The sequence below is a fragment of the Callospermophilus lateralis genome, chromosome 10 (assembly GCF_048772815.1).
Source record: "Callospermophilus lateralis isolate mCalLat2 chromosome 10, mCalLat2.hap1, whole genome shotgun sequence".
Classification (NCBI taxonomy): domain Eukaryota; kingdom Metazoa; phylum Chordata; class Mammalia; order Rodentia; family Sciuridae; genus Callospermophilus; species Callospermophilus lateralis.
The window spans coordinates 8,276,638-8,347,441 of NC_135314.1; the positions used below are offsets into that span (position 1 = coordinate 8,276,638).

The window sequence follows — 70,804 nt, forward strand, 5'->3', positions numbered from 1 at the left end:
TTCACAACAGCCCTTCTGCCACTGTGTTCCAGTGGTGAGGAGGACCCTTCAATAGACAGCCTCCTAGACGGGTTTGTCTCTCTCCTTGTTTTAATGGAACCCAGTGATAGGATACTAGATAACAGAATTGCTCCTTACTGGCCGAAAAGGGAGGAGCCAGTGCAGTTGCTGGGACTCCTTGTGGCACATGGAATAATACCTCTGGGTATTGTGTAGCCTCAGGTGCCAGAAGTTGTTGAGCCAGTGACTTGGTTGAAATGCCTTGAGCCTCATTGGGCTCACTCTTTGATTTTGCTCAGGGAGACCCTGGCTAATGGCTGTATTTTAAACTCATGGTATGATCCTCTGATAGTCACAGTCGTCTGATACACTGTGTTCTCTGAAAAAGTATGAAATATCCACATGGAGCCATGTCCTGACAGGAAGTTGTTTTTCTTCAGCTAGAATCATGGAAGCTCTTCAAACCTGTGATCACGAGGCCATCAAGGACATGTTGGGACTGGAAATGCCCAATGATCAGACCCGAGCAGAGTTGCTCCACCTCAGTTGTGTGCTTGAAGCACAAGGAGCTCCCCTGTGCCTGAACCAGAGTAAGAAAACTGGCTTTGAGAGTAGCCTCCCATTCTGTGGTTCTACACAATGTGGAGTTATGATCCATGTATACGTAATACGTCAAAGTACAGTCTCCTGTCATGTGTATCTTAAAAGAACAAAAAGAGAAAAGAGTTTGAAATGAATGATTTGACTTTCCTCATCGCTTTTGTTCTTATGAAACCATCCTACCTTGCTCAGCTCATAGGATCCCTCATTCTTTTTTACAGAATGAAGTGCTGCCTTATTCTATAACCAGAAACAAAAGACAACTAAGGTCTTTTTTTTAACTTTTTAAATTGTTTTTAGATATTAATGGACCTTTATTTTATTCATTTATTTTTATGCAGTGCTGATAATTGAACCCCCTGCCTCACACATACTAGGCATGCCACTGAGCTACAGCCTCAGCCCCCCAACTAAGATCTTTATCAGAGTTTCTTGTGGGGCTGGGGTTGTGGCTCAGAGGTACAGCACTCGCCTACCAAGCGTGAGGTACTGGGTTTGATCCTAAGCACCATATAAAAATAATATAAAGATATTTTGTCCACGTATTTAAAAAATGTCTTGTAATTTTGTGTGTTTACAGGTAGGGCTGATTCCCAGAAAGCTCCCATGAGGGAGGGAATGTTTATGCACCTCTATTACTTTGGGAGACCTGAGGAAAGAAGAGTAATATTGCAGAAAGGGAAATTACATACCGGGGATTGAGTCAGCACTGGCTAGCAGCTTCGGAGGTCCAGTTGGGATTGTGATTGTACATCTCAAGAGCGCCCAGTCAGTCCTGTGATTCCCTCCTCCCAGTGTCTTGCTGCTAGTCAGGCTGGGTGTGGTGGTTCCTTTTGAGGGTTGGTGTTTTCTGGGCTCATTCAAGAGTGTAGGATAACAAGGGAAGAGTTGGAGCCCCAGGCTCCCTCTGCCTGCTCTGAGATATGGGCATGTTTGTGACTGTCTGCAGTGGGGGTGTGTGTGCTGCCGGCGTTGTCTAGCAGATATAATCAGCTTCCTCTCCAGTGTGCAAACCCGTTTGGTCTCCATTTGCAGTTCATCTCAACTTCCCTTATTCCACTTAAATCTGAGCCCCTTTAGCTTTTCAGGGGAGCTGGTTGTAACACCTGCCTGAATCCTTCATATCCTATATTCAAAATGAGACTCAGTTTCTCTTTCTCTTCTGATTTCCTTTTTCTTTTTCCCTGTGAATGGGTCTTATGTGCTCCCCTGTGGTCTTGAACTCTTAGATTCTAGCTTTGAACCTACACAAGCATCCCAAGCAGCGGCACAACAGGTGTGCACCACTGCACACACCTCTGGAAATGGTATTTTTGTATGTAATTTTACATTTTCTGAAAATTTTATTTTAGCAGCATGTACCTTAGTCTTCAGGTTGAGAAATAAATCTTAGCAGTAGGATAGAATATCCTTTCCCCCATCGCAGAGGTACCCAGGAACCTGAATATGGAATGATGATGTCTTTAGGGCTCTTGAAGAAGCTGGATGTCATTAAGGTATTAAGGAGACTTATCTTTGCATTTCAACTGTACATTTCTAAGCCAGCACTTGAAACACTATAGTCCTGACCTAGACATTGTTTATGTGTTGGTGTCTGCTTACAAAAACAAAATAACTAGGAGGAAATGAACAACCCTGTTGAAGGGTCAAACCTGGAAACCAAACCTTCCTCTTTTTTTTTAAGTATTTTTTTTAGTTGTAGATGGACACAATATCTTTATTTTATTTGCTCATTTTTATGTGGTGCTGGGGACAGAACCCAGGTCCTTAAGCATGTGAGGCAAGCGCTCTACCACTGAGCTACAACCCCAGCCCCCAAACCTCCCTTTTAAAAAAAGAGCTGGTTCTCAGGGGTGCTCACTCTTCAGGTCTCCAGCCATGGCAACCCTAGGGCAGAGTGAGAAGTCCTGAGAGTAGAGGTGTGGACAGCATGGAGCCAGGCTGTGGGAGGGAAGGGACAGTGGACACTTCCTGATACCCTCTGGAGCCAGCTGGGCGATGGGCAGTGAACAAGGGCTTCTCTCCACCACCAGGGGTGACATTGCTCTGATCCCAGGTGCGACAAAAGCACATGCCTTGTGGTACACGTGCCAGGCACCGTTTTTCAACACTTACACTGATGTGTCATCCCATGAGTGCTTGACAGTTAAAGAAACCCAGACACAGCAAGGTGTGGCCACTCTGCTTGAGCCACTGCTAAGTAAGGTGCCAGATCCTGGGCTTTCCTTTTCCATTTCTAATTTTTATTTATTGTTGTGGTACTGAACTGTGGACCTGAACCCATGACTTCACCCATGCTAGACCAGTGTTCTACCACCGAGCCATACCCTCACCCTCCCCAAGATTTCAAAGCTCACAATAAACAAAAAAGTGGAAAAATGGTCATACATCTATGGTTTGCAATTCCAAACATCCTGTTATGCTCTTCTACTTCTCTGTATTTTGGAACACATGGGAGTATTACAGTTGTGGGATACTTCATTCCTACTTAGGAACACTCTCTTCCAGGCGTCTTTATAATACTTCTCTCAGCTCAGTCATAAGTGACCACGCACACAGCACCCACTCACTCTTCTCAAGCCGCTGGTTGTTTTCACACAATGACCTAGGCTTTGGGAAGACACAAGGGCAGCTGCCTTTGCCTTGGTGGTAGTGTGTTTTCCTGGGGGAGGGGTAAGCCATAGTCCAGGGGCCACATCCAACTATGATGCTTGTTTTGCTAAGTGTGTCTGCTCTCCTGTTGGACGAGTAGTTGCAACTGAGGGCATAGCCCACAGAGCAAGGTGTTTAAGGCCTGGCTCCTTCTAGGTCTGACCACGCCTGAGTTCCCCTCTCCCTCCCCTTGACCTAGCTTTTACAGTGACCAAGCTCCTGGCATGGAGTTTGCTTCAGCATGAAAACAGTCTGCAGAGTGGACATTTATCAAGAATCCTTTATTCACCTTCTCATTTGCATTAGTTATTTTCAGGAATTTCACTTTTCTCTCCCTGTGTTGAAGAAAAGACCTCAGGGAATTAGTGGTGCCTGAGTGATTTCCCTGCTCCACCTGTGACATGTGACACCTAAGCACTTGATAAGGATGCCTGTGGGATTTTTTTTTTTTTTTTTTGTCTAAGGATAGTTTTGAAAGCATAAATATCCTTTGGGTCACATCAGTGCAGGATACCAAGTGGGGACCATGGTGGAGGTGTGAGTTCAGCTCACCACTCACTAACTTGTTTATCCTGAACAAACTGCCCATGAGGCCCCTCTGCCTCTGGGGGCAAAAGGGCCAAGTACACGGGGGTCTCGGCTCCTTCTTCAGGGCTCTTGGTGGCCGAGGGTCCTGCCATGTCGGTTCTCACCCACCCTGGGCAGCAGGCATTCAGCAGGATCTTGTCTCCTCTCCTCTGTTCACTGAGTTTCCAGGCATAGATTCTGGACAGGACTGTGACACCAATCTTGGACACTCCATAGGCAGAATTGGGCCAGCCTTCTTTTTCGTGCACTCCATTCTTTGCGTCTTCTACAAACTTGTTCATGAGCCCCACCAGCTCCTCCTCAGTGATCGTCTCACTTCGAAACTTCTGCTGCAGCTCTGGGCTGCAGCGTTTAAGGTTGACCAGACTCATCATGCTGGAGACATTCACCACTCTGCCTAAAATACATTCCAAACCATCATACATTCATCTGTGTTAACATGTAACATAAAATCTACATGAGGGCCTGGGATTGTGGCTCAGTGGTAGAGTGCTTGCCTAGCATGTACGAGGCCCTGGGTTCGAACCTCAGCACCACATAAATGTAAAATAAAGATATTGTGTCCATCTAAAACTAAAAAATAAATATTTAAAAAAAAAAAAATCTACATGAGAACAGTGAACACCAAATTTACTGAAATGTTAGAGCAGAAAGAGCGTTAGCAGTATGAGCTTTAGGAGAAACAGACATGGACTGTTGGGTGGTTGCATAACGAACTTCCATAAAGAACCTCCTGGGATCACAGGGTGCTTGTGAGCACAGAAGTTGCAAGGAAGCTGTACACTCAAGTGACAACTCTAAGCCACACATCTCCTTGTTGTAAAGGCGGCTGGCTGCTGGTGTATCATAATGAGAGGGGGTCTCCCTGAGTGGAGGAGTACTAGGGCAGTTTTTAGTGGAAGACTAGGAGAGTCTGTGGCGTGCACAGCATGAAACACTTTGATGGGGAGATGAAATGAGCCAGGAGGGAGACAGGGGCAGATCACAGCGTCACTGTGAACCATGCTGAGGGCCTGGATTTCTCCTGAAGGAGTCTGGGAGTGCCCGGCACAGCTTCAGCAGAAGCAGACACTGTGCAGAGCCCTGGGAAAGGGCATGACTCAAGAGGGAGGCCTCTCAGGAGGGTTTGCAGGTGTGTGCATGGTCAGCTGAGGGCCCGTTTAGGGCTGGGATGAGGGATTCGGGTGACTCTCAGTGGGCACAACCTTTTACTTTAAATTTTTTTATACCACGGATTTATTCTAGAAAGTGCTTAAACACTGAGCCACATAACTAGCTTTGTTTTTGAAATTTGAGGCAGGTTCTTCCTATATTGCTTAGAGCCTTGGTAATTTGCTGAGGTGGGCCTTGAACTTGCAATCCTCTTGCCTCAGCTTCTTGAGTTGTTGGGATTGCAGGGGTGTGCCATGATGCCCAGCTCAGTGGGCACAATCTTAGCACATGGGCATTGCTGATGTGGAGGTAGAGCCTCGTGACCACCAGGGTGGCCATGATGGTGGGTGGCCAGGAAGATTTAGAGGAAGGATGGACATCCCCTGAAAGTATCAGTTTAGACTGGGGGTTGTCAGGAGTTATGGAGGATCAGGAACATCCATATGTGTGAGTTGGTCTGGGAGTGTTTTGGGCAGGTGACAGGTTTAGTGGGGCTGTGTCTAGTGAGGTGGTCCTAGTCCATGAGTCTGAATAAGGGTGCACAGATGGAATCTAGGGCCTTTGTCAGTAGGAGGGAAAGAAGAAATAAAGAGCTGCTCTGAGGAGACCTTTGAACAGACACTTGAGGATACCAAAGAGCCAGGTGTGGCAAGAACAGTGCACAGAGGATTAAGCCACTGGAGAAGGCGGGTGGGGAAGTAGAGCTGCACCTGGCAGGTGGAGGCCCAGCAAGGCAGGGGCACAGCTGCAGCAGGAGAGGCCAGGGGCAAGGAGATGAGACTGCAGGAGGGCAGGGCCAGATCACCCACCCCACTCACCTTGTGGTTTTATGAGGGGGAGTAGCTCTGTGCAGACATCTCGGGTACCAAAAAAGTTTGTTTTCATTGTGACTTCTGCTTGAATATGAAAGGGTGTCGTATCAGCCGCTTTTGAGAAAAAAAGAGAAAACAATAAACAGTTGCCATGGAGTAGAATTTCTCAGAAATAAGAGAGTGCACAGGATATCCCTCCAAGTAAAGTCTTTTGTCTAGTGTAGGGTTGTTCACACTTGAGATCTCCTGGGAAGCGGGTATAGCAGTTGGGGAAGGAACGGGGAAGGGTTTCAGATAGTGACCTCATTATATTGTTATATTTTCTTCTATATGAACATGTAGCATGAAATCCCATCATTATGTACAGCTCTGATGCAGCAATAAAAAAAATGTAGAAAGCGGAAAAAAGTCAATCTCCTAGTTTCATAACATTCTTTGTTTTTGTAGAATGGCAGTATTGGGGTAGTCTGAGTCATGGGTACTGTCTATTTACTATATTGGTGTAATCAATATTTCGCAATTATTTATTTCAAAAGTAGTCAAAAGTCTATTCAACTGCTTTAATGTAAAGTTTTTTGTAAAGAAAACCTAGAAAGGTCCCAATGAGTCCCAGCCACGCAAACACAATGTCCCTTTGGCTTGCACCTTCTCGGTCTCTGCTTTCCCTATGGCTTCAGTCTGTGCTGTTCTGTTTCTTTCTAGGGAGACTTTCTGGATCCCACAAAGTAGAGGGCACCCGCCCCTGAGCCGCTTGCACAATCGTGGTCCCCCAGGACTACAAGCTTTGCACCCAGACCGACCGCTTACTCTTAAAGGCGATGCCCGCGTTGTTGACCAGCACATCTAGTCCCCCGTACTCCTTGCGTAGGAAGTCGCGCAGGTTGCGGATGCTCTGCTGGTCGTCGATGTCCAGCTGGTGGAAGAGCGGGCTCAGGCCCTCTGCCTGCAGCTGCTGCACTGCTGCCTGGCCCCGCGCCTCGCTGCGCGCGGTGAGCACCACGTCCCCCGAGAACTGGCGACAGAGGTCGCGCACGATGGCAAAGCCAATGCCCTTGTTGCCTCCAGTGACGAGCGCCACGCGGCGACAGGACGACATGGCTGGTGGGCAGCGCGGAACACCTGCGCGGAAAGCGGACCTTAGAACCTCTGCACTGCTGGAGCGCAAAAGTGGAGCAACCGCTTTTGCCCGGGACCGCCCGCCCACCACGCAGGCGCAGGCGCAGCCCCGCCCCGCGCAAGGCGTGGCCCGCCTGGAGTCCCCTGGAGTCATCTTAGGTGGTCAAGGACTGGGAGCTGGAGATTAAAGTTGTGCTTTGCAATTTAATCTTTGCAAAACTCGCCTCCTGATTTTATTGGTGTGTACTTAATGAATTGTTCAACTGTGGGTTCCTTTCGCGGTTAGAGAAATAAACAGTGAAATCGGGTAGCTTTTTGTAGAGGAACATGAGGAGTGTTTTGGGGGAGTCAGAGTGAACCAGGAGGTAGGCTGGGGCAGATCACTGGCATCCCTGGGAACCACGCTGAGGGCTTGGACTTTCTCCGAAGGATTTTTGGAGCGGTTTGCCAAGCAGACTGTGTGCAGAGCCCTGGGAAAAGGAAAGGATTCAAGAAGAAAGGCCCTTCTCTTGCCACACAGGCCAGTGGGAGCTGGTGGGTGCTGGCAGGTGCCTACCTGGTAGAGTAGAACCATTGGAATTGGTCACGTGACTACATCTGTACTGACTTCCAGTGCTGGTCTTCTAAGGTTTGCTTTCTGTACCACCAAGTATCTAGTTATTCACAATTGTGCTTGAAAGACATGTGGCTTGTGTATGAACTTCCCCTCCCTTTATCTCTGCAATTGAAGTCTTTCAAACTAGAGTTGTGGAATGAACTGAAAGAACAGTCCAGGGCATCAAATTTCTGTTCATTTCACCCTAAGTATATAAAAGCAAAGCTACTCGCCTGTCCTTTTTGAGAATGGAGAAGTATTTACTAAATCAGCTGTTACTTTACTATGTATTTGCAAAAATACCATCCTACCTGGCTCTGAGAGCTGCAGTGTACAGGTGCCTGGGCACATCACAGCCCTTCACACACACACACACACACACACATACACACACACACACAAGCACACACACACAAATCACATGTCAGGATATACTTTTCTTTCCCTATTTTAAGATGAAGGAATGGACTCCTGCTGAGAAAGTTTATAAGTTGGTTAAGTGATTCGAATGAATTTTCCTCATCCCTTGGAACTTACAACTAGGGAAGAGGGGTCTAGATCAAGTTTCATTTCTGTCCTGTCCCATAGATATCCACAGTGGCTATTTAAATCTAAGTTGAAATTGATGTACAATTAATGCAAGTTATACTTAATGCAAACTTAATTTTCCAATTAATGTGAAATTTCTGTTTTGGGCTAGAGTTGTGACTCAGGGGTACAGCACTTGCCCACCATGTATTAGGCACTGGGTTCGATCCTTAGCACCACATAAAAATAAAATAAAGATATTGTGTCCACCTATAACTAAAAAATAAATATTAAAGAAAAAAATCTGATTTTTTAGCTGGGCGCCACACCTGTAATCCCAGTGGTGCAACAGGCTGAGACAGGAAGATCATGAGTTTGATGCCAGCCTCAGTAAAAAGCAAGGTGCTAAGCAACTCAGTGAGACCCTATCTTTAAATAAAATACAAAATAGGGCTGGGGATGTGGCTCAGTGATTATGTGCCCCTGAATTCAATCCTGGATACAAAAAAAAAGTAAAGAAAAAAATTACTTTTTCAATTTCAATTACCACATTTGAAGTGCTCAAGATTCACACATCTGTGACCATGGTATTGGGCAGTGCAACTCTAAGGTATTTTCATCATTGCAAAAGAGACTTTTGTACAAAGCTGCTTTACACAGATTCTGATTATGTTGCCATTTCAAAGTGACTTTCCTGGCAGTTGATTTAACAACAAGTCGAAGAACCTTGCTTTTTTCAATGGATTTTTAAAATTAAGGTAATAATAAAATCACAAGCAGTGGTAAAAAAATGAAGAGAAATCTTACTGCCACTTCTGCAGTTTCCCTCAGTCTGCAAACTCTAGTGTGATATCACACATATATTGACATGAAAAGGATGACAAGTCATTTTTGGAGTTCTTCTGTTTTGTGTCCTTACTCATGGGTGTACACTTACTTCTGTATGATTTCATCACATGTGTAGATTGTATAGGGGTCATGCCCAAGACACAGCGTTTCCGGGAGCAGAAGGGCGTCTATTGTTGCTGTTGTATAACCAAACTCTTCGCTCTTGCTCCCAAACCCAGTCTATCCCCCGTCAATCAGGCATCTGCTCCCCTTTTCTCCAGGTTGTTGTTGGATACTTGTTACACAGATGAAGCCTAGGATATGTAACCCTCTGGGTTGTCTTTTTCACTTGGCTAATGAAGTGGCTTTGTGTGTTCTCCTTCAGCCGAGTGTAGGTGTGGTCTGTGGTTGGGTGGCCTCTCCTCTCCTGCTTTCTTCTTAGGTGTGGTGAGCCAGTGCAGGAGGGCATGGGTTAAGGACGTGGGTTGAGTTAGATTGGGTAGGAGGGCCACTCGCTGATGGCTGGTGGTGCAGGAGCTTGGAAAAGAGAGCACCTGCTGATTAAAAAGGCAGTGCCTGAGAGAGGGCCCTGGATCACGATTTTCAGGCTAGTTTGTTTGTGCTTTCAGAACTGGTCCCCACACAAGAGTTGACAGTTAAATGGGGCTAAATGCTCCAGAAAATTCAGTATAGGAACCATCAAGTATTAATAAGTCGTTGCTGTTACATCAGCCCTGTTTTTCTCATTGCCAATTGCTTGGGCAACATTGGCAAAAGAGAAAGAGCTTGTTTACTTGGGTGTGGTGCAGGGTTGACCCAGTCTTAACTCCTGCCACTCCCGCAGTAGGGCTTAGGGAAGTTTATGAGATAAACAAGAGGGTGGTTCAACAAAAGGGCATATATGGCTGGAGTTGAAGTAATCTCTGCTCTGACTATGCATTATCAACCTTTATGTCTCTTCATGGGATGTATGTTCAGATAATGGCATTAGCAGGAGTGGAGGGTGCAGTGTGGACTTTCCATTGTCAAAATAAAGTTAGGAGAGGTGGTACAGTCCTGAGATCCTTGTGAATCCAGAAGCTGAGGTGCTGAAGCAAGAGGATGGCAAGTTCCAGGCTGGTCTCAGCAACTTAGCAAGAAGTTGTCTCATGGGCTGAGGATGTGGCTCAAGCGGTAGCTCGCTCGCCTGGCATGTGTGCAGCCCCGGATTTGATCCTCAGCCTCACATACAAACAAAGATCTAAAAAATAAATATTAACGATGTTGTTTCATGATAAAAAAAAAATAAGAAGGGCTAGGTATATAGCTCTGTGGTAAAGCACCCCTGGGATCAATCTCCAGTGCAAAAAGAAAAAAGAAAGAAAGAATCCCCAATGGACCCTTGCATAGGCCCAAGTGAAGAGCCAATGCTTTTACAAAGGCAGCCTTTAAGTCCCTGGAGGGAAACCTCAGCCACTATTTTCATTATAGGCTGCTCTTAAAAGGTCCCAGCTACCGCAAAGTGGGAGACTAACAACATATGCCAAGCTGTGTGACCTCCAAAATGATTCCCCCCTTTTTTGTGCCACACCGAGGACTTAGCCCAGGGGCACTTTACCACTGACTACATCTCCAGCCATTTTTATCTTTTATTTTGAGGCAAGGTCTCCTTAATTTACCTAGGCTGGTTTTGAACTTGTGATTCTCCTGTCTGAGCCTCCCCCATTGCTGGGAATACAGGCATACGCTACTAAGCCTGCAAAACTCATGATTTTCAAGGTCTACTAAAAGCAAGAAACTAAAAGTGTGTGAAGGTGGAGATTTTATGTGGGTTTTCTTTTTGGTTTCATTAGTATATGAAAAAGGTTGCATCAAGAGTTAGTGGGGCAATGGAAGGATCATTCAAAATCAGTGCTAAGGCAAGGAAGCAATGATTGAGGGGGGAAAAGTAGACCCTGAAATAATCACTAAATAATTTCCAAAGACAGAGAACGAAACTGATTTATTAATGCAACCATAAAATAACTATAGAAATACATAACATTTATCCCTTCAACCTGGGAAAAGCACTTTATAAGGATAATTATAGGAGAGGACTCATGAAGGACTGACAGAGCTAACTATGGAAAACTTCAAGCATTTGTTTTTAGAAAGCATGGTATTTAAAAACCTGAAAATTAATCTCTATTTGAAGGATTTTGCATCCTTTTTTCCTTTGTGGCATTTGAATCTTGGATCTTTTTTCCTCTCAATTATTTATATGTATTTTTTTCTTTCTAATTTTGGTTATGTATATTATTATTATTATTATTTTAATATTTATTTTTTTCATTTTGGGTGGACACAGCATCTTTATTTTTTATTTTTTTAATGTGGTGCTGAGGATCGAACCCAGTACCTCATGCGTGCCAGGCGAGCGTGCTACCACTTGAGCCATATCCCCACCCTTGTATTTTATTATTATCATGTTTTTCTTTTGCTTTGTTTTTCTTTTTCCCGTGCTGTGGTTGGAACCCAGGGTCTGTCCCACCCCTGAGCTATGTCCCCAGCTCTGGGTCTGGGTTCTGGTTTGTTTGTTGGGCCACCCCAGCACAAAGCACTTTGTCCAAACGTCTGAGAAATAAACCCAAGGAGCAGGGTGAGGTTCTGGACCTTCCTTCTTCCTGCCGTTGGCTAAGTTGGGAGACATGCGTGGGTGGTGAGAGTCAGAGTTGTGGGATCTTGGCTCCTGTGTGGAGAGAGACTTTCATCCCATCTATCAACTTGTGGAGTAAATTGACATCTTTACTATCTATTGGTTTAAAACAATTTTTTAATTTGTCTTAAAGAACATACTTTCATGGTGTCTGTGAAAACATGCTGGAAAAGACTATTGCTGAATCCTAAATCATGACGCTCTCGGGCCTTTCCTTGCCTGACTTGTCCACACCAGCACCAACATCTTTCTTGGGAGTGCCCTGTGTGTCACAGAGGATCCACGTGTGGTGGTCAGGCCAGTTTTTCCATAGTGTTACTCAGTTTCATCTCAAACTTTAATTAGATCTTTCTTTGCACAGAGGCCTGCCTCCATCCTGAGCATATGGACTTGAATAATTTTGGACCTTGCTGTGCGGTTGACATACCTTGTCTTTCTGGTATATTGCCCGTAAGGTTTGTTCACATTGTCCCCACCCCCCCTCCTTAAGTATTGTAAGGATACTAGAAAACTTCTCTATGGCAATATGTGTTTGATTCATGGACTTACACTTTGATCATCTCATTAAACCACACGCAGCATGGTTGCTGAGGAGTACACTCCTGCCTTGCGGGAGATATATCTCAGAGGAACAGGAGAAGAATGCATAGTACTAAGTCTTTTTAGTACATTCTTTTTTATTTTTTAGTTATAGTTGGACACAATATCTTTATTTTAATTATTTATTTTTTATGTGGTGCTGAGGATTAAACCCAGGGCCTCGCACGTGCTAGGCGAGTGCTCTACCGCTGAGCCACAACGCCAGCCCCTTTTTAGTACATTCTTTAAGGGTGGTCAGGGGCCTAATGTCAAGTGTTGTCTAGAATCAATAGTAAATTTTTTTTGCAGCTTTTAACATTATCAAGAAGGTGCTTAAAGGGATGGGGGCTAAGCTTATCCTCGGGATAGAGTCTTGAACTGTTAGAAACTATGTTAGGGGCTGGGGATGTGGCTCAAGCAGTAGCACGCTAGCTTGGCATGCATGGGGTGCTGGGTTTGATCCTCAGCACCACATAAAAATAAAATAAAGATGTTGTGTCCACCAAAAACTGAAAAATAAATATTAAAAAATTCTCTCTCTCTCTTAAAAAAAAAACTATGTTAGTGTTTAAGTTGTTTGAGGTGGGGACATAGATGGACAAAATTGTTTGTGCTGAGGGTCTGTAGTTTTCATAGAACAAGTTTTAAATCAGGAATCTGGCTATAGTTCTGTTGAGGAGAGAACCTTTATCAGTTCCTATATAGCAAGTGGGATCATACATTATTTTTGACCTTCATAACAAGAAAGTTCTTATTTAAATGCTGCTTTTCTTTTCTTTTTTGTTTTGGTACTGAGGATTGAACTCAGAGGTACTCCACCACTGAGCCAAATCCCCAATCCTATTTTGTATTTTATTTAGAGACAGGGTCTCACTGAGTTTTGTTTAGTGCCTTGCTTTTTGCTAAGGTTGGCTTTGATCTCATGATCCTCCTATTTCAGCCTCCTGAGCCCCTGGGATTATAGTTGTGCACTACTGCGCCTGGCTCAATGCTGCTTTTCTTGATGTTTAGAGGGCAGGTGTATGTGATGCCCAGAGCTGTGGCAATTACCTTGAGATCATGAGAGAACAACCAAAAAGTGTATTGAATAGCCAATTACATCAGGGATGGTAATATGGAAAGCTAGAAAAAGGGTTGAACTTTAAAGACATCACCAAGTCTCAATCTGTTAAACACAGTAATAAAAGTGGGCCAACCAACTAACAAAGAAATGAAAGACCATTAGATTGAAATAGTTCTAATGCCCTAGATTCCTATATAAACCCAAATCTGACTGAGATGTAAAAGAACATGAGGACTGGACATTGGCTAGTGGTTAATAAGAGCATGTGCAAAGCCCCTGGGAAGATTACCAGCTAAACATGTGCATGCGTGTGGGTGCCCCCCCCCCCCCACACAGACACACACACATACACTTTAAAAGAAAATGAAACTCAGGCTAGCCAATGACAGGTGGTCAACTGGGCTTTAGCTGTATTTCCTTGAACTTCCCATGGAAACAGTTCAAATAAGGCTTTTTTTGTGGTTAAAATTCAATTTTGTTGCTTTGCTTTTGAGAAACTGATGTGACTCCATTCTTGAAAATAAATAAATAACAGCAGCTTCTACCTCAAGGCCTGTCTTAAGGAAGGGGGCGGGACCCTTGTCCTTAGAAAAACCCACAGAGCCTTTCTAGGCAGATACCCACCCTGCTGAGTTGTTTGTCTGTAAATAACAGGAGAGATATGCAGCACCAGGTGTTCCTGACTCAGTTAGGCTAGGTGAAGACCCATAGCAACCCACCTAGCAACCACCAATCAGCATGAGACAGGGAAAATACCGGGGATGCCAGATGACCCCTCAGTAGTTTATGGTGGTTGATAACATGTTGGGAAACCATGTAGTTTAGCACATACACCCCTCATGGCCTAAACCAATCAGTTCAAAGGCATCCCCCTCTTGTACTAACCAATCACCCCTACCCAACTTGTTCCCACCAGTGAATGTGTTAATCAATGTTAAGAGTTGTTGTTTGATTTTCCTGCGGTATGGAATGATTTGCTGTGTGATATTGTGACGCATAGAGTATCCCCCCAAAACCTATAAAATCTCACTGGACAGAAGACTGGGACTCACTCCTTGGGAAATGGTTGTGACTCCAGGCTCAAGCTTGCAATAAAGACTCTTGTGTGATTGCATCGGATTCGGCTCCTGGAGGTCTATTGGAGCCCCACGAATCTGGCATTACACTTTCACGTTCACCCTATAAAAGCTGCCTCCTGGTACTCTTTCCAAGTGGAAATCAAAAGGAATTCCAGTTGCATCCTGCCTCACTCATGAATCTCTGCTGAAATAAAGTTAGTTCCTTAAAAACTTTATCAGTTTATTTTAACAGTTCCATGCTTGGAAACATCTATTTCTAGCCCACACATCTTTCTTTTTTTTAAAGTTTTAAGTTTATAATTGTTTAATGTAGAGTAAAATTGCAAGTGTAATACAGAGAATTAAAGTATACCTCTAACTTGGTTTCTTCTATTAACATCTTACCACTATTGTTACTGGTAATCCAGTCTTATTCCTCTGTTATGTGTTCCCATTAGAGAAGACTTACGGTGAGACTTGAAAAGTAGCAAAAATAGCTGGGTACTCAGGAGGCTGAATGAGGCAGGAGGATCGCAATTCAAAGCCAGAGTCAGCAACTTAGTGGGATACTGTCACAAAACAAAAAGTGGATGTATCTTGCTCTTTTATGCTACTCATAAGCTCTAACTCGGTTTCTTCTATTAAGAAGGTTGGTCTCTGTCCCCAGTGCCAATCAATGCCAATTTAATAATGAGGACATGGTTTTGAGAAAAAGGAAAAGGTTTATTGCTTTACTAGCAAAGGAGAAACACAGGGGACTATCCCAAAGGCTGTGACTCTTCAGATCAGGAGGGACAGGGAGTTTTAAAGGAAATTCAAGGGTTACTTTCCAGGTGTGTTCTGGTAAGGAGTCCCAGGATGCCCTGATGGCGTGTTAGGATTAATTTGTTAATTTAGGAGATATTCATTTCCCAGATCTTCAGCAGGCATCTCCTTCCTGTAGGGGTATGTTCAAGGGCAGAAGAAAATATAATCCTGACTCCCTAATCTTGTTAGGGAGGGGAAGAGGGGAGAAGAGAGAAAAAAAAAAAATATATTTTTAAATAAGCCTTAGAGCAATGAGGGCTATATTCAGAAGGTGAAGGGACCACTGTTAAAAAGTCCACCTGAGCCCCCACCTTAAACAACTTAAACACTAACAAAGTTTCTAACCGCTCAAGGCTCTGTCCCAGGGAGGAGCCTAGTCCCCCACCCCACCTTTAAGCACTTTCCTGAAAGCTGCAAAAAAACTATTTATTCTAGACAAAATTTGATATTAGGTCCGTGACCACACTTCCTTCAAAAATGTACTAACAAGAGCTTTGTGTTATGAATTCTCCCCCTGTTCTACGGAAATGTATATCCCTTAAATCAGGAGTGTGCCCCCTCAGCAACCTTGTTGCATGTGGTAAAATGAGATGTACAAAGTATAAATTCCTGAATCAAACACTGTGATACTGATAAGCGTCTTGGAGATCAGGAACTGGTAGCCACACCCCTACCTCCACCCCCACTGTTGCAGATTAAACACCCAAGAAACCACAGGCAGAAAGCAAGTTTTATTTAAGAGAGGGACAAAGGTAGCAGACTTCGGAGGAGAAAATGGGGCCCAAAGCTGGGTGCCAGTGGGAGTGGATGTATCTTGCTCTTTTATAGACCCCCAGAATTCCACCACCTTCTCTTCTCCATACAAGCACCTAAGGGCAGGAAGGAGCAGCACAGAAGGTAATGCCTTGTGCTGGGAAGTGCTGTCCAGGTTAGCTGTTAGAAACCAGTGATAACCAGTCCTCATCTCCTCAACCCCCATCATTCATTATCTACACTGACTGCCAGGCTTTTGGCCCCCTGCCTCGGTTTGTTGAGGAATGTGACATTTCCTGACCCCTAGGATAGGCAAGGCTGCAGATAGAATGCTTTTTGGCAAAGTAGGCTCATTTTATATTCTCTTAACCCTTTGTTCCCACCATCCTATTCGTCCTATTTGTCAATTTTCCATGTTACATTGCCATAGAGTTTTCTTAGGTTTACAATATGTATACAATGGCAAGGAGGGGATTGCAATGCTAATTATATTAGAGTGCTATTTGATAATTTGTTTAGGGTTATCTTGAACATATTGCAGTTTAGGGAGCATGCCAGAGACCTGTTTGACAGCATGGGTGTGCTGTTTGCCAAGAGACCCAATAATTCTGACCACAACTGGTTATAGTTTTCTGACAGCAGATTTTGGGATCCCTCTCTTTAGTCTGCTTATCTTCCCTGTCCCTTCCAGTGACCTTGCTCATGTCTATATTACCTAACACTGTAGTATTTTTGTCACAAGAAACCAATACTGAAGCAGCTGCAAAAACTAAGCTCCACACCTTATTGGATTTCACTTGTTTTCCTCCTAATATCCCTTTTCTATTCCAGGATCCCCTCCAGGATACCACACTGCATTTAATGGTCATGTCTCTCTGGTTTTCTCTCGTTTACGACAGCTTGTCAGAGTTTGGTTTTCATGACAGAAAAGATATTTTAGGAATCCTGGGGTTGTTTTTTTTTTTTTTTTCTTCTTCTTTTTTTCAAGGAAGAACGCGAGTTATGGGTTTGGGGAGGAATACAGGAGGAAAATGCTGTCTATGTGACTTATTCCGGATGCTGTCGCCTTGACCAGCTGGCCAAGGCGGTATTTGCCAGGTTAGTTCCCACCCAGCCCCTCTTCCACGTTGTACTTTCAGGAATCCATTTACTAAGCACAGCCCACATCCAAGTGGTGGGTAGAAATGGAGCCGGAATTGGTATCGACGTGGATTATTTGGAATCCTCCTGCAAGGCGGGTCTGGAGCTGGGCAGAGAGCGGGAGCGGGACAGGTGGGGAGACGGGCGAGACCGTGTCCAGGCCGTGGGAGGGGAAGAGTGGAGGGGGTGGGGAGCAGGTAGCGCCAGCCCGGTAGGGCCTGCGGGTGGCGAGGGGTGCCCTAGGAGCTGCGTCCTAGTGGAGCACAGGGCAAGCCTGGGCAGCTGGGCTCCTCGGAGGGCCGTGGCCGACCGCGCGACCTCGGGCGCCGACCCAGCGGTCAAGGTTGGGTGCAACTGGCGAGCCGTGGCAGCTGCGCATGCGCGCACACCGGCGACGGGAAGGGGCGGGGCTCCGCGAGTGACTGGCGTCTGGGCGGTCGAGGGGCAGAGGCGGGCGTGGTGGCTCTCAGCCTCTGACTGTGCGGGTTGGGCCGCCCTCGGCAAGTGCAGTGTCAGAGGCCGTGGCGAGCTTGCTGGTGAGCCGGGGAACTTCCGGTCAGAGCCGCGCGTTGCCCGGGTGGCGGCGGCTAGGGCTTGCAGGAGGGTCCCTCTTGAGTTGGGCGTAGGCGGAGACGCGCGTGCGTGGCCGCCGCCCGTCCCAGCAGTGCGCACGCGCGGGCTGTTCCTTTGGGCGTGCGGCTCTGGCGCCGGCGGTGGGTGTCCCCGGCAGGCGGCGGGCGTGGTGGAGCGCGTCGGGGACCGGAGGGTGGTCCGGCGTCGCGGGTGAGGCCAGCGCTGCGGTCGTGGCCCGCCGGACGCCGGGGGCCTTTGAGCCACCCGAGCCCTAGAGGAAAGCCCTGCGGGAGCGCTGCTTGTATGGAAGCAGCTTGTAGAAATTCTAGTAGCCACTCTTCATCTTGCCACCTTGGCTTGTCTGCTTTTTTGACTTGTGTTTTCTCCCTAACTAATGCAAACACCTGTTTAAAGATGTTTATTCCAAGACTGTGATAGCCAAGACAAACAGCATTTTTTACTTTACACTTTTTTTTTTTTTTGGTATTGGGTATTAGCCTAGGGATTCTTTACCATGGAGCTACACCCCCAGCGCTTTTTATTGTTATTATTTAAAATTTTAAGATGGGGGTCCAGTTGGTGAGGCTGGCCTCGAACAAATGAGTGATTCTCTTGCCAGTGTCCTCTCATTGTCTGGGGTTACAGGACTGTGCCACTGAAATCGAAGTTTTTGATTTGTCGAAGAGTTTTAATGGAACAGGAATTTCACAGCTCTGCGAGTTCTAAATATGGTTAATTCAAATTGGTGTTTTAGTAAATGTTGGTTACGACTGCGATATGCAAGTCAGCAAAGCACTCGTTTATAAAATCAGTTATGAGCCCACCGTGGCACACGGTGTAATCCCAGCATCTCTGCAGGCTGAGGCAGGAGGATCATAGGAGTTCAAAGCCAGCCTCACCAATAGAGAGGAGCTAAGCAACTCAGATTCTGTCTCTAAATAAAATACTGGAATGTGACTCAGTAGTCAAGTTCTCCTGGGTTCGATCCCTGTACCAGGAAAAAAAAAATTCTGTTTTCAGTTTCAGTAGCCACAATCGAAGTACTCAAGATTCACATGTGTCAGGGACTACTATATTGGGCAGTCCAGAAATAAGGTATTGGTATCATTGCCCGAAAGTCTTTTGCACAGAGCTGATTCTAACTATGTTGCCCTTTCAAGGTGATTTTCCAATGGAAATTTTTAATGAGGTAATGATAAAGTATAAGAGGTTGTAAGAAAACAATAGAGATCTTACAGGTCACCAAAGCACCTGTTTATGAGCCAGGCATGGTGGCACACACCTGTATTCCCAGTGGCTCCAGAGGCTGGGGCAGGAGGATCTCTAGTTCAGAGCCAGCCTCAGCAACACTTAAGATGCTAAGTAACTTATTGAGACTCTGCCTTAATGAAATACAAAAAAGGGCTTTAGTCCTCAATACCAAAAAAAAAAAAAAAAAAAAAGAAATTATGAAGTTTTCTGTCATTAATCAACATTCATTAAGGCCTCAGGCTGAAATTGTTTCAGAGGGACCCATATGATGGGGTCTCCTTTATGGAAGAGATCTTGATTTAGCTCATGGCACAAGCATTTCCTGAACAAAAAGCACATTAGAGAAACAGCTTACCCAAGTGTATGTTTGCATATTCAGCAGTGCAAGGGTGCTGATTGTCATCCAGCTGGAAAGTAAGACAAAGACCTGCTTTGTATTTTAGGTTGGCCACCTACACAGAAACTCCAGTTTAGTATGCAGAAGGGAAGAGGGAGAACAAGCCGGATCAGGAGGCGAAAACACCTCAGAAGTTCTGAATCAAGAGGAGGTATGGTTTTGTTTTTTTATTAGTAAAACAGAACTTCTTTTTGTCTAGCGTCCAGTGATGTACATAGCTTTTCTCAAAGCCATGTAGATAGATATTGTTCCAAAGTACTGTTTCTTTCTTTCTTTTTTTTTTTTTTTAAGAGAGAGAGAGAGAGAATTTTTTTTAATATTTATTTTTTAGTTTTTGGCGGGCACAACATCTTTGTTTTTTGTATGTGGTGCTGAGGATCGAACCCGGGCCGCACGCATGCCAGGCGAGTGTGCCACCGCTTGAACCACATCCCCAGCCCGAAAGTACTGTTTCTAAAAGAGCATTTTTTTTTTTTTAATGGTGCTCTTGTATTCTTTCCAACCCTGGGTGCCGCTATGAATATATTTCAGTTATTGCTTCAGTAGTTTTCTCTGGGATGACCCAGGATCTGTGGCTTGCCATGACCTTAGTTATGTGTAGTATATAAAAGTGGGGGTGTAAATTCATCACTCCCAATCTATGAGAAAGTGCTTGGACAACTTAAAAGTGCTGTTTAAATGTAAATCGTTTCTGTATAAAATTAGTTACACTCTTCCTAGTTGACCCTAAGCATGTCAGCACCATTTTGAGGCCCTCCATAGCCTGTGGCCAACTAAATCTTTCTTAGCTTTGTTCCCATTCTACCTTTGCCCCCTGGGATGATTTCCACCGCTCCTTTGCCTCCATCCTCTTTTGCTGTCTACTTGTCACTGTTGGTGCAGCTTTCCTGAGGGATTGTGTCTGTGTTGCCTGTTTGGTTAGGTGTGTCGTGGGATCCTCGTGCCTTTTGTGTGAGATCTCACCTCCTGCCTGGCACTCGTGTCTCTCACCAGTGGAGCTCCAATTTGGCTGCTCGATATCCTGGAAATACGTCATCTCTGCTCACCTCTTCTGGGGCCCCACACTTCCAGCTCTGCCGATCTCTCTCCTTAGCCTAGAACGTCTCCTTTCCTTCTCCCAGCTTGTTTGCTTTCTCTCCTGTGCTCAGAACTGAGCTGAGGTCCTATATTTTTGAAAATGCTCTTTCTACTAGTCATTGACATTAGTCTTTGCAATCATCCTTATTAGGTGTACTCTTCTTTGAGGATCTAATATTTTTCCAAGCTTTCTCATGAAACTCTTGTTTCCAAACCGTACTAGTTTTTGAGGGTCAGCAATATAGTGTATGTTTTTTCATAGAGACTACCATAAAGCTGTGTCTTTATCTGTGTGTGTTTATGTATGTAAAGTTGCTCATTAAATTCTCATTTAAGGGCTGGGGTTGTGGCTCAGCGGTAGAGCGCTCTCCTAGCAAGTGCGAGGCTCTGGGTTCGATCCTCAGCACCACATAAAAATAAATAAAATAAAGGTATTGTGTCCAACTATAACTTAAAAAATATTTTAAAAAATTTCTCATTTAACCTGACATACTGGTGGGTACCTATAGTTCCAGCTATTGGGAGGCTGAGTGGGTAACTACTTGAGCCCAGGAGCTCTAGTGCCAGTTTAGGCAACACAGTACTACCACATTTCAAAATAAACACATAAAAAATGATTATGCTTGTTAATTTATTGCTCTTACCACAAGATCTATTTCCTTGTTGTTGATTACATACGTTGGAAGGCTTATGTCTTTGCATTTTTTTTTTTTTTAGTTGTAGTTGGACATAATCTTTATTTATTTTTATGTGGTGCTGAGGATTGAACCTGTTCCTCACACATGCGAGGCAGACGCCTTACCACCGAGCTACAGCCCCAACCATGCCTGTGCATTTTTAAAAAAGATTTTACTGAGGTATAATTCTCATAATGAATATTGTATAATTAAAGTATATAATTTGGTATATGTATCATAAATGAAGTCATTATGCTATAAAATTTCCATTTTTTAAAAAATATTCTTAGCTGTAGATGGACATAATACCTTTATTTATGTGGTGCTGAGGATGAAACCCAGTGCCTCACGTATGCGAGGCAAACGCTCTACCACTGAGCTACAACCCAGGCCCTTCATTTTTTTTTTTTTTTTAAATAATCACTTCCTACCATCCCTGGCTGAACCCTCTGTACCCCACTTCTTGAGTAACTTCTTAAATACTTGCTGTCACAATGGATTAGTTTGCATTTTATAGTGTTGTGTGTAACTAGAATCACACAGTGTGTCCTGTTCTTAAAAATGTGGTTTATTTTATTTAATTTTGAAATAATTTCACATTGTTATTTGCATTTGTTCTCTCTTATTGTTGAATGCCTTTATTGTTTGTTCATCCTGTTGATGATGGAAGGATGTATAATATATTGTATATGTGTAAGTTTTCCTTTTTTCCTTGAGTTCATTCACTTGTTGTTTAAAATCAAAGCCTCTGAGTGGTGTTCACTGGTCATGATTCTGCCCAGAAGTTTTGGAAGTGGAGAAGATTGATTCCTATCACTAGAGATGAGAACCTGGCACTGGGATGAGAAGTCACCTTAATAAGGATCATCACAAGACTATCATATTTCTCATCTCTTCTGAGGGCCTGTGTCTTTCTAAGGCCATTCATTTCCCCATAAGTGCCTTCTCCCACACCAAAGTACCCTAATGAGATGGTACAGAAGCCCCACAATTTAACCACCTCCTTGAGTTGCATTTTTCTGTGAATATCTGTGTGTACAGGTGAATAAAATTCTGTCTTTATTTTCTTGGTAGTTGTCTTTTGCCAGAGTAATTGCAGACCCCCAGACCCTTACTGTAGAGCTCAAGTTTTGCTTCCCTCAAACTGGGCACTGTAGTCATTTGTGTTTTGGGCCATTGCAAGTGAAGCTGCAGCGAACACTTGTGTGCAAGTCTTTGCATGGACTTACGCCTTTGTTTCCTTGAATAGCTACGTAGGCGGGAGTGGTAGTAGGAGTTTCTTTCTAACTTGTAAGAAACTGCAGCATGGGTGAGTTTCTCAAGTGATTGTATGTTTTATGCTCCCATAGCAGTTTGTGAGAGTCCCAGTTTTCCATGTGCTTGCCAACTTTTGTTGGTCTGTAATGTGATCTATCCTGAATGCTTCTTGTGCATTTAAGAGAAATGCACTTTCTGCTGCTGTGGGTAACGTGTTTAGCAGCTCTCCTTCCATTCTGCTGGGTCCTTGTGCTCTCTCTGCTTCCTTGTTGATCCTCTGCTTAACTACCCATTATTGAAAGTAGGATCTTCAAGTCTCTAGTGATTATTGTAGAATTGTCAACTGTTCCCTCTAATTCTTCCAGTTTTTGCTTCAATATTTGGGGCTCTGCTGTTTGGTTTCTATCTGTGTGTAGTTGTTATGTCTTCCTGATGGATGAACCCCTTCCTTGTTATAAATGTCTCTCTCTACTGACTTTTGCTTGAAAGTCTTTCTGGTCTTTTGTTGGAGTAGTCACTTCTGCTTCCTAGGTGCTGTGCATCCTCTGGGGCTTTCTATCCTTTACTTGCATTATCTGAATGTCTCTGTTGACAGGATATACTTGAATTTTGTTTTTAATCTAGCCTACCAAACTCTGCTTTTCCCCAAATTTCCTAATCCACTGACATTTGGTGTTATTGATAGATGTGGATTTACATTTGCCACTTTGCATTTTGTTTTCTGTGTGTCTCCTATCTTTGCTTTTGTTCCAGTACTTATTCTATACTGTTTTCTTTTGTATGAAATCAGCATTTTCTGGTGAACTGTTTTCATTTCTTTATTGTTTTTTCATTTTGTTGTTCTGGATTATTTCCTTAGTTATTGTTCTAGGGTGTACCATATGTGTCTTAACTTGATTAGAATCTATTTCATTCTTGGTCTTTATCAGCTTAGGTTACCATAACAACATACCATAGAATGGGCTTCAGCAATATAAATTTATATCTTAGTAGTAGAGGCTGGGAAACCTCAGGTGAAGGTGTTGCTGATTTGGTTCCTGGTGAGTGCTGTCTTCCTGGCTGGTGACCATCTGCATCACCACTGTCTGCACATGGCAGACCATCTCTCTCCCTCCTTTTTAGTGTTGGGGGATGGAACCCATAGCCTCACACATGGTAAACGCACTCTGCCACTGAGCTACACCCTCAGTCCTCTTTCTTTGCTTCTTGTAAGAGCAGGGATCCCTTGGTAAAGGCCCAACCCTCACGACTTACTGACCTCATAACCTGAACTCCCTAAGGCTCCATCTTCAAATACTGTTGGACTAGGACTTTAACATACTCATTTTGGGAGGCCAATAATATTCAATTTATAAGAATCTATTTATTTATATATTTTTAATTGTAATATTTTGAAGTTCTTATTGTGCAGGTCTACATTTTTTTTAGATTTATCTGTTTTTTAGGTTCTTGAATTATATATTTTTTAATGCTATTTCATATGATATTTTTAATATTAATTTTTGTTTATTGCTCATATGTAGAGATACCATTGAATTTTTATGAATTGATTTGATATGCTGCAACATAATATTTTGGTATTTGTATTTTATTATATTTCATAGTTTTGAGATTGTATCTCTTTGTATTGCCTAGGATGGCCTCAAACTTGCAATCCTCCCATCTCAGCCTCGATAGTAGCTGGGATTTTGGGTGTGTGCTACCATGCCTGGCTGGTTGGTTGCTTTTTTGTAGACTCCCCTTAGATTTTCTCTATGGGTGCTCATGTCTTCTGAGAATAAGGAAAGGTTTACTACTTCTTTCCTGTTTCATTCCTTCGGTTTGTTTTTCTTGCCATGTTTACTGGTGTTGATGAAAAGGGAGAGGTGAGATACACTTCTCTTGGTCTTGAAAGCACTGAGTTTGTCACCATTGTGTCCTTGTTAGATATTATTTCCTGGGCTGAGGAAGTTTCCTTGTGTTAGTTTGCTTAGAATTTTTATCAGGATGGATGTTGGACTTGATGAAATGCTTTTATGCATCTATGGAAATGATCATATAATGAATGGTCTTTCTGTTTTAGTTGATGTTAAACCTTTTATGATCAGTCCGTCTGATATTCTTGATTATAGGTGTTCTTAGTATATAGTAATTTTAATGAGCATGTTTTTTCCTCTCCCAACCAGTGAATGAGAGCTACAAGTCTGAATTTATAGAGCTAAAGAAGTGGCTGAAAAACAGGAAGTTTGAAGATAGGAACTTAACTCCTGCTCGTTTTCCAGGTAAGAGTTGTGCTTCAGCTCTGCTGACCTCTCTCAGATGGGAGTGGGTGGAGCGCTCTCTGACAGTACATCTGTTGCTGGGTGGTGGGCTTCTTGACTTGTCTACACTGTTTGTGCTTCACCTTGTTGTAAATATAAATGTACATGGTAGGTGAAGGGAAATGACAGAATGATGAAATCAAAAGGAAAAGGAGAATGAGAATATAAAAATAAGATGAAGTCTTGGACAGGGACATAAAAGACACATTACGATATGTTACACACCTGTGGGAGGGGAGCTACGAATTCAACTGAGCCAGATTCTCTGGTATTGTCAGGACCAGTACCGTGACTCTGGGTCTCCTATGCACTAAATTTAGTTGTCTGTTCAGTGGAAGTGCAGGTGCCCTGGACCCCAACCTGCAGGGAATGCCTAGCTAGGCATCATAGGAAAGATACTGGGTGACCTGTGTGCTGGTCACCTTGCCTGTGGTGGTTTCCTGGGATTTTTCAAGCATGCAGGCTAATGGGATTGTCCCTGGCCCCAGTGAGTTGGCATAGTTTTCTGTAGGCGAGGGAGGGCCCTCAGTCCATATTGTCCCTCAGCTTGGTGTCAGGTGTGCAGTTCAGTGTCTTGGAGGAGGAGCTGGTGAATGGCCAATTGATCAGTGCTACAGGCTGCACAGTCACCTGAGCTGAGGCATTTTAACCTCTGATATGGGAATTGAAGAGCTCATTGTAGAGGTTAGGTTGTAATTTTCTTCTGGAACATTCTGTCACAGAAGTTGGATAGCTTGCTATTAGTGCACACCTGCATACAAGGATACCCTGCTGTGCCCATGGGTGGGCTAGAAATAATGGTAGAATACACCAGGATGCCCTTCAAAGGGACTTGGGGTCTGCCACAGTACAGAGAAGGAGTTGTGTGATAGAAGGGCCCTGAAATTCTATATCACAGGGCAGGATACAGACATTTTACCTTATAGAAAATGTAAAAATATATGTTACTGAATGCTTCCTCTGGCCATTAACATTATCATTCAGTTTTAATTTGACTTTGAGCAAAATGAGTTCCTCTGTGTCTCCCAAGATAGATGATTTCCATGTGTGCCTCTGGCCAAGTGAAATGATATGTTGTTCCCCAAGAATCAGCTACATGTGGTAAGTTTGGACTAAATTGCTTGATTTGAGTTAATAACAACAGAGAGGGGCTCCAAAACAGTGTACTCAGGAATGGCAGGCCATAGTGAACTGCTGGCATGTCCAGGGAGGCAGAGGAAGATAAGGGTTTTTAAAGGTGAATGAGAAGGTTTGGGTAAGATAAATGAACAATGTTTGTTGGCTGTAAGGATCAATAACAAGGGTGGCATCATTCCAAGGTTGAACAGACAATTGCTGGCAATTATCCTCACAGAAGTATTTTTGTTTGAGGTTGTGGTTGTGGCAGAATCTTTTGTGACAGTTGTTATTGTCAGGCAATCAAGTGTGAGGACCCTTCCTTCACGGCACAAGTTAACTCCATTTTGGTTCTGACAACTTTGACCTAGTTGTTTTGTATCAGGGTTTCTGCTAGCTCTAACAGAATGTTTAATTTTCTGTTTTTGGGAGTCGAAGAATGATCTGTGAAAGCCACATTATCAGATTGATTATAATATCATAAGGAGTTCATGATGTTTTCTAGAACAGCTTCCTGACCTCCTCTCCCTTGGGAGTGGAGGGCTAAGGACACCCATCTTCAGCTTTTTGTAATTTTGGAGCTCATTCACATTTTTCTTTCAAAATGGGCTCTCTAGGACCTTGAAGATACAGTTGAAGATATTCACCTCTTTTCCATGTTTGCTTTCCTAGGTACAGGAAGAGGGCTGATGAGCAGAACACCCCTGCGGGTGAGAACTTCTCTTTTGTCCTTGAAACCTAACACAGATTTTGGTGCTTTGTTTTTGTGGTTCAAATCAAGTGAATCGAAAGTACTTTACTTATAACTATTTCTCTTACGATTCCGTCAAGTAGGGTTAAGTTTGCTTCATATAAAAGACAAAACCGAGTGTCTCAGTGCTTAAAAACAGTGCAGAAGTGTATTTTGCTGTCATTTAATAAAGCCTAGAGGGGCCAGACCTGTGGCCTTCAGAGGCTCAGACTCCTTCTAGCTCTCTGTCCCTCCCTAAGCCTGTCTAGGCTCCTGGAGCAAAAGGAGGGAGCAAGGGGGAAAGGCAGTGCAGGGACCCTCCCTGGAAGGATGTTCCCAGTTCCGCCCCCATTGGCCAGTGTTCTGTTGCTCGGCCTGGCGGCTACTTGGGAAGGAAAAACCTGCTGCCTTTTCTTTGGCCCCTTGCTCTTTAAATGGGACTCTGTTAGGAGAAGAAAGAGAGAAGTCATTTTGGTGTAGGCCTCTTCCTAACGCTTCACCACATCAAGGTTTAAAAATCAGGTCATATTGTAGATGCGTGAGGGGTGCTGTTCGTGATACGGGAGGAGAGCCTGAGCAAGTTGGGGACAAGGCCTGATCCAGGGGTTGCTGCCAACTCTGGGATTGGCAACGAGATTCCAGTCCTTCCTGCTTCTGTTTCCTTACCTGGTAAATAAGGAGATGATCTTTAGGTCCCTTTTAGTTTTTCTCTGTGGTATTTTAGAGCATTATGTGATGCATACTTCTTTAAAGTTAGAAATTAATTGCTTCCTTTACCTTAAGTTTATCTAAACTTTTTTTTTTTTTTGGTGTTGTGTATTTTTATATGCAAAGCCTCCCTCAACCCCTGAGCTACACCTTCCGACCCTAAATTTATTTTTAATTCCTTTATTTAATTTGTTTTAAACTCAGCTAAGAAAATGATACCTTTTGATGTTGTATTCTATTGTGCTGCTTTTATATTTTTATTAGTTTTCAATTTTAATGGTGGTAAGATACATAAAACTTAGTTTGCCATTTGGACCATTTTTTCATGTACAGTTCAGTAGTGTTAAGTATATTCACATTGTTGTGCAATATTTTGTATATTTTCAGAAAGGCATAATAAGTCAATTATGCCTTGACTTATTTGAAGCAGAATTTGAGTAGAAGAAATAGACCTCTCATATATATAGCAGTATCTATAAGTAGTTTTTGTTGAAATTATTAAACGATAATTGGTAGTTGCTTCACTTGTACTTTCAACTGTGACTTCTTAATTAAACTTTTTGAAAGTAGAGACATTTTACATGTAGTGAAATGCACAGATCTTAACTGTATAGCCTGGAGAATTTATTTGTTAAAGAGATATTTATCAATCAAGTTATAGGATGTTTTATTTATTTATTTTTTTAAAGTAGAAGATCATGGGATGTCTACACTGATCACCTGCTTTATAGATTCAGAAACCATAAATTGAACCTCAAAGAGCTTTGAGATAATTTGCTGACTGGTTAAATTACTGATGCTGGTTAAAATGAAGGCAGTTCTTCTATCTGCTTCTTAGTGCTCTATTTGGTGATTGTTACTGGTTCCATAATGTTGTACACTACCAGTGTCTCCAGTGTCCAGTGCCTATTTGTTACTTTTTGTCATAGTTTTTTCCTCTCCGTGGTTGTATCTTAGTAAGAGAAACGAAAATGTACACTTTTGCAAGTGGTAGAATGAGAATCTGTGTGCTGGGCTGCCCTCTCTGGCACAGATCTCAGAGATTAGGCCATTGCCTGCTCACTTGGATTTCACTGGATAGTTTTTTTTTTTTTTTTTTTTTTTTTTAAGAGAAAGGGGTCTCATTATGTTGCACAGGCTGGTGCCAGACTCCTGGGCTCAGTTGATCCTTCTGTCTCTGCCTCCTGAATAGTTGAAACTAAGCAGCATGCTGCTGTGCCAGGCTTTGTTGGATGGAACTTTTTTGAGTGGTTTGTGCCTGTGCCCCGAGGTATCACTGGTTCCTCAGATAAGAAATTAGAAGAACTATATGGTTTCAAGTGTTTCCATGTTTCCTTCCTGTGCCGGTTTGACAGGTGGGAGTCATTCCCATTCTGAACCTTTAATTCTGTGTGGTTGTTGAACCTAGTGTTGGAGGGAACTCATCTGCTGACTCAGGGAATTGGGAGTGAGCCTGCTGTTGGGCTCATGTGGCAAGTAGTAGGGACTTTTGGGTAGATGATTGCGGGATCAGTGACTTCACAATATGTAAGTCCATCCCAAAATGCTGGCGTCCTAAACTTTACTTTTTTTTTGGCAAGGAGGGACAGATGATTATTTCGTTGCCTGAGAGTTGCCTGCTCACCACGGAAACAGTGATTCGAAGCTACTTAGGGGTGTACATTACTAAGTAAGTGGCCACATCATGTTAATCTGGTGCCAGTGTTTCTCCTGAATGCCTTTGTCATGGCAAATGTGTTATCCAAGGCACAATTCAGATGCTTGTCTAGTAGATAAATACCTGAACTCAATTGAATGCAAATTGAAAGGTATATTCTGTCCTAGAAGTTTATTCTTCATGCACATAAACTGCATTTTGAAGTCTTTAATAAACTGCAGGGGACACAGGTGTGAGTCCTGACCCATCACCTAACTAGAAAGTGGAGGTTAAGTGGGACCATATATGTAAATCACAGCCAAGTGCCTTAATAGGTAGCAGTTGTTCCCTTGGTCATAGTAGGTATCCATGGGGGTTAGTTAACCCTTTTTTTAGTTTAACCCTTATTTTTATGTGCTTGAATTCTTCCTCAACTATGAAGAGCTTTAATATTATGAAAGAATTAATTCTCTTTAGGTAGAGAGAGGAGGTGAAGTGGGAGTTAAGAAAGCTGAGAGTATTTTTGGCTTATTTCTGGTGGGCATTGGTTTGGGTGCACCTCAGCGGAAGGAGTTTCTACATTATGGGGTTGAAAGGTTGTGCTGTTGCTTAATCCCAAGGACAGCTCTGGGCACCGCCCTTGCATCTTTGTATTGGCTGATTGGGGGCAAGGTTGCCCTTAGGGTTAACCTTTTCTCATTCATTCTTTAGTTTTAGGTGGAATGCATCTCAGTATAAGAATCTGGATATTTGGATATTAAAAGATTAATGATAACTTTTTCTAAACACATTCATGCCACATGAGATATTTTATCAGTAATTATTTAACCAAAATTATGTAATTTCTAACAGAGCACGTAAGTTTAGTGAGTGTATTATGATTTCACTCAGTTTCCTGTCCAGGTTAGTACCGTCCTGTAGAATGTTGGGCAATGACAGAGGTGTTTTATTTTGCATTGTCTAAAATGGTAGCCACTGGCAAAAATGGCTTTTGAGTACTTGAAATGTGACTTACCATACTAAGGAACTGACTTTTAAATATTAATTTAATTCTAAATAAACAGCTACATATACTTAGTGGTCCATATATTGGATGGTATACGTCTAGGTTTTTTTTCCACCAATTTTTTCCCCCACTGTATTTTATACCCTTATCCAGGTGAAACCAATGGCTTATGGCAAAAGCTTTCAAACAGGAGAACAAAGTTGAAAGCAAAGAGGTGTTTTATTGATTTTTGTTTTCAAAAACATGTAAAAAATCTTGTAAACAGTCCTGGAATCTGTAGAGTCAGCTTTTCTGACACATAAATGTGGCTTTTTGAGGTCCCTGATCGGGATGTGCTTTGGAGAAGAGCCTTAAGGAAGGAGACAGTTCTCTTGGTATGTTAAGTCAACGTAGGGTGTGTTGACCGTTTGAGCAAAATTCTTCCTGCAGCAAACCAAAGTACTTAGCTTATTCCATATTTCAAGTCAGAGTAACTCCTTCAATCTGACCTTAATTTTTCAAGGTGGAAGCCTCGTCCATCTCCTCTGCTGGCTCTGTGCACCTTTTTAGTGTCAGAAAGGCATGCTGGGGACCGGTCTCTCTGGAAGCCTTACTTGCAGATTTTACCCAAGACCTACACCTGCGCGGTTTGTTTGGAGCCAGAAGTGGTGAATCTTCTACCCAAAGTGTTAAAAGCAAAGACTGAAGAGCAGCGAGCCCACGTGCAGAAGCTTTTCACCTCCTCCAGAGACTTTTTCTCTTCCCTGCAGCCTCTGTTTGCAGAGCCCATTGACAGCATCTTCAGCTACAGCGCCCTCCTGTGGGCCTGGTGCACTGTCAACACCAGAGCTGTGTACCTGAGGCCTAGGAAGCAGGAATGCCTTTCCGCAGAGCCGGATACCTGTGCGCTTGCTCCATACCTGGATTTGTTGAATCACAGCCCTCATGTCCAGGTGAGAAGCTGACGTGGTGACACACGTTCTGTTTTGATAGAAAGATTTCAATGTGTAGAATCTGTGACTTTGAATAGTGAGTGAGACCAATGGGGAAAGTGTAGCTGACTTCGGGTAAATCAATGGGACCCACCTGTCTTTCGTGCATTCTGGGTTTTTCTTTTTGACTCCATTGTCCTTCTGGAATGCTTTTTCTTTGCCCCATTTCTCCGCTTTGCTGTCCAGGCCTCAGGAGCCCTGGGCTCCATCCTCTAGGCTACCTTTACCAGCAGCTTGCCTTCCTTCATGCTCCTTCTAGACCGGGGCCAAGGTCTAGCTTCTTTCCTGTCCCATCCCTTTTGCACTTGGTGGCATGGCTGTCAGAGCATTAACCTTTGCTCTGATCACTGAGGGACTCCTCCTTCCTGCATTAAGCAGCAAAATCTTTGTGGATGGGGACTTTTTGTTCTCTTTGGAACCCCAGGGCTTAGGGCAGAGTTTGGCATATAATAGATGTTTGGTAAACTTTTATTAATTGGATGAATATTTGTGGGGAGAGGAGTCAGGAAATCATGAAGAATCCTGCTTTGGGAGATAGCCACAGAGTTACAGATACCCTCTTTCCCTGCCCTTTCCTTTGGTGGCAGGTATGGAAGATGGGTGTGTCTGCAGGGTAAATGGGTATGCTGAGGTAAAGGGCTGACTTTCAGGGTGGAGAGGAGTTCCCATCAGTGGGCTTGTCTGTGGGTGAGGGGTGCACGAGGGATGCACTGTGCAGGTGAATGGCTGGCTCTGCTTGTGCTCTTCCCTTTATGTGACATGTGCCACGAGAACATCAGAGGTGCCAGTGAGAGGAGATTGGGGAGGCCTGCTGTGCTTGCTTAGGCCCAGGACAATGCCTGGCCTGTCCAATTATCCCTGCTACAGAAAGATGCCTTTTCCACAGTGTGACCCACAGAGATCAGGGGTCAGAGGGGTGTTTCTGTTGATACATACGAATAATGCCAGGGTGTGCAGTGCCGTAGGATGCTGGACTTAGGGACTCAGTCACTACACATTGGCATGACTTTATTTTGATGGGGCTTTTGGTGCATTTATGCTTCAAAGCAGTGATTTTTATAGACTACTGTAGGAAGACCATGAACTGCGGCCTGTGGGTGTGTGGCCTGGGTTCCTGAGCTTCTAAGAATGGCTAGTACAGTCTTAAAGAATTACCCAAAAATAACTTATGACAGAGGCCACAGCTCAGCTTTTTAGTTTTATATTTAAAATAATCTCTAACAAATTTCCATTCTAGGTAAAAGCAGCATTTAACGAGAAGACTCGTTGTTATGAAATTAGAACAGCTTCTGGTTGTAGAAAGCACGAGGAGGTATTCATCTGCTATGGTCCGCATGACAACCAGCGGCTGCTGCTGGAGTATGGCTTTGTTTCCCCCTGCAATCCTCATGCTTGTGTTTATGTCTCAAGAGGTTGGAATCAATTTTGCTTTTCTTATTAAGACAATTTTTTGTCCCACTTGGATATGTTGTTATTTTGAATTTTATTAAAAATAGTAAAACCTTGAAACATACCTACACATCATTTACTTCATCCTAGATAGAGCTAGCCTTATTGTTTCTAACTGTGCAGTTTCAATATTGAACTCAAAACAGCAAAGCTTTGGTTGATAAAGTGGATAAGAAGAACTGAGCAGAGTTTTATTGCACTATATCAGAGGTCTATACTGGAAGAAACCTAGACCTACACTGTCCATGCAGTGACCATTGGGTGCATGGAGCTGTTTCAATTTAAATTGCTTACAATTAAATGAATATTTAAAATTCATTCCTTAGTAAGGCAAGTCACATCTCAAGTGGTTGAAAGCCATTTCTGACTAGTGGCCACCATACTGGACAATGCAAAAGGAAAGGAAGATTGCTAAGGAGATAAGTATAGTATTATTAGATCTAAGGAAATGGAAATATTTGTACTGAAGCCTTGTTACTGAAGATAGGATTAGAAAGCAGGGAATGAAAATGTTAAGACATCTTTAAGACACAGTGCTAATCAAAGAGGTAAGTGTAATATGTAATCCTATGTTTGGAGATTAATGCCATGGTTTAAAAAAAATTGATTTCGCTTGTGTTCTTTTGTGGTCTGCTAACTAGCCATGTCATTGATGATAATATTTTAAAATAATAATTTAGTCATTAAATTTATGATGTGAAAATTCCAAATTTAGTATTAGAAATAGTACATAGAAGGCTGATTTTTGTTTTTCTTCTGAAGTAGTAGAGGTGGTTTGGAGGTCATGAAGAAATGTCTAGAGATTTCCCCAGTGTATAATTTGAAGTGGTCATGTGTAAGTTGAAAGGGACATAGAAATGGTCAAGGTTATATATTCATCCTTTACACAGACTAATAATACTCCTCAAAATATAAATAAAACGACTAAAATTGGGCCTTACAGAGTCTCTTGGAAAGCTTGCTTTGAGATTGGCTCATGCTTCAGAATTCTGATAACTTTAATATTGATGGTTATGAAATGATAGTTGTCAAATAAATTAATTTGAAGAAAAATCACCCTTTTGTTAAAAAATAAAGAAGGGGCTTTGGGTACAGTCCAGTAGTAGAGCACTTGCCTAATATGTGCTAGGCCCTACCACCATAGAAAGAAAAAACCCTTCTTACCCTGTCCTATTCTCCAAATAACTGTCAATTTTTACATATTTGCATTTTTTTTTTGTAATCGCAACTAGTCATTATTATGCTATTTGAATTCTGCCTTTTAAAAACTCTTGTTACAAGACTTCTCTCATGTTTTTACAAGCCTGTGTTTTGTTGGTTGTGGTTTTCCAAGTTATTATCATGCCTTAATGACCTGGTTTTGTTCATTGATTGACTTAATGGGAACATGAACTCAGCTTGTGGGTGTTCTGTCCTGAGGCCTTGGAATTCTTAGTTTTTCAGGGACTAAATAATGATCTCAGTGAATTGGACTTGAAGAGTAGATTTCCTTCGTGTGACTTAGGAAAAACTGTTTATACTTGATCCTAATGGGAAGGAAAGTAAGTGCAGATGGAGAGGGAAGATAACTTTTGTGTGAATTATACCCTAAATCTCTGTATGAATTTTTTTTAATGCAGATACACTTGTTAAATATCTTCCATCAACTGATAAACAGATGAACAAAAAGATTTCCATTCTAAAAGATCATGGCTTTATAGAGTAAGTGTTTCCCTTTCCCTTTTGAAATTACTCTTTTAGGAAGTTTTCATGAAAAAATTGAGGGCTGGATTTTCCATGAGACACCTCCTAACTCCATCAGTCACTGGTAGGTGTTAGTTGAGCACTTACTGTGTGCAGAAAAGTGGTGCTCACTGTTGTGGAGGAGAGGACACAGGACTAAGACACTTTAAAGAAACTTATTTGAGGGGCTGGGATTGTGGCTCAGTGGTAGAGCGTTCGTCTAGCATGTGAGCGGCTCTGGGTTCGATCCTCAGCACCACGAAAAAATAATAAAATAAAGGTATTTCATCCAACTACAACTAAAAAGAAAAGAATAAAAAAAAAATAAAAAACAAACTTGAACCATTCAATACTGTATTAAAAGAGAATCCCCTGCCTTTGCCTTGTGGCAAGGTGGGATGGGCTTCAGGAAAACCAGTCACCAGCATCATGGTGCAGGCTCTGGGGAAGGGGGTTGGTGGTTCCACACTACACGGGTAGATAGGCCTTTGGGTTTTCCCTTCCAAATTTTCTTTGAGGATAAAATTAAGATTTAAAATTAAGAGAGCTCTCACATAGCAATTGAGTGAGAGCTGTCTGGCTGTGGTAGCATCCAGATTCTTCCATCATTCATCACTATGAACTTTGTCCTGTGCCCCTTTGCTGTGTATCTCTTAACCAAGTTTTGCTTCTTACTAAAATTGATTGGAAGATAGCTTTTTATTCTCTTTCTCTCTTTTTTTTTTGTACCAGGGATTAAACCCAGGGGTGCTTAACCACTGAGCCACATCCCTAGACCTTTTATTTTTTATTTTGAAACAAGGTCTCACTAAGTTGCTTACGGCTTGGCTAAATTGCTCAGACTAGCCACCAACTTTCGATCCTCCTGACTCAACCTCCTGAGCTGCTAGGAATACAGATGAGCGCCACCACACCCGGCAGCTTTTTATTCTTTAAAAAAATTTAAAAAGAGAATTTTCTGTTTCTTAGACTTTATTCTTAAGTATTATTAAGTATTTATTCTTAAGTATTGTTTTGACCAACATCATAGAGGTAACAATGTTCTGTGACCTCATTTTAAAAAAGTTTGGCTTAGAATACAACAGACCCTAGTATGGCAATATATAAATCAATGGAAGTGTAACTGATGTGATTCTGCAATTTGTATACGGGGTAAAAATGGGAGTTCATAACCCACTTGAATCAAAGTGTGAAATATGATATATCAAGAACTATGTAATGTTTTGAACAACCAACAATAAAAAAAAAAAGTTTGGCTTATCAAACATTTGTCATGGTGTCATGAAATACTGAAATGACAGAAATGTCTTTGTTTTTCTACTTTTAGAAATTTGACATTTGGATGGGATGGGCCGTCTTGGAGGTTACTCACAGCTCTTAAGTTGTTATGTCTGGAAGCTGAAAAATTGTAAGTTCCACGTGTATTGGTCTGAATTTGTAGCCACAACCTAGACACAATTTGAGGGGGTTTTGGCTTTTATTTAAATAGCCAAACAGAGAAAAAAGAAAGGCCATTCTGTATGTAACTGACTCATCCAGGGCGTGTTTTACCGTTTCAACCGTTTCTGGCATTCTGGTTTTAGAGTCATAATCACGTACATGGCTCTGGAAGTTTTCATTCTCAACTCTTGGGTTTCTCTGCTGGTGACCTGATGGCTTTTGTGAGCAGTGTCACCATTCAGCATCAAGACTCAGAGTAGTTCTGCTTTTCCTGGGAGCAGCAGAGCTCCTCACACAACCCTGCCTGTCAGTTGCCAGGGCAGACCCAGAAGCTGTGTTAAGAGCCCTAGAGTTTTCCATGGGGAGACAGGTGGAGGAGCCCCGGCAGGCTCCCTCGCATTCCTGTGAAGCTGTCAGTGCCACTCGCAGCAGCCGCCTGTCAGCACCTTTGGGCGTGCTCTGCCCAGCACAGGGCTGCTGCAGCCTGGGGCCTCCTCAGGGAAGCAGCCTTCATCTTGCTGCTGTCCAGCATGGAGGGAGGACTTCTTGAAGACGGTGAGGCCTGAGGAGTAAATGAATAATGCTTAGAAATTGCTCTTAGCACGGTGCTGGATGTAGTTGGTGCTCACTCAGTGCTGCGTGCTGGGCATGATGCTGCCTTCTTCTCTTCCTGTAGGAACTTGGGAAATAGATGATCTCAACCATGGGCAGCACAGATTTGCACTGTGCGGGTCCTTATACATGGATTTTTTTGGAAATTTGCAGTAATTTGAAAAATCTTACAGATGAACTGCATAGCCTACAACTACTTTAAAAATTAGGAAAAAGTTAGCTATGTCATGAAAACATCAAATATGTATAGATAATAGTCTATTTTATCATTTGCCACCATAAATATACAGAAGGTTAAATTTTATCAACATTTATGCACAAACACATCAGAAAGATGCAGTTTTAAATCGTTAACTGCATAAAAATTCAGTAAGTGAATATTGTGTTACTGTAATACTTTTGTACCCCTCCTGTTGATGTTTGGTGTTTAGAATGTCTGCTTAAAACTCTGCTGATAATCTCTGCCTGAGCATTTGTTTCTGCAGTAAGTTATATATCACAGTAAAAGCCATTTCTCGCAGCCTTTGTGTGTTTTTCGCCATGTATGATACACACAGCACACAACATATGTATTAATCGACTATATTATTGTCAAGGCTTCCAGTCACCAGCAGGCTAGTAGTAGTTGAATTTTGGGGGAGTCAGCAGTTATCTGTGGCTGGGACAGTGGCACCTGTAATCCCAGCAACTTGGGAGATTGGGTCAGGAGGATCAAAAGTTTGAAGCCAGCCTCAACAACTTAGTGAGGCTCTAAGCAACTTAAAGAGACCCTGTCTCAAAAATAAAAAGGGCTGGGGATACAGTTCAGTGGTTAAATGCCCCTGGGTTCAATCCCATATATATGTGGATTTTTAATTGTGTGTCAGCACTGCCAGCTCCTGGGTTGTTCAAGGGTCAGCTGTAGGTGTTTTCACTCTCAGCAGATGGTGTGTTCTGTTACTGATATGTTTGTTTCTTTTCATTATAAAAGAAAGCTTGGGAATATTTGTGGTCCTCCCAAATGTACAAACATCCTGATTCATTCCTGACTGTACTCTATTTTTCCTCTTTGTTTTTTCCTTTGACTTGTTCTTCCCATTCGTTTGTTTTACATTTATTTTGTTTTGTGCAGACCCATGCAAGTGTTTTTAAATCTTTCTCAGAACAAGCCAGATATGAGAGCTTTTCAGGCACTTCAGCCTAAAGTTAAAGCAACTGGACATTTTCCAGAGGTCATCCTTAGGCCTCTTTTCTTCCCTCAGAGTCACTTCTGTGTCGGGTGCAGGAAAAGCAGGTGGTGGGCTTCTGCCTATTGGGGGTTTGCGAGCTGGTCGCCTCCCACCCTCTTGTTCTGTCCGGCCAAGGTCTGCAGCTTTCCCAGTTCTCACTTCCCTTGGGTTAGGTAATTGTGAAGATTACATTAGATAGTGGTCATGCATGGGACGCTGTCCAGCACATGGTAATTTTCTGCTTTCTGTCACAAGCACTCTCTGTTCCTGAGGCGCAGCTTTGTCTCTGACTCTGCAGACGTCACGACTCTTCCCTGTGGGGTCTTGTTGCTGTTCTGAGTTTCTAGCTGGCTATGTCTACGTCCACTTGCATGTTGCGCGCTCTTACCTTCTCTTGTCAGCCGATTCTCCAGAATCTCTGCTTCCCAGGCAGCCCCTCCATCCCCTCTCTCGCTGATGGTGCTCCTTCCTCACGTGTGGCCTTGGCTCTGCCCCCTTCCGGTTCAGTGTCCTGCCCTAGCTCACCTACACTCTTCTGCCTTCAGAAAGTCAGCCCCACCTGCCCACCGAGCTCCACTCCTGCAGGCCTGCGAAGTGTCTAAGCAGAGTGGCTTTCACGTAAAGAAAGCTGTGGCTGTACCTGTTGAACATTTTGTTTTGTGAAGTGCGTTCCAAGTTGTCACCCGGCAAGAAAGACTGTCACTTGAAGAGTAGGACGACTCCAGTGCCTTAGCTCCCAAGTCCTCTGGCCTTTCTGCTGTGGACCTGGCTCCCTGTCCCGTCTCTGCCTTCCTCCTCTGTCGCCTGCTTTATTCCCTTGGCTGGTGGGCACGACTCCACTTACTGTGTCCCAGACACAGGGTTGTGATGATGGTAACATCTGCTCGCAGCCAGCAAGGAGCACCCAGTACCCCTGCCTTTTATTCTTGGCTGCTCCTTTTTTGTGCACCTTGTTGCTTCCACACCGGAACTACCCATGATGTGAAGGTTTTAGGGAAGCTGCTTATAGAAGGAGTTTTATTATGCTCTGGAAGAATCGGAGGGGAGTTTGTTGTTTGCAGTGTGAAAGCTCTTAATTTCTCAAGAGCCTGCTGAAATTACTTTATTGAACATTTTGGTTCTAGTCCGTGCTGGAAAAAAGTTCTTCTTGGAGAAGTAGTTTCAGATGCAAATGAGAAGACAAGTTTGGATGTAGCCCAGAAAATATGCCATCATCTCCTAGAGGAGAGTTCTGCTATGCTTCAGAGGGTATGTTTCTAGAATATGACATCCTTTTCTTAAGCATTGTGACTGTGAAGTTATTTGTCTTATACATGTTATTAAAGACAGTAGATCTTTTTTTTTTTAAATTATTTTTTAATTGGGGGTGGACACATATCTTTCTTTCTTTTTTTTTTTTTAATGCGGTATTGAGGATCAAACCCAGTGCCTCATGTGTGCTAGGCTCTACCACTGAACTACAATCCCAGTCCAATAGTAGATCTTTTTAAGAGCACTTTTTAGTGTCTTAAATGTTGTAAATTCTAGGGCTGGGGTTATGACTCAGCAGTAGAGCGCTAACCTTTTGCACATGCAAGGCCCTGGGTTTGATCCTCAGCACTGCATATAAATAAATAAAATAAAGAAATTGTGTCCAACTGCAACTAAAAAATAAGTATTTAAAAAAATGTGGTAAATGCTAGATTTTCCTGTTGATTTTGTACCTGTGCCTTTAAAATTTTCCTTTTTAATTGACAGATTAAACATTCATATATTTATGATGTACTACATGATGTTTTAAGATATTCTTATAGATATATACATATACATATTGGAATGCCTTAATCAAGCTGTTTAACATATACATCACCTCATACTTTTTTTTTTTGGTTGTGAGACTCTTTAAAATTTAATTTCTTAGCAATTTTCAAGGATGCATACTGTTAGTAACCGCAGTCAGCATGCTGTACAGTAGATCTCTGATCTTTGCTAGGTGATTTTGAAGGTCTCTGGAGCCTACTCTTGTTTAGCTCGGGTGTTGTATCCCTTCTTCTGACACCATTCTGCTCTTTTTCTGTGTTCAACTTTTTTCTATCCACATATAAACAAGAACTTACAATTTTTGTCTTTCTATTCCTGGCTTATTTCATTTAACATAATGGCTTTCATTTAGTGTAATGTTTGTCTGCGTTGTCACAAATGACAGGATATCCACCTTTAAAATTTTTTTTTTTTTTAGTTATTGATAGTCCTGTATTTTCTTGCTTATTTACATGGGGAGCTGGGAATCAAACACAGTGCCATGTGTCCAAGGCAGATGCTCTATTGCCTAGCTACAACTCCAGCCCCCAGGATACGCATCTTATTTTTAAGATTGAGTAGTATTCCATTTTGTACATACTCCAAGTTTTCTTTATCCATTTGTCTGTAATGGGCACTCAGACGAATTCAATGTCTATGCCTGTACATTTAAATAGGTAAAAATTGATCACATGATTTCTTACTAATAGGTTTTATTTTATGTTTTAACTTAGTATTTTAAGTAAATGAGAAATCAGCTCATTTATATGAAAATGTGAGTGGGATTATAAAAAGCAATTTTAAGGAACCTTGAAGACAGTATGCTAACTGAAAAGAGTCATACACAAAAGGATATATGTAGATTCTACTTCCATAAGGTATTCAGAACAGGCAAATCCAGAGTGACAGAGTAGAGTGCAGGTTACCAGGGCTTTTGGGAGCGAGGACTAAGGATGCTAATGTGTGGTCACAGGATATGTCTGGGGTGGCAGAGAGTCGGAGGGGATAGTAGTGTTGGTTGTACAACACTGGGAATCACGCAGTGCCACTGAACTATACGCCTAAAAATGGCTAAAGTGGCAAATTTTATGTTCTATTTTACTACAGGAAAAAATAATTTAAAACTCACTTTCAGGTTTCTCACATGAAGGATGAAAAGGTGTCTTTGGTAAGCCAGCTGGCTTTGGTGGAAACACTGTGGCGGGAAGAGCTGAAGGTCCTCCAGGCCTCCGCTGAGACCCTCGCCAGCGTGCACACCACTTACCTGGCCTCCCCCAAACGCCTGGGGTCACCTCCTGTGGTGGGTGTGACTTAAGCATTTTTAAATTAAGTTGGATTAAACGGATTTTCTCTCAGCTGTTTGCAGTCTCTGAGTGGTTTGTATTCTACCCATGCCCTTAGTCCTTCCCCTGTAAACACTGAGCTTTTAAGATCAGGTGTTCAGGTGTGTGGAGCACGTCTGCAGGGGCAGAAGAGTTCTGGGAGCTGTGAGTGAAGACACATCCGCCATCTGAGTGGCACCTTTCATCCACTACAAAATAAACAGCAGTGCCAAGGAAAGAGGGCGGGGAGGGCCTGAGGGAGCTGGAGCCATGCTGGAGCCAGCCCGGACTCGGCTCTGTGTGTGGTCGTCACTGTGCGTCCTGCTTTGTTCTGACTCAGCAGAGGGAAGAGGCCAAGAAGTTGTGCTTTTAAGATGCTCTGATACCATCGGGTTAAGGGTCAAGTTGGTGGCGGGTGTGGGGGTACAAAGCAGCCGTGGGTCCCAGCCAGGGTTCCTCAGGCCTTCTGTGTGTGGACGCACCCGATGGGTGTTGAGAAGCCTTCCTGGGGGCATGCAGGGTCTCTAGGAGGACAGACTCCCCCGACCTGCTCCTGGCCGCTGATGACTGAGGCAGGCTTACTCGGGAGTAATCTGGAGGATGCCCGGCTGGCCTGCAGCTGTCCGTCTTCCTCGCCATCTCTCCTGGGCAGGCCTTCACTAGAGGAGCCGGGCCCTTGCTGTGTTGCTGTCCCTCAGTTGGGTGTCTGCTTGATCCTGGGGCTCAGTGGGGGACAGTTGGCCCCTACCCTTACTTTTGGTTTTATTTTTTAATATCTTTTAGGTCCAGGGCGGAGAGAAGGGAGTATGCCCCCAGAGCTCTTTGTCTTTGGCCTTATGGGCCTTCCAGTGTCATTCGGAGAGCCAGGACCCACAGAGGTGTGGCGGGCCTGTGCAGGGGACGCCCCAGCAGACACTGCACTCAGAGTCCTGTTCTCTTCCCTCCAGTGTTCCTTCCCCAGAGTGCCAATTCCTTCTCCTGTGGAACTTGGTAAAACCAAGTGAATGGCTTCCTCCTCGGAAGGCGGGCAGAGGTCAACATTTTCAGGATTCCGTTTTGAACCTATTTCCCTGTTTGCGTATATAGTTTTGTATTAATTTTGTTTTGTACTGGCTGTGGTATATTCCATGATCCACTGTACCGGGGGTCAGAACACTCCCTCTTTAGTGGGCAAAATGGTAAACATTTTAAGCTTTCAGGATCAACTCTACTGCAAAGCAGATTTAGATCAATGTGTAAGCAAATTGCATGGCTGTGCTCCTAGAAAACTATTTAGAAAGATGGGCAGTGGGCTGTAGTTTGCTGACTCCTGTGTTATTCCAGAATTTCTTCTTCTGTCACTACTGGGGGATCTTTTGGACCTAAATACATCACTTCCTTTATACCTTTGAAAGTGAAAGCCCTCCTGAGCTTAAAAACTTTCCAAATAATGCTTGGTAATTATTTGCTCAGTGATGAGGAAAAGAAGAAACATACAATGACAAAAAGCAACTTCTCAGACACATTTATAATTGAAAGATACTTTTTATCAGCTACAACTGATCTACATTTATTTGAAGAATGGTAGCATAAGACTTTTATCTTGAAGGCAGTGCTTGGCATATATATGAAATCCCAGACCTCTGTCAAGTACTCTGGCCTCTGTGGGGTGGTCTGTGGTCCACAGGGTAAAACCACTGTTTCCAGGGGAACTCCCGCCCCGCACCTGCTAGACTTGTTCTCATAAAACCATGATCAATGGGCTGGGGTTGTGGCTCAGCGGTAGAGTGCTCACCGAGCGGGTGCAGAGCCCTGGGTTCGATCCTCAGCACCCCATAAAAATAAATAAATAATCATGTCCAACTGCAACTAAAAAAAAAAACATGATCAAGGCACAAGCCTCTCTCCCCGCAGAGAGTGGGAGGGCCAGCCCACAGTGCTCTTTACCCAGTGGCCACCCGGCCCCTCCACCAACCTCCCTATAATTTTTCTTCATTTTTGGTTTTCTCTTTGCAGGTGCCTTAGGCAGGCATGAGGTTCCCAAGCACTCCACCCCTTGCTGGTGTTGGGTTACTGAGTTGGTGGGTGGTAAAACTCCACTGCTCACCTGGCCTGAGGGGACAGACACCAGAAGTTGTGGGTGATTCCAGGCATTCCTCTTATAATCCTTCAGAGGGGGGGGGGCTTTAAGTGCTTCTGTGTGAAGGTGGGGACTGGCAATGACCTTTAGGAAGTTGGAGTGCAGTTCTGGGAAAACGGCTTTCTCGCTGAAGCACCTGGGCACTGCTCTGAGAGGGCTGCCAAGGTACAGAAGAAGGGAAGTTACCTTAGTTCCTCCGTTGGTGGACAGCAACCATGTCCTGTGTGACAGATTAACGTTGGGCTGTAGGTTTTGCCCAGGGGGAAGGTAGAGCAGGACCCATACTGTTGATTGGTTGACTGCTGAACTTAGGAGCTTTGTCACGAGTGCCACAGGTTGGGTTACTTGGGAAAGAACTTCCCTTTAGGATCCAGAAAGTCACATGTGAACTAAAGGGAACAAGAGCATTAGGAGGGAGGAAGGAGGCCTGGTGCCCTTTTCTACAGCCCAGCCAGTGTCCCCCACACCCAGCACCAGTGCCCTGCACAACACAAAGCCAGCACACCACACACCATGCCTGCGTCCCCCCGGCAGAGCCATCGGTTCCCAGATGCTGGTCACCCTCCACCTTCCAGAGGGCATTTCTGTCTTCATCATTTTTATAACTTTAATTTCCCTCTTTCTGTATAGTTTTAATATTAGGCTGCGTGTGAATTTTAAAAAATAGAATTTATTTAATAAACAAAGTTTCTACTTTATTTCTGGCCATAATCAAAATGATAGATAGCAATAGTGGTGTCCAAGAGGTGGGGAATTGGAGGCTCCTCCCCACTGGTGGGAATGCAGAATGGTGCAGCTGCTTCAGCAGAGGGTCTGGTGGCTCCTCAGAAGGACACGCAGTCACCTCATGACCCACCAGCACCACTTGACACATATTTCCTGGGGTGTGTGTCCGCACGAGAATTGAAAACTGTCCAGAAAAACTATTCATGGCAGCATCATTCCCCAAAGCCAGGAGCCCCGATGTCCACTGGGGATGATGGGATGAGCAAAACATGGCCCACCATGAAACGTCCCATGGGAGGAGGAAGTGCCAGCACTGTGGCAGGCGTGGAGGTGGAAGAGTGCCACTGTGAGAGACAGCGGTGATCTCATTTATATAAACTCCAGGAGAGACGCGTCTGCAGACAGCAAGTGTCCTGCTAGGCGCTTAGGCTGGTGAGCAGGGGCCACAGCAAATGCAGCTGGTCGCTCTAGATGGGGGGTGTCTGGAGATGTTTGAAATTGGCTGTGGTGACGTTTGCACACCTCTGTGAAACTACCAAAACCCACTGTTGTATACTTTAACTGGATGAATTTTACGCTATGTGCATTATATTTCAATAAAGCTGTTTTTAAAAAAGTTAAGTTAGCACCTGGGAGTTACACCACTTTTTCACTTTCAGGAAGGAAGCCACGGCAATGTTAGGCCCAAACCCCACATGTTCCGTGTATCTCCTTGTTTAGCTTCACAGTGGGTCATCAAGGCAACATCCTCCTGATTTTGTAAATTTTGGAACAGGAATTCTGAGGTGGCACCAAGCTGAGTGGCAGGCCCGGGAGGTGAGCCTCCTGCTCTTGGTGTCCCCACAGACAGCCTTGGTGAGGGGCGCCTGAGTGCGGTAGGCAGGACTGGCTGGCTTGGGGGTGTGTCCGGAGGGCTGAGGGGGTGGGGTCCTGCTTATTAATGAGCTCTCCCTGCATAATCATGGCCTACTTTTGATAAATAAGCTTGTCAACATGTTGGGAGTCTGTCTGAAGAAATGACAGTCCAAGCTGGGTGCGGTGCTGCATGCCTATAATCCAGGGGCCTGGGAAGCTGAGGCAGGAGGTTGCAAGTTCAAATCTAGCGTCAGCAACTTGGTGAGGCCCTAAGCAACTCAATAAGATCTTGTCTTAAAAAAGTAAAAAGAAACAACAGCCCACTTTGTGAATTTTTAGCCACACTTTGTAGACAACTCAGTGGGAAGTGGCGCCCAGGGATGTGTAGCCAAGTGCAGAGCCATGTGGGGTGAGGTGGAGGTTCCCCCATCAGGCAGGCGGAGCCTCTGCTCTGATCATGTGCACTTCAGAGCAGCTCCATGCTAAAATTTACAAACCACTGAGTAGAGATGGCAGGGAAGAGCCCCAGGATTTTAGTTGGTGCTTTTGCGGACTCTTGATATGTAGCATTAGGCAATCTTACCCTGAGACCCCGGGAATCAAGGCCAGACCTCTCAATACCTTTAACATCAGAGGATTGAGGCCAATGTTCTTGAGATCTTCCACTCTGACCTCCTCATTTCATGGTGGAAGCCTCAACAAGTTGAGAAATGTGCTCAGGGCCAGAGATTTATCAGAGCCTGTTTTTAGCCAATTCCAGTGGACTTTCCCTTCTGTTCTTCCCTCCAGACAGATCCAGATGCCTCAAAGTTCCCCAAATGAGAAGCCTCTGTTGAAACATCAGAAAGTTTGAGCAAAGCCGTGGATGGAGGAAGGGGTGGTAGGCCACACCCAAGAAGAGGTGCAGCACTGTCAACTCCTCCCTGGACTTCCCCTGTGTTTGTGTCCAGCCTCAGTGTTTGTTTTTGTTTTTGGCAGGGGTGGGTGGGTACCAATTTTAAACCCAAGGGTGTTTTACCACTGAGTCACATCTTAGCACTTTTAAATATCTTACTTACAGACAGGGTCTTGCAGAGTTACTTAGGGCTTTGCTAAGTTGTTGAGACTGGCTTTGAACTCACGATCTTCCTGCCTCAGCCTCCCAAGCTGCTGGGATTACCATTGCACTCGGCTCCTCATTTAGTTTTCACAGCAGCTATGTGGGGTGAGCATTACATCTTATATTAGATGTGAAGACCCTGAGGCATCTAGGGGTCAAGTGACTTGCCCCACATCATACAGCGAGGATAAGAACCTGGGAGTGACAGTGATACCTGCTTCTGCCTTCAGAGACAGGCAGTGGAGGGTACAGGGGGGGTCTGGAGTATGCCTGGGCACTGGGATGGTGGGTACAGGATGGCTTCAGCCCTGAATCCGCTCGCTCTGTCTGTTCTTGTAGTGTAACGAGCAGCTTTACTGACCTCTGTACACGCTGATGTGAGGGCATCCAGCTCGGGCAGAGCTGCCTCACAGGCTTGCAAGGCCTGCTCACGAGGGGCCATGCCCTCTCCCGGGAGCCCCACCTTGAACAGCCCCATTTCAGTTTTACAGCCCCTCCTTGTCACAGCAATGCTCATGTCACAAAGGGCCAGGGCTTTATTAGAGGGCTGAGACGGGCTGAGTGGTGGGGCCAGGCCAGCCTTTCCCATTTCTGAGGAATTTGTCCTGGGGGAGGGGCTAGCTTGCTGACCTGTGAGTCCCTTAGAACTTGAGAGCTTTCTTCAGGTGCCGAGGAAGCTGCTCAAAACCTGAATTCCTTGCCCAACCCACTCTGAAAATAAACCAATGACCAGGCTGCAGAGAGCCTACTTGGAAGTTCCTGGGACAGTAAATAACTCCAGTTCTAACTTTGCATTTATCACAAAGGGAGACTAAATTGTTTTAAGGTAAAAGGGAGTTCACAGTGTCACTGAAGAAGCAGGCCAAGCCTAAGCCATGTTTGGGGTGGGGCTGTGAACTGGGCGGCATAACCCTATCCCCCAGACCCATCTTATTATCTCCATCTCCGGGTCGAGATGGTGGTTCACAGCCTTCGCTGTGCATTGGAAGCACATGTGGAACTTTGAAAAATCTTGAGGTGGGGTCTGGAGTGTGCCAGGGCACCGGTGGGGTGGGGTGGTTCAGAACTCCCGGGTAATAACTGTTCCCCAAAGTTCCCTTTCTGAGCCTCTGGGATACAGGAGCCAGCTGTTCTAATTCTTCCCAGCTGGAACATTCTGGTTTCAAAGGTTTTCAGTTACCACAGTTTGGGGAGGCAGGATAGAGAGTGTCCGTTCCTATATTATGCAATTTTATGCTGCATTGATGTGTACAGATAAATCTAGAGATCAAATGTTTTCTCATTTGGTTCATCAAATACAGTTAAATATAGATGCCCAGCCCACAACAGATGATCAGTACACTTTAGTTCTCCTAAGAGACTGCGTTAAAAATGAGCCACACCTGTAAGTGAGTGGGTTTATGCCTGAAAAGTATCAGGTGGGTCTCTGAGTCTTTCCAGACTTCGCAAGGTGCTTGAGTCACTTCCAGCTTCGGACACTAGATGGCAAAAGAGGACTGCTGTGGCTCCCCTGAGATAGAGGTGTAGGGTGGGTGGTGGTGGTTTCCAAATAGCAGGATCCCAACTGGGAAAAAGCAACTTTGCGCTACTACTGGGATCAAATGCAGGTGTGCATGGTTTCTTGTGGGCAGTTGGAAGATGCAGATAAACCTCAGTTCAAGGTGACAGCTACCAGGGAAGGGACCTGGCCAGGTAGGGCCAGAGGCTCCAAGGTCAGGGCAGAGGAGGGGCAGGTGATAAGATTCGGAATGACTCTGCCTACCACAAGTAATTGGGTTTATTTAGCACTTTCTTTTTTGGAGTTTTCTCAGACCAGGTAGCAGGTTTTAGTTTCTGTCATCGCTGACAGCAGGTGGACACAAGTCTATGTGACAGGCAAGCAAAGAGGAACTCCATTTAAGGCATGAAAGTCAAATACCCACACAAAGAAAGAGCTCCTGATCTGCTAGAAGTGTCTCAAGTAAGAAAATGGTGCATCTGGTGGATAGCTAGAAAGAATCCATTTCTGCTGATGGATGGGGGCTGGCCTATCCACTGTTGCAGGTGCATATTTGACCTGGGGGCAGAGCTTCAAGGTGGAGTGGGCAGTCCCCAGTGTGCCCTTGGCTCCTCTGTCCACAGGTGGCTGTGAGATTGCAGACCCCAATGTGGCTGACTTAGCACTACATCACACTGACTTCCTGAGGGCTGGATTTAAATTGCTTTCTTTCCTCTTTCTTTTGTCAGTGCTTCTATTATCTGTTGTATCTCAAAGAATTTAACTTGCAGACTGAGAAGCTCCTATGAAGGGTTTTCCCTCCAGGCCCATTCTCCTCCCCTCCTCACTGCTTTTGTGTTGATTGGAAGTTTATTTTCTCTCTGACTTGATCTGGAGATTGATAAGACAGAGCCCTGGTAGAGGCCCTTATCATGACATCGAAGTTTTAGTTTTTAATTGTGAGAATTGAGAAAATTATAAATTATGTTTATCTGCTTGGAGTTGGTGGGGACCCTGGTTGTGTGTTTGGGATTCAGATATTGCTCAAGACCATTCCGGTTGGAATAACAAGTGAATTTTGATTGCTGTGGTAGCCACCGTGTGTGGCCTGGTTGGGAGCCAGGGCTCTCGTGGAAATGACTGGGATTTTTTCAAGAGTGGAAATGTCGTCTTCAGAAGGCAATGTTTCTATACCAGTAGGAGCAAAATACTGGCAGTGGGGAACTGCTAGGCTCCATCTTTTATCATTTATCAGGGTAGAAGTCTGTGGAAGAAGTGTCTGCCCCCAGAATGTCCCCAGGAAGCAAAATGAGCACTTTCAGCACCCCTGGCTAGGGTTGCTTGCTTAGAACCCCACTCCTCAAAGGGGGAGCTGCAGACAGTAGCATCAAAGGCACTCAGAGCTTCCTACAATGCGGGTTCTCAGGCCCCCCGAGTCCACCCAGTCAGAATCTGCTTGGGAACAATTTTCCATGAACATGAAAGTTAGAAAAGCTGAGCCTGAGGTGTGCGGTGAGACACTGCCACACAGTGAGTGGGTCCTCTGTCCACAGGTTCCACCTGTAGTGGATCGAAATATTTGAAAAAAAAAATTGTGCCTGTAGTGAACATCTACAAACCTTTCTCTTGTTAGTGTTCCCTAAACCATACACAGTAGCAGCTATTTACACGGTGCTTACATTGTGCTCGGTGTCGTGAGTATCGGCAGATGATACATGTGGTTATATGAAGGTACTGTGCCATTTTATGTAAGGGACTTGAGCATCTGTGGATCTTGGTGTCCATGGGGTGGGTCCTGTGTCCAATCCCCGGCAGATGCTGAGGGACCACCATACTAGTATCTTGGCCATTTAGTGAGACGATTAGCAATCTGCATGGCCCCACTGGGAGTGCCTCCCTTGACAGAAGGGGCTGCTGGAGATGGCTGCTCTTAAGGGTGACACAGGCCTGTGCTCTGGTCAAAGGACCCACGAGGCCTGAATTTCAGAGATGTGACTGGTTTGCCCCTTTACTTAGGGATGTGACTGTTCCCGACAATCTCTGGCAGTGCCAGGTAAGGTGGCGGGACCTGGCATGCCGGAAGCCTCAGGGGTGTTGGGCTACCGAACCCACTTCTGCCCAACACACACTTATGAGTTTCACAGGTATCGGGAAGAAGCAGATCTGCAGGTGCAGGGTGGGTAGAAAGCCCTGGGGCTGCTGCAGGTGTCAGCACGGCCAAACCCTGGCTGCAGGGCCCCAGGCGCCAGCAGACCCGGCTGTGGTGTTTACTTGGCAGTGCCAGCACAGTCCCCGATGCCTACCATCCAGCAGTTGATTCCATCCTCTGGCTACACGGCTGTCCTCCCAGTAGATGAGAAAAGTCCAGGTCTGTTGGTCAGTAGGCAAAGCCTCTTGTTTGCCCAATGCCACTGGCTGGAAGGAGGCAGACCTGCTCTGAGTCCTGGGCATTCTGTCCCCACCCAGACATTTCCACATCCGCTCTCTGAACCCCCATGGCCCTGAGGCCAAGTCCAGGGAGGAGTTTCCCTGGAGTCTAGGGTGCGAGGTGTGGGGAAGGAAGCTGGGAATGCAGTGGCGGCAGGGACCTGACTCTGCCTCTGCTTTGGGCATCTGGGGTTCAGGAACGGGAGGGCCTCAGGAAAGGAGGGAACCTGGGATGTGGGGGGCAGACAACTGACTGGCACCGCCGGCTGGGCCTTCTCTTTCTTGTGACTTTGGTTCCCACAGCTAGTTCTGACCTGCCCACGGCTCACACAGAGGCCAGGGAGCTGCGGGCAGCTGCAGCGGGCCGGCTGGCCGATTTCACAGACCCGTGTTCACCCATTAGCTCATCTTGTGCAGAATGATGGGGAACAGGACCCGGTGTCCCTTCCTTTGTTTATGTACATTTTTTTCTTTGTGAAGGGGGAAGAGACGTGAAAACTGAGTTTTGTGTCTCCTTCCTGTTACTGTCAAACAAAAGTCACCTTAGAAGTCCAGATCGCATGGGCTCAGCACTGTCAGGAAGCCGGGCCTTCCCTCCTGCACGTATAACTTGCAGTCAGCTCTCAGCAGACCAAAAGAAAAAAAAATCCCTTTCATCCTGCTCTGTTTTCCCCACTGTTTTATTTCTTACAACCACTCACACCCACGTGGTGCTTGTCAGGGGGCTGTGCTGAGGCTGCCCAAATGCAAACTCTCAAAGCAGTTGTCTGTGTTGAAAGAAGATCTTACATTTGATCTTTGAAAAAATGATTCTTGCAGACATGATATGTCTGCATTCTTTAGCCTTCCAACCCCTTTCTGTTTGGGGGAGGGGGGGGTCCCTGCAGGAAGTAGAACTTCACGGGGAAGTCAGACTGCACCTGAGAAGTAACCACAGCACATGAATAACCATTTTCTTTTTTCTTAATATTTATTTTTTGGTTTTAGGTGTTCACAATATCTTTATATGGTGCTGAGGATCGAACCTAGTGCCTCATGCATGCCGGGCAAGCACCGTACCACTGAGCCACAACCCCAGCCCATGAATCGCCATTTTCAAAACATGGCCGTAATTTATTTTATTGGCTCTCTGATAAATTTTCATGGGTTTTCAGGTTGTTGTCTATTGAGTTATGACTTCAAGCTTAGCATTTTATGTGCATTTCTATGACAATATTTATTCTTCTGAGCAACCAATAAAAAATACTTATTTTTCTGGGTGGAAATATGCCTGAGGATGGTGGTAACCAGTGCAATGCCCTCTCCTGCCATTTCGATTGCAAGCTACCTGCTTTTGTGGTGCAGACACCATGTAGCCAGCAGGTTAGACTCATCTGATTCCACTGAGGCCCAGAGAGCAGGAAGAATTAGACATCATGCAGTAAGTGAGGACTGAACTCCTACAGCAGCGGCCTTACACTCTACTGGGCAGCTCCTGTTGTCTGCTTGGGGCCAGAGCACAGCCATTGGAGAGCTTCTTCTCTTGGTCTCTGGGTTGGACCCAGCTGGTCTTTGCCTGTGTTTGGTGGCTACAGGTGAGTACACTGGGCATGCTCCAAGTGGCCAACAACCTCTTTTGGATCATGGCGTGGATGTGCTTGGCTGCTGCTCAAGAGATCCTGCCCTTTGGTTCTCGTGAAGAGCAAGTATGGCCTAGACCAGGAGGCACTTTTCTCTCTGCCCCAACACGCATATGTTAGTTTCCTAGGGCTGTCTAAGAAACCCCCACAAACTTGACGGCTTAAAGCAAGAGAATCCTATTCTCTCACAATCTCGGCAGCCACAAGTCTGAAATGCAGATGTGGGCAGGGACACTCTCCCTCTGGAAGCTCCGGGGGAATCTGTTCTGTGCCCGTCTTGGAGCTGCTGGTGGTCGCCGGAATCAGCCCTTAGTGTTCCTTGGCTGGTTGGTACGTCACCCCCGTTTCTCCTTCTGTGGTCGCATCACCTTCTCTCTGTCTCTGTCTCTGTTTCTCCTTCTTTTTTCCTATAACAGCTTGTCACTGGGTTGGGGTTTACTCAGGAGGACGGTCTCACTTTAAGGTCTATTAGTTACATCTGCAAAGACCCTATTTCCAAAAGGACTTGTATTCACAGGTACTAGGGGTTAGGACTTAGATTATATATATATATATATTTCAGGGTGAGGGGAGGGAAATAAAGGAAATGACACTGCCTTTTGCCAGTTAACATTCATAAACACATTTATCCCCACTTTGAGTAAGGCAGCCATGTAATGATGTAAAAAACTACTCCTTTTTAGGCAAAAGGCTGATGTTGCTAATGTCATCATTGAAAATTATTTTAAAAATGTATTTAAGGAATGGTTTTTTAAAAATATTGATTATTTTAAAACATGTTGTTATTTTTTTAAAAAAATATTGGAAAGCTCTGTGTGGTGGTACCTGACTTTAATCCCAGTTACTTAGGAGGCTGAGGCAAGATGATCCCAAGTTTGAGGCCAGATGGGCAAGTTAGCAAGACCCTGCCTCAAAATAAAAAATAAAATGGATGGGGTGTGGGTCAGTGGTAGAACATCCTTGCGTTCAATAACTAGTACACACACACACACCCTCTCACACACACATACACACACACTCACACACATACACTCACACCCTGAGAAGTGGAGAGTGCTAGGGTGAGGATAGTTCTGCAGTCCACAGATAATGAAGCAAGCATGCACTCCAATAAATATTACCCAGTAATTATCACAACAGGCGGAATTCACAGATTTTTCAGGTTTATGAGAATGAAGAGACACAGTAGGACACCTTGATTCTCCAGAGCTGCAGATGGCTGCCCTGGCTCAAAAGGAACATTGACAAATTGAAACTGTCTGATTTTTCTTGTGATGTTTGTATGAAAGGAAATCTAAATAGTGATTTTGGGAAAAAATGAAGAGTTGTGAGAGTCTGAGATTTTCCCACCTCATGGCTACGTTTGGATCTGGAATGGCCCCAGTGGGCCCATGACCTAAAAGCCTGGATGTTGGTGTGATCAGACCTGGAGGTGGTGTAACAGTGAAGAGGTGGGTCTAGTGGGAGGTGTGAGTTCTTTGGTGGTGTGTCGTGGAAGGGACTATAGGACACCAGTTCTCTTTCTGTCATTTGAGTCCTGCCATGAGGAGAACAGTTTACTCTGCCAAAATTTTTAAAAAAGAACGTATCTCAGAATAAATCTAAAAGGCAAACAGCATCAACGATAAAAGCTCACTTCATAAGCAGTGAACAACTTGTAGCTCCCACCCTTATTATCTGTGTATCAAGGATTTTGGGGCTGGGAAGAAAAGGAAGGAAAGGTGGCTAACTATTTCCTCATTCTAACCCAAATTTTCTTTTTATAACTCAAGAAAGCTTGTCAGGAGTGACATTATCTTGGAGATAATATTTAATCCAATCTAAGTTACAGAAGGAAAAATTTATATCAGTGATGTTAAATTTTTATCATGATGTGTAACCAATGTGATTCTGAAATCTTTGTAATGTTTTGAATAACCAATAAAAAAATAAAATTAAAAAAAAAATTTTTATCATAACACATTGTTTTGTGCTACACATATCATAGATACCCAGGATGGTGTTATGATCCATCTCAATTTGCAAGATTATTTCCATGTTGAAAATTTAGGGCCTTCCACAGTCAGAGCCTGGTGGTGACGGCCCCCAGTGGAAACAGGGCCATGGCTGCACTTTCTGGAGAAGAGATGTCAGAGAGGCAGATGAGGCCGAGAGGGCCTTTCCTGTGACAGCTTGTGGTGTAGACAGCAGTTCTGGGGTCTACCAGGTCTGTGCAGGTAGGAATGGGGCAGCTTGCACCCTCTTGGTCTTTTGAGGTGAGCTTTCTGTAGTGGCCCATTGAGAAACGGAGAATGTGCTAGAATTAGGATGGGAAGCCATCATGGAAACAAGGGAACAGGGAGCCCCTCTGGCACTGAACACTGGGGAGGAGGAGTGGGGACACACCAAAGGCCATCTGCAGACAGGGAGAGGCCTGTTACCTCCCTGGGGTCCTCCCTTGGCCTCCCTATCAACAGCACACCCAGTTTCAGAACATACCTCCCAAAATCTCACCATGCGAAATGGCTCTCCAAATGGAGACGAAGAAAGGAAGAAGACGAGTGTGGGTGAGAAGCAGAGGGCTTTTATTATCACCCGAACATTCTCATTCTGCGGTCTCCCACTCACTTTGTCTCGAAGGACTCAATCCTGGAGGCCATGGTGTAGTGCTGGGGAGACTTGGAGCGATGGACCTTTGTCTCTCATTAAAGCATGGCATCTTTGAATTCATGGCATGACACCGCTATGTACTTTAGTAGTGAACAAAGTGAAAAGAGATGATTTGTCTGATGTAGGATAAATACGAAATATAATCATTCGTGCAACAGCTATCTAAGTTGTAAAGTGTGAATTGTGGCCCTACTGATTCTAGTATAGCATAAACCAGGCAAATTACACTCTTGGTTCCAATTTGGCCTGGTGCCATTTCTTAAAAATAAGGTTTTATGGGAACATAGTCACCTACATTTATTTGTATATTGTCTATGACTGCTTTGTGTTTACCAAAACAGAGTTGAGAGTTGCAAGAGAGACCCTATGACCTGCAAAGCTGAATATTTTTACTATGAATAAATAGAAAAATGTTGCCAATAATCAATAGTAGTAGGCTGCAAGTCAAACAAAGTAGCATTCCTTGGGTAATGATAGTATCCTATGATGGTGGCCTTCCCTTTGTCTTATTTATAAGTAGGAGAATTTTACAAAAAATCATGCTTTGATGGGGAAAAAATAGAATTGACCAAAAAGAAAAAAAAATCCAACTAAGAAAAAAAATACTTATCTCAATTAAAAAATCAAGATGGAAGCCAAGAAAAGTTAAACTACGGGCATGAGCTAATTGCTGATCTTCCATTATCATGTTAGGTTGTGTTTCTTTCCCTCCTAGTCCTACCTTAGCATGTATTTTCTTTCTGAGGCAGTTCTAGATAAAAGTGAAGCGCTAACAGGTAAATGCCAAAGACGTTAAGTAGGTGGCCCGACGTTCTTGCTTATTGCCCTCTTCCCCAAGCGTGTATTAGTTGTCTTCACTGTTGAGTTCACAGCACAAGTAGTTTTTCTGTGTTCCCCAAACACCGATTCACTTTGTCCCTAAGATGTTGATAAAACCGACTAATAAATGTTCCCAACGTTTGTGATGTTTTTGAAAAGCAAATAGTAACACACAGTCATGACGTCATTCATCAGATATGACAAGTCCCGGTACATACAATCATGAATTCTCCTTATGGCTTCCACAACCATGAAATAGCATCACAGTTTTTTTCCATATGAAGCATAAGGCTTCATATTTTGACAACAGAAGAAAAACTCAATGTCCTGTATCTTCTTTAAGTTGATGTTGAAGGTATACGACGTGGAGTCTTTTGGGATGTGTAAGAGTCGTATCTGACATTTTTTCAGCAACTGTAAAGAAACAATGAATTGAAACAAAATGCAGTTAGGATTGAGAAGTAATGGATTCGTTTCCATTCTGGCCCATGAGGAACTCATTCCACCTGTCTTTTTTGTGCTGTTTTGTCCACCTGACACATCTGGGAAGTCAGATTGTTTTCTTGCCCTTGTAGTGGGTTAGGTAAGGCGCATCCGGGAGTTTTGCCTTCACATCTTTGATGCAGTGTGACTCATTGGGCAGCAGTGCACTGTGAAGGAGCTCAGTGCCAATAGGGTTTCCATCTTTATGAGAGTTTTGTTTTACTTTGAGGTGCTGGGGAGGGGACCCAGGGCCTTGCACATAGGCAAGGGCTCCACCACCGAGCTCTCTTCCCCAAGAGTATTAAAGGGACCCAAGAATGTGCTGTGAAATGACATTTCAGTCAATGACAGCATGTAGATGAGGATCCCATAAGATGCTGCTGCCTAGTGACATCTTAGTTTGTTTGTGCATTCTGTGATGTTCACACAGTAACTAAATTGCCCAATGACACTTTTCTCAGAACACGTCCCTGTCTTTTTTTTTTTTCCTTCAATTGTAGTTGAACACAATACCTTTATCTTATTTATTATATGTGGTGCTGAGGATCAAACCCAGGCCTCCCACGTGCTAGGCGAGTGCTTTACTGCTGAGCCACAACCCCAGCCCCTACATCCCTGTCTTTATGTGGCTATACTTCATGGTGGTGTGTGGAGAATGGTGATTTGAATCATGGCTTCTGACTGTCTCATGGCTGTGTTGCATTGGGAACTTCCTGTGTAAAAGTACAGGTTAAGATAGCCCAGTTGCTATGGTGATGTCAGCCTGAGAAGGCTGTGTGCAAAGGCGTGCAGCTGTGTCAGTCAAGCCCTTGAGCTCAGGCACCCAGCTTCCAGGGATAGAGGATTCTGGGCATAACAAGATGACCTCGATGTCTCCCAAGTTTCACTTTGGCCTTCAAGTCTGTCTACTTTTTTGAAACTTTCTCACAAATAACCTTTTGATGACAAAACCTGTATAATAAACGTGCTGAGCTGGCTCTGAGTCAGTCAAACTCCACCAGGGTTTGACTACCCACCTGGCCCTAGCTTTTTCTCTCTCTGTGTGTCTGTCTGTCTTTTCTTCATCCCCCATCACCCCTGTGGGTTTCTGAATTAACGGCCGTCCTGTTGGTGGCAGTGGTGTGTACAGGAAGTCTGCTTCTTGTGCTCTCTTGCCCAGAACTCTCTTCCTCCAGCCTGTCTTTCCATCAGCCTGTGTCTCTCTGGCCACAACCTCTCCCCAGGTCCCTCTCCCTCTGCGGAGTCCTGATCACTTCCTTCTCCTGTCTTCTGGGTCTCAGTTCCTATTAAGCCTCTATGCTCCTCCCGTGTTCTGCAAGGGCCCCTCTCAGCTGCTCCTTGGCCCCACCTGTGATGGGAGATTCCTTCCCATGATCGTCCTTCCGTCCCCTCCTCCCCCCGCAACTGCGGAGTTCAGAGGAACGTCTGATGCGTGTGTGCTGGAGAAGCACTGGCAGGACATCATTCCACGTCTCCTCGCAGGTCCCATGACCCCGTGTCTCTAAGGCTTTATGCTGCCAAGGGTGTTAAGGCCTGGGTAGCCTCCTGTGGCATGCCTCACACTAAGGGCTGATATTCTTCCCTGCAGGTTTGGTGGCTGCAGGCTCCCTCATGTCCCCTGAGCTTGTTGGGTCTTCAGTCTCATGACGGGAACCGCAGGGACCCCTTTAAGCCGCATCAGCCTAAAGTTGTGGCTCTGTGTTCAGGTCCTTTGGATCCTTGTGAAACTGCGCCACCCTGGGAGTCCCTGCTTCTCACCCCTTTGCCTCTTCTCGCTGTCCCCTCTCAGCCCCACCATTTCCTTTTGAGAACATTCTTGGGAACTTCAAATCTCATTGGATTTTCAAATATTGGGATATAATTCACATGTCACGAAATCTACCATTTAAAAGTGTCCAACTAGGTAGTTTTTAGAATATTCACCAATTGTCCCATTCTCTCTGCTATCAAATCCCAGGACATTTTCATCAGCCCCAAAGAAATGGCCTTACCCTGAGCCGCCTTGACCCACTGCCCCTCCTTCAGCCCCTGGAAAGCACAGATCTACTTTCCGTCTCTCTGGATTGGCCTGTTCTGGATCTTTCATAGAAATGCAATCACACAGCGTATGGCCCCCTGTGGCTGGACCCTCCTGCTCAGCATAATGTTTATTGCAAACTGTACCAGAACTTCACTAATGTTTCTGTGGGACAGTATTCTATGACATGGGCAATGCCATCTTTTATTTACTCATGGTGGACATTTGGGTTGTGTCTATTTTTAGTTGTGAATAACGCTGCTATGAACATTTCTACGCCAGTTTTTGTGTGAATGTGTGTCTTCAGTCCTCTTGGGTGTAAACTAGGGGTGACGTTCTGAGGAGCTGACACATTGTTTTTAAAAGCAGCTGATCTTCATCTGTCCTCTCCTGCAGTATGCGTGGGTCCCAGTGTGTGCACAACCTCACTGCACTCGTTTGTCATCACCCCTTCTTAGTGGGTGTGAAGTGCCACCTCACTGAGGTTTTGATTTGCACTTCCCTGATGATTAATGATAACCTGCACATTTTTATTTGCTTATCAGCCATTTGTGTATCTTCCTTAGAGAAATGTCTAAGTCATTTGCTCATTTAAAAATTGGATAACTTGTCTTTTTGTTCTTCAGTTGCAAGAGTTCGACCCGTGTTCTGAGTGATAGACACGTAGGATGCGGATGTGTGAGTATCTTCTCCATTCGGTGGGTTAACTTGGCGCTTTCCTGAGAGTGTCCTTTTGAAGCACAAAAGGTTTTGATTTTGATGAAGTTCAATTTATCTATTTTTCCTTGATTACTTGTTTTTTGGTGTCATGTCAAAGATACCATTGCCTAATTGGAGGTCACAAAAGTTTACATCTATGCTTTCTTTTAAGAGTTTCACTGTATTAATGTGTACATTTAGGACTTTAGATCCATTTTGAATTGATTTTTGGATTTGACCCCAACAACTCTGGCAACAAAAGCAAAAATAGAAAAATGTCATTCCATCAATTAATTAAAAAAACAATGAACAGAGTGAGGAGACAATGTCAAGTTTGGGAGAAAATATCTGCAAGTCACACATTTGGTAAGGGGTTAATATGCAAAATACATAAAGAACTCAAAACAGGTAAACAGCCCTGTTAAAACTGGGCAATGAACTGGATAGACCTCCTGAAAGAAGACATTCAAGTGGCCAGAAGATAGATAAAAAAGGCTCTGCATCAGTAGTCATTAGAGAAATGCAAGTTAAAACCACCATGAAATGTCACCTCACTTCTGTCAGAGGGGCGGTCCTCAAAAGGCGAAAAGTGACTAGGGGTGGCCAGGAGGTGGGAAGAGGGAACCCTGGCACACCATGGTGGGACTGTGTTAGTGCAGCCATTTTCAGCCTCGGATTATAGGGTCCCCCCAAAACTAAACACAGCTATCATGGGATCGGCAATCCTGGGTGAACATCCCAAGGATCCAAAGTCAGCATGTCAAAGGGACATCTGCACTTCCACGTTTCCTGTAGCACCATGCACAATAGCCAGGTAGCAGACAACCTAAGTGTCCACCAGTGGACGGGCAGATTAAGAAAATGTGGGAGATACACACAGTGGAATACTGTTCAGTTTTAAAACAGAGGGAAGTTCCATCATTTGCAGCAGCAGGGAGGACATTATGCTAAGTGAAAGAAGCCAGGCACAGAAAGACAAAGGCCACAGGTCCTGCCTTGATGTGGACTCCAAAACCATTGGCTTCCTTGAAGCAAGACTAGGATGGCTGTTAGCAGGGTCTGGAGGGGTGGGGCGTGTAGGTGAGGGTGCAGAGCTTCAGTTAGATGGGAGGAATAGGTTCTGGATTGTACAACACGGCAAACTGGCTAACGGAATATTGTATATTTTAAAATTGCTAAGAGTAAATTTCAAATATTCTTACCATAAAAATAAGTATTTGAGATGATGGATATGATAATTAGCTTGATTTAATCATCCTACATTTTATATACATATCATAACATTGCTTTGTATCCATAGATAAATACACTTGTAATTTGTCTCTTGTAATTTCAGTGTCTCTATCATGAAAGAGTGTTGGATTTTGTTAAGTGTTTTATCTGTGTCTGACCATGTGGTTTGGGTACTTTACGCTGTTAATAGGTGTTTTACATTGACTGACTTTGCTGTTAATCAGCCCTGTGCTCCTGGGGTAAATTCACTTGGTCATGGTGCCTGATCCTTTACATATACTGCTTTGGATTCAGTTTGCTGGTATTTTGTTGAGTATTTAAAAATCTATATTCATAAGAGGTATTGGTTGTATAATTTTCTTTTCTGGCAATATTTTTTGTCTTGATATCAGGGAAATACTGACCTTAGCCTAGATTTGGAAGTGTTTCCTCTTCTTTTTTTGCGCAATTTGTGAAGTACTAGTGTTTTTCACTATAGTTTGCAGAACAATTTAACTAAAATATAAAGAGGCAAGTGAGAAGGAGCTTTTCTCATCTGTTCTTCTCGATGTTGTTCTCCTCATGTGATGCCTAGATTTGTGGCAGCCTCCTTGGGCATAGGAGGGCAGAGATTCCAAGTCAATAACAGAAGGATGGCAAAGCAGAAAGAAGGAAAGAAACCAGTGTTCTTTGTGAGAAATTCAATAACCCTTCAACCTCTCTGACTCCAGACTTCTTATTCTTCGTCCATCTCTCCTCACTCCTCCTCCTCCTCCCATTTTTTCTTCTCTTCTTCCTCCTCCTTTCTTCTTTCATCTTTTTTTTGAGGTCTGGAGATTGAACCTAGGGGTACTTTAGCACTGAGTTACATCCCCAGTCCTTTTTATTTATTTTTAAACTCTGAAACAGGGTCTCACCTAGTTGCTGAGGGTGGCCTTGAACTTGCGATCTTCCTGCCTCAGCCTCTTCAGTCACTGGGATGACAGGTGTAGGCCACCATGCCTGGCTCCAGACTTCTTTTGGGAGGTACTGTGCCTCTTTATTGCTTGAACACTCTTTGGTTAGGTTTTCAGGTACATGCAGCTGAAGGCAGACGTCTGATGGTTGTCGTCATCAACTCCTTTGCCGTGGAAGCACTCCTGTTGTCTTCATCCTCCTCTCTTTTCATGGTATTCGGCCTGAGGTCACCAATTGTGCCTGCGGAAAAGCATCCTGCAGGGGCTCGATGGCTGCTAGTGCCTGTGTAAAGTAAACCAAGCACAGCCTCAAGGTGACAAGGGACACAGCCTGCTGGTGCCCTTCAGGCTGCCCCAAGCGCTGAAAACCCTCTGTGGGTTAATGTCTTGGCCCTGTGTAGGTGGCTAAAATGAAGGACAGACGGGGACAGAGAGCCTGAATATAACTGACACTGAAACCTTGTGGATTAGTCCAGGGTCTCCAGAGGGACAGAACCAGTAGGATTCTGAGATGGCTCCCTATTTCTGCTCTCGTGGGCACACCCTCCACAGTCCTCCCTTGCTCTCTGCAAGAAATTGGTTCCAGGACACCCCGTGAACACCAAAATCCTGCACGCTCAAGTCTCTTCTATAAGATGGTGAGGTACTTGCATATTGTGTATCCTCCTGTATACTTTAAGTCATCTCTAGATGATTTATAATATTTTATACCATGTAAATGCTGGGTAAATATTTGTTATGCTGTATCATTTAGGAAATAACGACAAGAAAAGATCTGTCTATATTCAGTACAGATGCACTTTTTGTTTCAAATACTTTGATGCATGTTTATCTGGATCCTTGTATGTGGAACTCACAGATCCTGAGGGCCAACTGGATAATCCCCCTCTCATCTTAAGTGTGGATGGAACTATGAATATATTGTAGGATAAAAATAAAGCAGTTTTTCAGGTATGATTAAGGTTCTAAGTCCCTGACTTTAAACAAGAGAAAGATGATCCTGCACGGGCCTGGCCTACCAGGTGGGCCCTTAGCTGGACTCAATCCTCCCTGCAGATAGACTTGAAGTTTGAGGGGCCTGCTGAGGGGACCAGGAGCCAGGCACTTGAGAGCAACCTCTAGGAACTGAGTGTGGTCTCTGGCTGACCAGGGTCCCAAGCTACCAGCTTGGTTTCAGGGAAGTGGATCCTGCCAACAAGCAGAGGGAGCTTGGAAATGGATCTGTCCCGAGTTGAGCCTCCAAATGAAGATGCACCTGGATGGTGAGTTGGTTTCAGCCTTTTGAGATTCTGAGCAGAGAACCCAGTTCAAATGTGCTGGATCCTGGCCTACAGAAACGGGGAGGGAACAATGGGGGTTGCTTTAAGCTGCTAGTAGAAAATGAATGCAGTAATATTTCAAGTATTGCTCCTTTATATTAGAAAAATATGATAATAATTAGAAAAGAAAGTGTGAGAAGTCATGTTTGATAGCTCAGGAAATGACAGATCAAATGCCCCCAGCAAATTGCCTTTTCTTTTTTTCCCATGAGAGCTACATTCCCAACTTTTTGTTGTTGCTGTTGGTTTTGTTTTTGTGACCCTCCTGCCTCGGCCTCTCAAGTAGCTGGAATTACAGGTGTGAACCATTGTTCCCTGCTACATTTCGACACTTCAGATGGAACACTTTCTCTTGGACAAGGGCTGGATTGGGAGAGTTAAGGGATGCACGTTCGTCTTCCTCCTGACAGTTGGCCACATGTGGTCAGCCCTTGGGAGGCCAGTGCATGTCTCATGGGTCCTTGTTCTGGACCTGGGACAACCTTGGTCAGAGGAAACCACAGTTGCCCCTGCCTAGTATGGATTCTGAGTTCCTTCTGTTGAAACATCTATTCCAGACAACATCAAGTTAAGGAGAGCCATGGTGTTGGGAGAGATTGCTTTGAAAAATGAAACTTATATCTTTTTGGTATTTTTTTCTTCTACGGCATGTGTTGTAACTATTTCTTGAAACCCTATTGCTCCAGGAAAGGATTCAGGCAGATCCTGTCTGCTGGGTAGAGCCTCCTGTCCTGTTAGAAGTTTGAACATAATTCAAGTTGTTAGTATAGAGATCATGTCTTATCTATAGGTTATTAAACTATTTTTACAAAGTGATTTAAAAAATGTTCTAAACTGCTGACCTCTTATTAACCTTATTTAAGAAGTTTCTGAGCTGTTTTTTAATGTTACTGATTTATACAGAACAATTTTATTTTTCTTTCTTTGGCTTTGATGGAATCAGAGATAGTTGCTTATGTTTCTAGCTTGGGAGACAAAGAAAAACAAGACGCACTTTTTTTGTTGTTGTTGCTTTGACAACGAAAATGTGAATCAGATGGAGTTTGTTTTTTTTTTTTCAAATTAAAAAAAAATGTCCAGTCATTTGTACAAATGGTTTAAAAGCCTTGAGATTTTAGGAATATGTACTTGCAATTATTCTCCTTTAATAATTAATTACTAATATGTTTTAATCACTGAGAACATTGTTTTGATCATTAAGAATTTACAATGTAAAGATTATTTCAAGGTCAAATTTCAAATGTTAATCATTTTAACCTAATGCATGTAAATCTCTACTGAATTCAGCTTAAAAATAAAAAGTAAATCATTAATTCAAACTGGCATTCTTACTGGAAATTGTCTTTTATTATTCTCTGCTGTGGTTCAAGGTCATTTCTTTAATCAAACCTCAGAGATGGATATAGTCATTGGAAGCAAAATCATTCTTCTCCTTCTCTTTCTTTCCCTAAAAATACAACTCCCATGGGAGATCTCTTCCAACTTTCTTTTTCTCTTAATAGTTCTCATCTCATCCTTAATTATTGCTGCTGCTCTTAGGCATTTTTAAAATCGTTTTTAGTATTGAGGGCAGTTTGTGTTGCTGGGCACAAGCCACTTAGAAATCAGGCAGCTTTACTTGCTGTGGAAATCTTCACGGGCATCTTCCTTTGATGCGATGGGCATCCTGGGAGGACCCCAGCCTTTCCCATGGCTGTGTCTGACCAGGGCCGTGAAGAAGTGTGGATGGCAAGCATGGGTCTAGAGTGGTCCCCTGGCCTTGAGTCCTGGTGCCCCACTTATTAGTTCTGTCCATGGAGAGTCAATATGCACCCTGCGCCCCGACCTCCTCATCTGTAGAGCAGGGACATACAGAGCAGCGGTGACAGAGTCCTGTAGTGGGGACCGCAGGGAGATCAGTGCCCAGCCGATGCTGACAGCTTTGCAGGGTCCTCGGTTTAACCCACACTAATGAGAAAATGTAATTCCCATTGGGGAATGGAGGAATATGTGGCTTTTAGTCTCATCCAATTTAAATTTTAGTCTTATTCAATTTAAGTTAAAAAACCCAACAGAATTAGATTCGTTCCTTCAGATGAATTTAAAGAGAAATTTGCTCCGATGGCCTCGCCTGGTGTCATCCCTGGGTGGCTTCTGGGGGTGTGAGCAGCGGGTTGTGTGTTTGCTTGTCTTCCCCAGGCTGCCTCCCCTGCCTCCCCTGCCGCAGCTGCCTCCCCTTTTCCTTGGGGCCTGTTCTCTCAGATCCCCAGTGGAGGCCTGAAGCACATGGCTGAACCCCACCTGCATGTGCTGTTTTTCTTATACATATATACCCATGGTAAAGTCTGCTTCATCAATTAGGTACAGCAAAAGAGAACAATTATAACAATATCCTGGAGTAAGTTATGTGAATGTGTTCTCTCTTCCATTATTAGGTAAAATGAGGTCCTTTGAACAGAAGCACTGCTGCAGATGCTGCAAAAGTCGAGATATCTACTAACTGAGTAACAGCCAGACAGTGTGGCTACTCTGGACAGGGGACGGTTCATGTCCTGGGTAGGACAGTGTGGGATGTTAAGAGACTGCATCATACATTAGGATTGGTGTACCATTTAAAACTTACAAATTGTTTATTTCTGGAATTTTCCATTTATTATTTCTGGACTGTGACTGATGACAGGATGCAGGATGCAAAACCTTGGCTAAGAGGGACGCTGCTGTAGTTGGTTCTTTGGGTTTAGGGAATATTTCTGGGTCATGTCTGCTATCTCTCCCTTGGTGCTGTTTGCTACCAGAATACCTCTGAACCTCCTTCTCACCTGGCCCCAGGCCAGGGAGCTGCACTGTTGGCAAGTTCCTTAGCCTGCTGGCACTCAGCCCCAGGGGATCACCTGGAGTGGTCCAGGACAGCTGACCTTCGAGTCGTCCTTTGAAATGGACATGGTTTTTGAGCTGCCAGATTTACTAGGATGTGTTCCTGCTGGTTTGGAACATGGGAATCCTGTCAGATGGCTGTTTCCATAGCCTGACACAGGTATTAAGGCCAGAGAACTCTGTCCTGGATATCTTCACCTGGAAACTGGGTCACCTTGACCTGGCTCTGAGTTTCCTTTTCCTTACCACACTTCACTCGGAACCGGAAAGGGGCAGGGCCTCCCTTGTGAACACTCATGGTTTAGTCCCAACAAACCTGATGTTCTACAGGGAGGATGAGAAAGGCTGGGCAGCCTTCCTCAGGTGGCCAGCCTGAAAGGCCAGCTCTTGCTGCAAAATCATTCTCTTAAATGCAGGAAGGTAAATATCCCCTGGGCCTGTGTCTTCACATTCCTCATCCTTTAATCCTCATCTGTCTCCTTGGCAGAAGGATGTCTCCAAGATCACAACAAGGAGGAAATCAAAAGAAAAAGCACATTAGTACTCTCCAGACTACTGGCTTTGTAACGTGGCAGTGTATCCCCAGGACCCAGCACAGTTTCAGTTCAAAACCCAGTGAATATCGGTAATCAATGATGATGATTGACATCCTTAGAGTTCTTTATAAACTAATATATACAGTCATGTGTCACATAACAACATATTGGTCAATAATGGACTGTGTATCGATGGTGATCTCAAAAGACTATATCATATAGTGACATCATAGCCGTCTTAGTTTGTCTAAGTGCATCCTATGAAGTTCACCCAATGATGGAATTGAGTAATGACACATTTCTTTCATTCCCCATCATCAAGTGACACATGACTCTATGTATATCTCAAACAGCTTACCAGCAATTCACAATGGATATCATACAGATATTTTTCCATGAAGAAATTGTAAAACCTTTGTTAGTTGTGAAGTAAGTTAACTCTTTGAAGCTGAGAGAAAAGAGCTTTCCACTTTTCTACAAGAAGAACAAAGTTAGAGGAATAAATACTCAGTCAAAGCAAAAATTGTATTGCCATAGGTTCCTGCCATAGGAGAGAAAGGCCAATATTGGGGAACTCTGCTGAAACAAAGAGCAGGAGCGGTTTTGAAGGAATAGGGTGAACTTGTGAAAAAGAACAAGGGATGATGCTGGGCAGGTTGACCAATAGGATGTGTAGAATACAGTATTATTTCCTGAATTTGCAAATGTTTTTCTTCATGTTCAGGCCATTGTGTTTACTAATTGGTGCCCATAAGGTTGACTTCCTGCCTTCCCAGAAAGACCAGAAGGTAGGGCATTATTTTCCTTGATGATTACATTTCAAAAGGGATGGCTTCCAGTGGCTTGATAAAGAATCGCTGGGTTGTAAAATTGTCTAGAGGCTCTAAAAAAAAGATTTGCATATTTCAAAATGACAGAGAATTTACAATTATAAGTTTTCTAAAGAACATGCTCTAAGAACCAGAGATTGGGGCCAGGAGTTAGGAATGAGTCTGTCTGAAGTCTCTTCAGGCTGGGGCACTCTTAACCCTGTCACGGTCACTCGCCACCAAATGAACTTCGGGGTTCCTCTCCCGAGTTGGGTGTGAATACAGAGTTTCACACTGCCTACTGCGAATATTCCTTTCTGAAGTTACCTACCATGGCATTAGTCATAGGAGACCGTAGCTGATGTTTCTATATTTTGCTCTGCGGGTCAATCATTTGGGAACAGTAATCAGAAAAGACACTGGAGAGTGTAGGGTCTGTGGAGGTCCTCCGGTCCCTCAGTGTCACTGGCAGGAAGCACTCCACCATGGTTCTTCCCCTTGAGAGGGAATGTTAAAGTGAGTGTTTTCCCGGTTCTGAAGCCATGATCAGCCAAATTAGGCACTTGGTGGTATAAACGTCATAAGTATGCAAATCTTTTCTACAGACAGCTTGTGCTGTGGTTCCTTCTTCTGTTTCCCTCCCGGCTGGACACTTTCCCCCCTCTCATCCCACTCTAGCAGATCATCATCATAGCTCTCCAGCACTGGAGAAGTTCAGAGAGGAGACCTCCACAGAGGTTGGACACATTGGGTCAAGGCATAGTCGTACAAAAAAATCCCACAACCGTGGGCTTCTACATCACATACAACCAGAAGAGTGAGAAATTATACTCCATTTATATATGATGTAACAAAGTGCATTCTACTGTCATGTATAATTAGCACAAATTTTAAAATTAAAAGAAAAGAAAGAAAGAAAAGAAAGTAGCCCGATGCTAGAAGGAAAGAGAAACTAATAATGAAAAGATGAACGGAAATCTGAGCCGATGGCATTGTTTAGGCTAAGAAGGCACCAGCACATTTTCACTTTGATGGTGTCAGGTCTGGGGTGGCAGACAGAAATGTTGTGAGCTGCCAAAAGTGCTGGGCACGTTGAAGTTCAGAAAAATCTATCAGTTGGGGTTAATTAAATCTGTCTGAATTGGTCGCATCCATATAGTTTAACACAATTTAGGATTGTTTCCAGGACCATTCCTTTAAGACTGTCTCTTGGCTACATGATTCTATTCGCAAAACAGATATTTGCCAGCCCTCCTGGAGTTTTATACATACACCTTGACGAAGAAAAATGAGGAGTACCAAGGCCAATAATGGTTTAGCACCAGAAACCATAAATCCCCATCAGCTGGTCCCATCAGCTGATTTGGACACATTTTATACATCTTGGATTAAGTGCCTTCTGGATTATGGGCTCATTGTTTATTTAAATAGTAACTGTTATTAAGTTTAGCAGCAGTAGTGGTTTTTCAGATCATAAGGATGTTAAAGTGAAAAGCCCTGGTTTTTTATTTATTAAATGCTATATCTACATTGTTCCCCATCAGAAGCTAACTACAGATGGTTTCAAAGGTACATATTTTATCATCTGGATATGAAATGAATGTCTAAGAGTTTCTGATTGTGTGGAAGCCCCTTTTAATTATATTAGAAAGTAGAGATTAGAGATAGCATCAGTCCTTCCCATGAATGCAGTGTCTTTCACATATTCAGTTTATAGTTCATTATTTCAGGGTCATTTGCATGTCTTGATGTTATAATTCAGGTTATAACAGGGTAATTTAAACTCCTCCACCATTCTACAGAGTTCTAATTGATTCTGTAATGTTTCTGGGATGTTCTTTATTATGGGCTGCATTGTGTTGTCCCCAAAACTTACATGTTGAAGTCCTAAATCCCCAAAGTGACTATATTTGGGGTTGGAGACATACTGAGATAATAAGTTAAAATGAGGTCACAAGGGTGGGGCTCTTATTCGTATGACTGGTGTCCTCACAGGAGGGGAGAGACACCAGTGCACAGGCACAGAGGGATGCCCTTGTGAAGACACAGCGGGAAGGTGGCCATCTGCAAGCCCTGGAGCGCATCCCTGGGAGAAGCCAACACTGCCAACACCTTGATCTTGGACTTCGTTCCTCAGAGCTATGAGAAAGTCAGTGACTGTGGTTAAACTGCCCAGCCCCATGACATCTGGTTGTGGTGGCCCTCACAGATGTTCTAAGAAAATAAGTGTTGGACCTGGGCTTAAAATTGAAGGACTCAGAAAATGCCCCCAACAGATCAAAGCCACTCTGCAAATACTCAACACTTATCCCACTGAAAACATCTTTTCCTTTTAGTAATTCATATCTGAATAATAAAATGTTGCTAGAAATTGAATTATCAAAGTGAGTCTGTGAAGGTCAGGAAGACTTTTGGCTTCTAAGGCAGGTGAATCAACTCTAGTACTCTTAGCCTCCAAGACTCTCCTGGAGTCCCCAGCGGTCCTTAGTAACAGCTATGTTGATCTGATAAAGAAGTGCTCATAAATGATGATGATTACTAACAGAGAAAACATTAGAAGGCTGAGGGTTCAGCTCAGTTGTAAAGGAGGTGCTTGGGAGGTCCTGAGTTCCATGCATGCCCAGACCCAAAACCCAAACCAAACCCAAACCAGAACGACCACACTGTAGCTTGACTGGATCCTCTTCTTCTTCTTTTTAAATATATTTTTTTAGTTGTAGATGGACACAATATCTTTATTTATTTCTATTTTTATGTAGTGCTGAGGATCAAACCCAGTTCCTCACACGTGTGAGGCAAGCCCTCTACCACTGAGCTACAGCCCTAGCCCTAGCACTTCTTTTTTAAAAAAATTAATTAATTAATTAATTCTAATTAGGTATATATGACAATAAAATACATTTTGATTCATTGTACACAATATCATGCTAAACAAAGTAAGCCAATCCCCCCAAACCAAAGGCCGAATGTTCTCTGATAAGTGAATGCTGATCCATAATGGGGGGGGGGCAGGAATGGGAAAAATGGAGGAACTGTGATTGGGCAAAGGGGAGGGAATGGAGGTGGTATGGGGGCTCAAAAGATGGTGGAATGAGATGGACATCATTACCCTAGGTATGTGTATGACGGCACATATGGTGGCAACTCGGCACTTCTTTTTATTACTGAATATCCCATTGTGTTCATATACAACATTATAGTTACCTATCATTTGATGTACACTGGAGTTGTTTCCACCTCTTGGCTATCATAAGTAATGACTTTCTTATGCTTTTAGTCTATTTTTAAGTTTTATTTATTTATTTATTTATTGGTGCTGGGGACTCAAACCCAGGGCCTTGTGCATGCAAGACAAGCACTCTACCAACTGAGCTGGATCCATATTTTAAAGTCTTATTTAGTGTAGAAACAATACTCAAGATGAGAATGTCTGCCAATATCATGATAGAATGCCTGGGCAACACCTCGGTTCACAAACCTGCAGTAAAGGCCTCCCGGTGTCCTGCTGACCCTCCATGGTTCTGAGTGTCCGCTCCTTAGCCTCACCACACGTGCCACCACTAAATGTCTCTTTCCCTTTTCTCCCGCCTCACCCTCACCTGGTCAGCAACTTAGTTTATCTCCCGGTGAGCTCCATTAAGGCCACTCCATACGCCCAGCTCGCCTCTTCCCCCTGAAGTGTTTGCTGGTCACTGCAAATCCCACAGTCCATCCATTTACCTGTAACTCTGCTAATCCGGTCCTAGTTCCAAAACAAAGTTCCTTGATATTTAAGAAGCCACCGGAATTCTTAGTTATTTTTACTTGCAATTTCAAGGCTTTTTCCTTTCTCCAAATCTCCTTGGGCTATAAATTAATCTGAGTCAAAACATGCTTTTAAGAGAAGGGAACTCAAAGCAGGACAAGGACTTGTTCTTTTTGAAATTGCATATAATTTAACATGGTGTAACCTTTGAAGAGGAAATATGACCTGCTCAGAGCATCGCAGTGGGATTTACGGAGGCTCCGTGTCTGAAAGCCTCATCTCAAAGAAGGCAGGTATTTGGTTTCAAATTATCAAAACAGCCTTGTCTTCTTCTTGGAGTTATTTTGACATCTAAATAATAGTTCTGGCATTTCTTTCAGAGTGTAAATCAATAACATTGACTTAGTGCATTCTTTCCTCTTATTTTCATTCCTTACTCTTACCTTAGATCAAGTATTAATAATTATTTTAAGCCTTAGCCTCAGTTTTGTACTTTGCCACTTAGTGATGCGGGAGGCACCCCCCCTTCCCCTTCCCTTTACCAGCTGCCTAGCTCTTCCAGAATATTCTCTTCCTGTGACAAAGACATCTTCAAAAACAGAGAAGTAGACTTAGCAGTCACCCTGGACACACTTCATTGTCTTCTCTTCCATTTCTCGTAACATTAGAAAACAAGCATCTTTCTCCTACTTAAAAAAAATATTTTTATTAGTTGTCGATGGACCTTTATTTTATTTATTTATATGCGGTGCTGAGATCAAACCCAGTGCCTCACACATGCAAGGCAAGCACTCTGCCACTGAGCCACATCCCCAGCCCTCTCCTACATTTATCATACCGCTCGGTTGTGGTTTGGAGCTGGAATGTTCCCCCAGATCTCATGTGTTGTTGAAGTTTTGTTTCTCAGTGCAGTGATGGCCAGAGGTGGAGCTTTGGGGGAGTGACTGGATCTCGGGGTCTGACCTCATCAGTGGATTAATCCATTGAGAACAGAAGGGACTAGTCACTGGGAGGTGGTGGAAACTATAGGCAGGTGGGACATGGTTGGAGGAAATAGATCACTGGGTGTGTGCCTTTGGGGACCATGTCTGGTGTCCCCTTCCCCCCACAGCTTTCTGGCTGCCATGAGGTAAGCAGCATTCATCTGCCATGCCCTTCTGCCATGTTGTTTGCCTTACCTCAGGCCCAAAGCAATGGAGGTGGCTGACTGTGGACTGAAAACTCTGAAACTGGGAGCCAAAATGAATCTTTTCTCCTTTAAGTAGTTTGTGTCAGGTATTTTTGTCACAGTTACAAAAAGCTGACTCAGCCAGCCTCCCATCATTAGTTTTCCCTAGTTTCTCACTAGGGTATGCCTACCTGGGAATCAGCTGGTGCTGGTTGAAGCTGATTCTTGAGTCTCACCCCAGAAGCAGAGGATTGGAATCTCTAGGGATGAGGACCAAGGAGGTGCAGTTTTCACAAGCCCAGAGATGCCAATGGTATTCACAGGCTTGAAGCCTTCCCTCACACCTTCCTGGTTGCTAGTTCTCATCTCTCTATTCCAGTTGCACTCAAAGTAGTTCCTGATTTCTTACACTCGGATGTCTAATATGCAATTAATGCATTTTTCAAAGATTCTTGCACCAGTTCTCAATTCTTCACAATTGACTTAACGACTTTGCAGGATGGGAGAGGTACTATGGCAGAGGAGGGGGTTTGAGGGTGAGGTGAGGGAGCAGAGGGATGTGAGAGGTGGGAAAGGTTTTGAGATCAGTCAAACCTGGGTTGGAGTTCCAATTCTGCCATGCGAGCAGCTGTATGACCTTGGATGTTTTATTTGACCTTGTGAAATTCAAATTTCTCAGCTCTAACTGAGGGTGATAATTTATTATGCAGAGTTGATTAGGAGGATGAAATTAAACCATGTAGTAAGCCAGGAGGTACCATTATATGGTAGCTTTTGTTGAACTTTAGTTTATTCCTTTTATCTTCCTGGACTTCTATTTTTTTGGTTGTATTAGTTCCTTATCCTTTTCCAAGTTATCCACTTGGGTACATCATCATCATCATCATCATTATTGGCTGGAGATTGAACCCAGTCCTGGATAACTCTTAAATCCTTATCTTTGAATCTTCTTTTCCAGATACTCCTCTCTAAAATTTCATCTTATTCAAACCTTTTAATTTTGACCTTTTTTTTTTTTTTTTTTGCGGGGGTCGGGGGTGG

The 70,804-nt window shown here is 43.9% G+C and overlaps 2 protein-coding genes across 6 annotated transcripts; one reads left to right on the forward strand and one right to left on the reverse strand.

The window, feature by feature from the left end:
- Positions 1-3,514: 3,514 nt before the first annotated feature.
- LOC143408453 (carbonyl reductase [NADPH] 1) lies at positions 3,515-7,001 on the reverse strand. Its single transcript, XM_076868217.2, has 3 exons — positions 6,612-7,001; positions 5,811-5,918; positions 3,515-4,237 (listed from the first exon to the last, which is right to left on the reverse strand). Exons 1-3 carry the CDS (start codon positions 6,898-6,900, stop codon positions 3,801-3,803), a joined length of 834 nt encoding a protein of 277 aa, XP_076724332.1. The 5' UTR covers positions 6,901-7,001; the 3' UTR covers positions 3,515-3,800.
- A 9,740-nt stretch (positions 7,002-16,741) lies between these two features.
- Setd4 (SET domain containing 4) lies at positions 16,742-40,193 on the forward strand. Of its 5 annotated transcripts, none has more exons than XM_076867653.2 (11): positions 16,742-16,903; positions 19,213-19,317; positions 24,343-24,438; positions 26,266-26,303; positions 28,612-28,700; positions 30,176-30,605; positions 31,882-32,056; positions 33,713-33,794; positions 35,143-35,223; positions 38,200-38,323; positions 39,990-40,193. In XM_076867653.2, exons 2-11 carry the CDS (start codon positions 19,245-19,247, stop codon positions 40,167-40,169), a joined length of 1,368 nt encoding a protein of 455 aa, XP_076723768.1. In that variant the 5' UTR covers positions 16,742-16,903; positions 19,213-19,244; the 3' UTR covers positions 40,170-40,193. The 5 variants fall into 5 exon arrangements, with proteins under 5 accessions (XP_076723768.1, XP_076723766.1, XP_076723770.1 ...); XM_076867651.2 differs by lacking the exon at positions 16,742-16,903 and adding an exon at positions 17,355-17,481; XM_076867652.2 differs by lacking the exon at positions 16,742-16,903 and adding an exon at positions 17,579-17,658.
- Positions 40,194-70,804: the final 30,611 nt, after the last annotated feature.

Excerpts from the sequence above, each read along its gene's own strand:
- LOC143408453 (XM_076868217.2), bottom strand. The coding sequence starts at position 6,900 with ATGTCGTCCTGTCGCCGCGTGGCGCTCGTCACTGGAGGCAACAAGGGC. Across the intron at positions 5,919-6,611 it reads CGCGGGCATCGCCTTTAAGA|CGGCTGATACGACACCCTTT; the intron begins GTAAGCGGTCGG and ends TTTTCTCAAAAG. Across the intron at positions 4,238-5,810 it reads CCCCCTCATAAAACCACAAG|GCAGAGTGGTGAATGTCTCC; the intron begins GTGAGTGGGGTG and ends AATGTATTTTAG.
- Setd4 (XM_076867653.2), top strand. The coding sequence starts at position 19,245 with ATGCAGAAGGGAAGAGGGAGAACAAGCCGGATCAGGAGGCGAAAACAC. Across the intron at positions 28,701-30,175 it reads TTAGGGGTGTACATTACTAA|GTGGAAGCCTCGTCCATCTC; the intron begins GTAAGTGGCCAC and ends TAATTTTTCAAG. Across the intron at positions 32,057-33,712 it reads TTGTGTTTATGTCTCAAGAG|ATACACTTGTTAAATATCTT; the intron begins GTTGGAATCAAT and ends TTTTTAATGCAG.